This window comes from Myotis yumanensis, unplaced genomic scaffold, assembly GCF_028538775.1.
Source record: "Myotis yumanensis isolate MYYU_CA2020_CCGP unplaced genomic scaffold, mMyoYum1.0.hap1 SCAF_15, whole genome shotgun sequence".
In the NCBI taxonomy this organism is placed as follows: Eukaryota; Metazoa; Chordata; class Mammalia; order Chiroptera; family Vespertilionidae; genus Myotis; species Myotis yumanensis.
The window spans coordinates 19,619,028-19,673,962 of NW_027223766.1; the positions used below are offsets into that span (position 1 = coordinate 19,619,028).

Consider the following 54,935-nt stretch of genomic DNA (forward strand, 5'->3'; position numbering starts at 1 on the left):
GAGTCCCAGATTCAATTCCGGTCAGGGTCACATGCCAGGTTTCAGGTTTAATCCCCAGTGGAGAGTGTACAGGAGGCAGCTGATCAAGGAATCTCTCATTGTTGATGTTTCTTTCTCTCTCTCTCTCTCTCTCCTCTTCCTCTCTGAAATCAATAAAAATATATTTTAAAAAATAATCTCATCCAAAATTTAACATTTTACACAATTATTAACACAAAATTAATCATGGAGTTAATTGTAAAATATAAGATTATAAAACTCCTAGGTAAAAAACACACGATTTATTGTTTAATACTTCAAAATTAATTTGGATGTATGAAGATGCTTCTTCCCTTGGGACCCTTTAAATAACTTGACTAATGGATTAATCAGAATAAATCATTATAAGACTAAGTTGTTAAAAACTTAGCATTTATTCAAGAGTTCATACAGATTAAAGTTGCATTTATGTTCTGAAGGAGGCATTATGGTGGGACAAATAAAACAATTTAAATATATACAAATATAATATAGTACATATTTGTATATATGTGTATAAATATGTATGTGTATATATACATACATATATATATTTAAATACATGAAGTGTGTCTCATTGGATACATGAGAAAGTAGATGGTTCCTGTGGAAAGGTTTTTTTCCCTCAATTACAGTGCTTGATATCTGCATATCTAAAACTAGATTAGAAAAATGTCACAAGAAATGTCCTAGACCTTCAGCCTTCTGGACTATGAACGTGTCACCAGAGTCAAAGAACATTTCTAGATATACGTCCAGCAACATATATTATGGAAAAGAGGAAACCTTTGTGAAACATATCTTACCTTTGGTCAATGATTTACCTTTTGTCCATATATTGATAAATCAGTCACTTCTAAATTAATAGTGAATTTCACTGACCATATGCATTGTTAACAAGGAAAGAGAATACGAGCTACTATTATATAATAACAAAAGCCAGTGCCTATTAGCGATAAGAGTATAGTGCCCACTTTTTTCAACACTTGCCACTTGTTACTGACACATGCTCACACGTACCATACTGACACATCCTTCATACTGTTTCCCACACAATAAAAGATTTGCATAAGATCAAGTTTCTTTTTCCCAATGCTTTCTGCAGCTGTTTTCCCTTAATGTGTTAGATAAATCATCTGGAATTAAAGATTTTTCTTTTGTTGCAGAAATCTTGTTCCGAGGTCCCTGTCATCATTTACATCATATTAATTTCATCTAGGTTCCCTGCTACTTGTGTGCATTTCAGCCAGGCAGACAGAGGGGCAGCAATTGGAATGAACATCATTCGTTCAGGGAGTTCAACCAGGAAAAGGAGAAGATATGGCGTGCTGGCTCAGAATCAGCTCCATTCCCACTCCCTGAAGCTGCAGCCTGTCCCTGGAGGGGAGGATCCTCAAATCCAATCTGCAACAGAAGAAAATCTGAATGAGAGGAGGAAGAGGCTAGTCCTTTTGGGGTTGGTCCAGCCACTTTTCTACTGAGGAGAAAGGATCATCATAATAATAATTATCTAGAACATAATTATTATTAGGGATGGAAAGCAAGCTCAGGTTATTTTGGCCACGGTCAAGAGCCATGAAAAATTCACACATATGATCCAAAAAGGGGCAACAGTAATGCATGCAGTGGAAGTTCTTGAGAAAGAGTCCAGGCTATCATACTTTTTTTATTTTATTGATTTTTTACAGAGAGGAAGGGAGAGGGATAGAGAGTTAGAAACATCAATGAGAGAGAAACACCGATCAGCTGCCTCCTGCACACTTCCCACTGGGGATGTGCCTGCAACCAAGGTACATGCCCTTGACCTGAATCGGACCTGGGACCTTTCAGTCCACAGGACGAGGCTCTATCCACTGAGCTAAACCAGTTAGGGCAATCCTACTTTTTTTAAAGGCCACTTTTACATTATTTACTGAAAGGAAAGTTGCTATGAAGCTAATGGGAATTTGGATTTAGAAAAATCTTCAGAATAAATAAAATCCTGTTTTAAATGATTTTGTTACATCACATGATATTGCAGGACAAATCTCTGCACTGCTAGAGTGAGAATTTCTACTAGGATGTGAATATATATAGTATAATTTTGCAAAAATGCAAGCTTAGTTTTGAGCAAATCATGAATAAAATGACTTTTTCTCTTTAGGCCATAAAAATCTAATAACATCAATACTTCTAAAGAAATATCTGTCTTTTATAGATACCACTATAAAAAACACTTCTGTTTTATAGATAATTTTGAAGTAATTGTTCAATCGAATCTATAAGTGAAATTTACAGAGTAGGGCAAAAGTAAGTTTACAGTTATTTGTATGGAAGATAATACAATAATCAATAAATAATAATACAAGAATAAACTTCATGTTTCACATATTTACAACTGTAAATCTACTTTTGCCACACCCTGTATTTATGTTCTTTTGAGTTTAAACTATAACTTGGTGAATTGAGAGACAATTACAAAGACTTCTTGTTGAGATGCAATTTGATGTATAAACTCAAACTCCTTACACTTAAAGGGACCATGACAAACTCAGGTCTTCCTAGGAGAACTACCAAAGACAGGATTTAAAACACCATTGATTTCAAAGCAATGAGGTAGGCACATGCATTCAACTTAGACACTCCTTGTGATTTTATGAAGCTGCTATATGAATGGACAATACCTATCACAGGCAAAGCAGAACTTGGATAAATACTATTATGTAGTAGTTTTGTTGCCACTCAAAATACTTTCAAGTGAAAAATGAGTGCCTGTCCTGCACTTTACCAGATTTTACCCTAAATATATGTTTGGGGATACTATTTCAAGTTCAGCAAAATTATCCCAAGTCCTTATGACTTTGGAATTATCTCCCCATGGCTATGTTGCTCCCTAAGATGATGAAATCATATTAGCCACAATAGAATAAAATGGAGGCATGTGGTTTTCTATGAAGGAACAGTTGAGACATCCAGTGCATTTGGGCTTTTACAAAAAGGTTGCTATTGGATTCTGTTGGTAATGAGCTGACTACCTCCATGTGCTTGAAGTTGAGGTGGTATGAACATCATTTTGACAGAACCTGTGCCTATTTATACACATAAAATTAATCTCCCCGCCATAGTCACCTTATGCTCACAAATCCTAAAAAACAAACAAACAAAAAATACAACCACTAAGTAAACTGGGCAAGTAATTGCTGTTTAAAATACTTTTTCCTAATCATTCTGAAGGAGTGAATATGAATTCTGCCTGGAGGAACAGACCATCAAGTCCATTTTGTAGCTTCTTTTCCTCGAAGACAATTTCTAATCTAAAAAACCACCACAGTAGCTTTTCTAAAATATCTAAAGGATGATGCTAGTTGGGTAAGGTATTTTCTGCGGAGGGATATAGACTTTGTGGAACTGCTAGTTGCTAACAAACCATTTGGGACTGCTTTCAGAATTTCCATATATTTTTTCTGCTTTTCTGTACTCGAGTTTAAAATCTTTCATTTTGGAGAAACCAAGATGGCAGCATAGGTAAACACTGGAGATTGCTGCCTTGCACAACCACTTCAAAAATACAACTAAAAGACATAATGGACATCATCCAGAACCACAGGAAGGCTGGCTGAGTACAATTTCTACAACTAGAAGTAAAGAGAAAAGCATACCGAGACTCAGAGAAGGTGCAGTGCTGAAGGAAAATACAAAGGTGTGGAGGTGCATGCAGAGAGGGCTGGCGGCTGAGGACAGGATTGTCTTTTTCAATTGGGAGGGAGCCTCAGGCTCTGAGCTCTAGTTCCAGGTGAGTCTCTGGGGACCCAGACTCATACAGGAGAAACGGGACTGTCTGGCATTGGTCGGAACTCGAGGGCAGCTTTCTCTCCGAGGCACTCTCGGCGATTGCCAGGACCTCTGAAGGCAGGACTGAGAGCAGCCATACTGCTCGCTCCGCCCGCCCTGTTGATTCCCTGGGACCCGCCCCGCCCAAGCCCTGCACAGAGGCTTTTGCATATGAAAGGCCCGGCCCTTTGTAATCTGAAAATAACTTAATAAACTGCAGCTGCCCCGAGGCCCCAGGGCAACTTGCATTGCTTTACAGCTGGCTTCTGCTGGGTAGCCAAAAAAAAGGCTAGATTAGCACCTCCTTATATCCAAGAGCCAGTGTACCTAGTGGTCAGAGTGGGACTATCCAATTCCAACTCCTCGGATCTATAAGGGACACACTCAGGGGGCAGACTCATTGAGCACCAGTGCCCCCACTGAAGCAAGTCTTGCCCCACAAGGGTGTCTTCAGCACAGAAGTTCTCCCACCATAGACACAGCTGATTCTCACAGCCAGTTGACCTGGAGGTCAAATCCTCCCAGTGTTACCTACAACAATCAAGGCTTAACTACAACCAGACTGTGCACAAAGCCCACAAGGGGGTGCACCAAGAGTGTCTACCTCAGGTAATTGGGACACTTAGCACAGAAAGCCACTCTATCAACACAGCGAAGCATAAAAAATGCTGAGACAAAGAAACAGGACACAAATGACAGAAATGGAGGAAAGCAAACTACTGGATATAGAGTTCAAAACCACACTTTTTAGGTTTTTCAAGAATTTTCTAGAAACCGCCAATAGATGTAGTGAAATCCTCAAGAAATCTAGTGAGTCCCTTGATGTTGTGATAAAGGACCAACTAGAAATTAAGCATACACTGACTGAAATAAAGAATATTATACAGACTCCCAACAGCAGACCAGAGGATCACAAGAATCAAGTCAAAGATTTGAAATACGAAGAAGCAAAAAACACCCAACCAGAAAAGCAAAATGAAAAAAGAATCCAAAAATACACAGATAGTGTAAGGAGACTCTGGGACAACTTCAAGCGTACCAACATCAGAATTATAGGGGTGCCAGAAGACGAGAGAAAGAAAGATATTGAAAACCTATTTGAAGAAATAATGACAGAAAACTTCCCCTACCTGGTGAAAGAAATAGACTTACAAGTCCAGGAAGCGCAGAGAACCCCAAATAAAAGGAACCCAAAGAGGACCACACCAAGACACATCATAATTAAAATGCCAAGAGCAAAAGACAAAGAGAGAATCCTAAAAGCAGCAAGAGAAAGAAACTCAGTTACCTACAAGGGAGTACCCATACGACTGTCAGCTGATTTCTCAACAGAAACTTTGCAGGCCAGAAGGGAGTGGCAAGAAATATTCAAAGTGATGAATACCAAGAACCTACAACCAAGACTACTGTATCCAGCAAAGCTATCATTCAGAAGTGAAGGCCAGATAAAGAGCTTCACAGATAAGAAAAAGCTAAAGTAGTTCATCACCACCAAACCAGTATTATATGAAATGCTGAAAGGTATCCTTTGAGAAGAGGAAGAAGAAAAAGGTAAAGATACAAATTATGAACAACAAATACACATCTATCAACAAGTGAATCTAAAAATCAAGTGAATAAATAATCTGATGAACAGTATCAACTGGTGATTATAATAGAATCAGGGACATAGAAAGGGAATGGACTGACTATTCTTGGGGGGAAAGGGGTGTAGGGGCGCGCGAAGAGATTGGACAATAATCGTGCACCTATGGATGAGGACAGTGGGTGGGGAGTGAGGGCTGAGAGTGGGGTGGGAACTGGTTGGAGGGGAGTTATGGTGGGAAAAAAGAGGAACCAATGTAATAATCTGAATAATAAAGATTTTTTTAAAAAAATTTAAAACACCTTTCATTTTAAATGTTGTTAGTTGCTAATACCCTGCAGCCTTTAAAACTTGATATTAAACAGTTTGCTGCTTTCACACCCTCATGTTCTCGGTCAGTTATGAGATTTCCTTCCAAACAATATGGACCTTATCTTTCAGATAAGCTGTCTTTCATGGAAGAAAGGCCAGGGCCAGAGTGGGGGCCAAGAGCATAGGTTATCCAGAATATCTTTGGGAGAAAAATATTTAAAAATCAGGGCCAAGGATGTGGAGAAAAAGAAACTCTTTTGCTGTTGATGGGAATGTAAAAAGGTGTAGCTATGTGGAAAATAGTGAGATGGTTCCTCAAAAAATTCAACATGAAATGACCATATCACCCAGCAATTCCATTTTTGGTTACATACTCAAAAGAAATGAAAGCAGGGACTCACACAGATATTTGCACACTTGTGTTTATAGCAGCCCTATTCACTATAGTTAGGTGGTGGTAGCAATCCAAGTGTCCATCAATGGATGAATAAACAAAATGTGGCATGTACATATAATGGAATATTATTCAGCCTTATAAAGAAGGGAAATTCTGGCACATGCTACTGAAACAGGAATTTTTAGGGGTGAGAAAATACAGGTTTAGGAATTTTAGAAATTAAGGTGACCATGGAAGAAGCACAGGGCTGCAGAGCAGCAGAAGGTATATTTCTATAGAATAGGAGAGCTGAAAAGCTGCAGCAGGTACATTTCCATAGAGTGAAGAAGCTGGAAACAGCAGAAGGTCTATATTTATAAAATAAGGGAGGAAGCCCCTCATCCAGAAGGAGAAGAAGAAAGCCCAAAGGAAATAGGAGCTCAGGAGTTACTATAGTAACCAGTCTAAGGGGATAGTGACCAATCAGAGGGGATATCAAGGCACAAAGATCTACAGCCTTTATAAACTGTGGAAACAGGGACTCGGTGGGACTCTTCCTCCTCCCATGTGGGAGTCTCTACTTGTTCTTTAATAAATTTCCACCTTTGCTATACCACTTTCTGTCCAGAGACAAAGAGCCTGGAAACCATCCTGCCCAGAGGAACACCGGGTGTTCTGGTCCAAAAATTCCGTTTCACGACAACATGGATGAACCTTGAGGACACTGGCTAAATAAAATAAGCCCATCAGAAAAAGACAAATACTGTATGATTCCACTTATATGAGATATCTAAAGAGTCAAATTCATAGAAACAGAAAGTAGAATGGTGGTTGACAGTGGCTAGGGGTAGAGGGCAATGGGGGGGTTGTTTCAGTTTGGGTACAGACTTTCAGTTTTGCAGCATGAAAAAGTTCTGGCGATTAATTGTACAACACAGGGAATACACTTAACACCACTGAAATGTAATTTAGAAATTGTTAAAATGGTCATCTTTATGTCATATATTTTTACCACAATTAATTTTTTTCAATTAGGAGACTTCACATTAAAATCTGAATTTGTAGGTTCTCTTGACAAAATGGAAATGTAGCACCCAGAAATAACCTGCATGGAGTGCTGAGTAGTGCTGCTCCTTTCAACTGAATTCTCTCTCTCTCCCTCTCTCTCCCTCTCTCCTGCTTTGCTTTCCACAGTGCCCACAATCCCCTTTGCCTCCCTGATGCAAGCCTGGTTTCAGTGGCTACTTATCATTGTGCTTGTACAATTGCTGTGCTCAGAGCAGAGTTAAGAGGAAAGCAAATTATATCTTGCATTTATGCATCTGTCAACATTTTCTTTTGCTTGACCTGCTTTTCCATTAATGTTACCTTCTTAGTCAGAAGGGCAACACCAGCTTGTTGCTCTTAATAGAAGGCTAGGTTTAGTAGGAAGATGTCAAAGAAAAGAGAGTAAAATGCTCAGTGGAATATTTGACTTGATTTTTATGCTAAGTGTGATTAATTTTTTTAAAAGCCAACATGTTTCTTGTGGCAAGATTCTTGAAAATCAAAGCATGAAACTGCTTTCATTGTTCAACTGAGGCCAGTTGTGTTCCTGGGCACTTAGCATAGGGAATATAACTGGGTGCAGATTGGTGAACATGCTCTTGCTTTGGCTTGTGGGCAATGCCAGCAACCCCTTTTTACCTAAATGATCCTCCAACTGAACAAAAGTAAACAGATGCTGTCCTGACATTCATTCTGGCACAAATCTGGATAGCCACATTAGGAGGAGGATTATTATATATTTTTTTAATATATTTTATTGATTTTTTTACAGAGAGGAAGGGAGAGAGATAGAGAGTTAGAAACATCGATGCGAGAGAAACATCGATCAGCTGCCTTCTGCACATCTCCCACTAGGGATGTGCCCGCAACCCAGGTACATGCCCTTGACCGGAATCGAACCCGGGGCCCTTGAGTCTGCAGGTGGACGCTCTATCCACTGAGCCAAACCGGTTTCAGCGGATTATTATATTTTATATTCTTGACTGACCCAAAGTAAAAGGGTGAGCTCTGCCAGGTCATTTTTATCAGTAATCAGTGCCCCCAGGCTGCCTCTGAGCTTCCTAAGACTCCATGAGGTGCCAGCCTCAGCCCTTCCCCAAATGATCATCCCCTATATCACCCATGATCCTGATCCATTAAAATTTATCAGTCTTGTGTCCCCTTCCCTCAGGCTTATCCAGTGATAGTAATTAATCTGATTAACTGAATTGCAAGTAATACATTAATGGGTGACAATGGCTTGATGTACACTCCTGCAAGATAACATTTTGCCTAGAAATGTCCATATCTTATCCTATGAAACTCGTTACTTTGTCTTGTGTTAGACAAATAGGTCAGACAGGTTCTCAAAAGCTATGGGAGGTGATAGTATCATTATACCCAATTTACAGGTGAGAAAACTGAGTTTCAGAAAGGTTGAAGAACTTGCTCCAAGTAATTCTAAGATAAAGTGCTGAGAGTTGATAATAGTGACCACAAATTCAAAGAGAAAAGGGGCATCTGGTGTTGTTGAGCAGATGAGACTCAGGATGGCCCACTCCACCCTGGAAGTCAGCTAGAGAGGCAGGATTGCCAGCAGCATGGGGTGCAACTAGAGTAGGGGTCCTCAAATTTTTTAAACAGGGGGCAAGTTCACTATCCCTCAGACCGTTGGAGGACCAGACTATAGTTTAAAAAACAACTATGAACAAATTCCTATGCACACTGCACATATCTTATTTTGAAGTAAAAAAACAAAACGGGAACAAATACAATATTTGTATTTGCATGTGGCCCGCGGGCCGTAGTCTGAGGACCCCTGAACTAGAGGAGAGAAATGCTCTCATTTGCAATAGACAGTCACATCCCTGCAAGCAGTGGAGGCCAGAAACACCCTTTGTCCTCTGGAGGCTGTGCCAATGTGACATGAATAGTGAATCAAACCAAGGGAACCTTTGGTTACCCTATTTTTGCTTCAGTCACATCAGCCCAGGTGAAATGGGGATTCACCCACTTTTCCTAGATGTGGGCTTGGCCTCTATTGGACTGTACACACACACTCCATAGGGAAAGACGAGGCATCATTGGGCACCAAGCTCCAACTGCTCTGTGATCTTGAGCAAGTCACTCATCCTCTATGATCCCTCAATATAAAATGGAGAAGTTTAGCAATTCCTTATGTACAGGGTGGTTGGGAGGTTTAAGTGAGAGAATCTCTATGAAAGACTTTGTAAATGATAAAGCAATATGTACACATTAGTTACAGCCATTGCCACACAGAATTGGTTTTTTAGATGCGTTAACATTATGGTGGATTAATTCTTATTTTTGTGGGCTGTAGTGGGGACAAAGGCATTTCATGGAAATCACTGAGATACATAAATAAGGAGAGGAAAAAATCCACAGGATGTACAACACTGATATTGGTCTTAGATTTAATGAAAACAATAAAACAATTTAAAAACACAGGAAGCAAAACTCAATTAGCAATGTCATTACAACTTCCCCGGAGAGCTCTCTCTGGTACCTGTGTTACAGTTTTCATGGAATTGTAGAGCTGTAAGCATAGGTTGCCAGGGGAAATGAATTCATTACATTGCTCACACATAATTTACATTATATTTTCCTTTTTAAAATGGATGCATCCATTTAGCTTCCTATTAGAGTTACATTTACTAAGGATGCTATTTGATCCTGAGAAATTTAGTCTACATTTTTAGTATAGTTTTTTTTTTTTTTTGTCCTTCTAGAAAAGCCCCCAACTGACAAGTATTAGGATGTCACTTTTCCAGCAAGGGTTAAAAAAATCCCAGAAAAAGAAAATTGCAATTATAGGATATAAATGAATGAGCATTAATAATGTTAATGTCATGGCCTCACTAAAGCTTACTTGTTTAAGAAAAACCTTACTCTCTTCTATAATTTTTCTATGTAAAAATGCATGTATTTCATTATTATAACGTCTTATGATTTCCAGGATTATTAAATCCTGGACAATGTTAAGCAGCAAATGCAGGCCAGTCCTCTATCTATTTTTTATAAGCTCTGAAATTCCAGCACAGTCAGGACACAGGGCGTATCAGTGAGTTGTAAGCTTGAATCTCCTAATTCAATCACTCCCAGTAGGGATTTCTGTTAGAAAACAGTTCGACACCCTGAATTTCTCAATTAAATTTAGAGAACATAGTTACATTTTCATTCATTTCTGCTGTTCTGGAAAATTAAATAGATCATTTCAAAAAACACAGAACCTAGAGTCACACTCGTGGGAAATCATGTTTTTGATCTCCTGCTTTATTTTTTTAATGTTCTTATAATAACTTGTGAAATTAATCTTTCTCAGAAAAGAAGCTTTCCAGCCCTCTAGCCTCAGGTATCTCTCACCTCTCAGTCTCTGGTAGCAGCTGGAATTGATATTTGCCCTTGAAATCAAAGATCTGGTCGCAACGGTTATTCACATGAAAACGATTTTATCTTTTTTTGTGTGTGATATCTTGTGGAGACCCAAAGCTCCCCAAGGATACTTTGACCTATTGCTCATTCTAGTTTAGGAAAACATGAATATTTTCAAGGGGACTGAATCTTGGGATGATAAAAAATTTGATAAGGTCTTAGGTCTCTGGACACATATTAGTTTCTGAGAGCCTAGGAACTAAACCCTGAGCTTCAAGAAGACTAAAGAATCTTTGTTAGCTCCCAAGTGTCTTTTTAACCGTTTAAACCATAGGTCTTTCTCTTTCCTTACCTTTCCTTTTCTTTCCTCCTTTTTTTTCTCAATTGTTTAAAAAAATTTTCCTCTGGAAGTACCTTTATAGAGCTTGGGTCAGGAATTAAGATGGCCATGGGCTAGTTTTGTTGATGACATTTTTCATACTGGCCTTGAACTCCACACATCCTTCTGCTATTTTAGAATGAAGAGCTCACAGGTGTGGGTGACCCACATTGTTCCTCAGGTTCTGTCTCTGAGCTTATGATATGTAGAGAGGAACACTTAGGACAGAAGAGGCAAACTGCACTTTCTTAGATTTGGAACCTTGGACCTTTTCACTAAGAAAACAAGCCCGGTTATGGATGTCCCTGGCTCTTGACATTCAAGTAGGCAGACAGAAAAATAAGAAAGGTCGAAAAGAAGTTATCTTTTTTTTTTTTTAACATTTACTTTGGGATTAATTCTTCAAGAAAATATAACAATATAGCAATGCTAAATGTGAATGCACCTAAACAGCATTTCAAAATTGATAGAACTTAGAAGATAAGTAGATAAATCCACAATTATAGTCAGGTATCTTAAAATCCCTCTCTCAACAATTGATAAAACAAGTTAAATGGATATCGGTAAGGTGATAATACACTTGAACACTACAAATCAACTGACCTAATTGATATTTGTAGAACACACCACCCAACAACAACAGAAAATACAGTGTTTTCAATTGCACATGGAACATTCACTAAGTTAGATCATATTTTGGGCCATAAAACAAATCTTAATACATTTAAAAGGATTGTAATCATATAAAGGATACTCTTTCTTCACAACAGAATCAAAACAGAAATTAAACAGAAATATGTCTAAAAAATCGCCCAATATCTAGAAATTAAATACTATTCATCTAAATAACGCAGGGGTCAAAGAAGAAAGCAGAAGGTAAATTAGAAAATATTTTGAATTAAATAAAAATACAACATATCAAATCTTGTGGGATGATCTAAGCAGTGATTAGAAGAAAATTTATAGCATTATGTGGTTTTATTTAAAAAAAAGAAAAATATTTAAAATCAATAATCCAAGCTTTAACCCTAAGGAACTAGAATGAGAAGAGATAAATGAACTCCAAAGTAAGCATAAGAATAAAAATTATGAAGAGCAAAAATGAATGCAGTAGGAAATAGACCAAAAATAGAAGAAAAAAAGCCAAATAAAACCAATAAAGTGGAGGACTTACATTACCTGTTCTGGAGACTTCTATAAAGTTATACTAATCACAACAGTGTGATATTGGTAGATGGACAAGCAAACAGGTCAATGGTACAAAATAGAGAGTCAAGAAGTAGCTCCACACATATGTGGTCATTTAAATTTCTACAGTCATTAAGTGAGGAAATGATAGTCTTTTCAACAAATAGTGCTGAAACCAATGAATATCTATATGGAAAACAAACACACAAAAACTGCAAACCTTTATTCTTACTCCACACATATAAAAATTAACTTAAAATGATCTTAGATCTAACTTAAGAGCTAAAACTATAAAAAAAATTCTAGGAGAAAACATAGGAGAAAATCTTTTGATTTTGAGGTAAGCCAAGATTTCTTAAATAGGATACAAAATGCACAGATCAAAAGGAGAAAAATGATAAATTGGAATTCATTAAAACTAAAAATGTTTGATCTTCAAAATACATTATTAAGAAAATTAAAAGGCAAGCCATAGACTGGGAGAAAATATTTGCAAAACATTTTTGATAAGATAGTTTTATCCAAAATACATAAAGGATTTTACAATTCTCCAAGATGACAAACACTGAATAACAAAGTCAGCAAAATATGGGAACAGATAGTTCATTAAAGTAAATTTTAAAATAACTTAGAAGCACATGAAAAAATGCTAAACATCTTTAGTCATCTGGAAAATGCAAATTAAAACTACAAGAAGATACCATACAGATCCATTAGAATGGCAAAAATGTAAAAGATTAGCACAATACCAAGTTCTGTCTAGGATGTTGAGTAACTAGAACACTCTTACATTGCTGGGAGAAGCACAAAATTGAATAGCCAGTATGGGAAAGTTTGACCGTTTCTGATGAAGTTAACCATGAATTTACAACATAATCCAGCAATTCCATTCCAAGGTATTTACTGAAAGACACATTCACAAAGACTTATATTCATAGAAGTGAATGTTCATGGAAGCCTTACCTATAAATAGCAAAAACTGCTAACAACACAACAATCATCCATTAAGTGATGAATAAATAAATTGTGGTATATCCATTTGATAGAATATTGCTCGCGATAAAAAGAAATGAGCTTCTGATGATACATGCAGCAAATGGAGAAATCTCAGAAGCATTATTTTACGTGAAAGAAGCCAGTCACAGAAGTCTACAGAGTGCATGTTTTCATTTATATGACTCTCTAGAATTGGCAAAGCTATAATGACAAGTTAAAAATCAGCTGGGATACAGAGAGTTGACTAACTGCAAAGACACATGAGGGAACTTTTTGGAATAACAGAAATATACTATATCTTAATGGTGGTAGTGGCTATACAATGCTACATATTTGTAAAAAGTTCTTCACATAAAATAGGTAAATTTTTAAAAATCACATCTTTCATCTCTTCATTCACCTAATATTTTGTGACTGTCTCTCATGTGTACATTCTGTCTTTGCTCTACTGGGCAATGGATTCTATAAATGTCCTTTGGTGGACCTCAGAGTTGAGTCCTCACGGGCTTTTATGGAGTTTATGGCATCTAAAGGGGGAGTAAGAGCTGTGTGAGCATTCTGTTAAATGGATGTTGGAAAAATAGTTTGGGAAATGGGGATTTATATAAGAGCTTCAAAACAAGAAATATCTTTTAGAAAATGCAATGGGCTATCAATTTTAGTGAGAATATTTTGTTGTTATTGTCACTCAGAGTGATTTGTATCAGTCCTAAGTCCAAAATCCTCCCAATAAAAACATCCTGAAATAATTTACTAAAATGTTTGTACTAGCATTGTGTAAATAGATGAATTTTCTCATTGATAGTTACTTTATTTTCCTGGTGAGCAAACTGAGCTTCAAAGAAATACCCCAGAGTCAGGTGTAGAAGCAGAAAGTCTGGCACCTAAATTCTTACCCCTAATTTCATTGACCTTTTCAGTGCCTCATACCTTAGCAGAATGTCTAACCAACTTGTTTTTCTATTTTGAGACTCGAAAAATAGAATGTAACAAGTGGATATTCTATTCTTCAAAACAACAAATAGCTATAAAGTTTTTTGGGTCCTGTATGACTATAAATTCATGCTCTGGTAAAATATATAAGCTGTGGTTCTATAGAGGCAGAAATTTTAATGTCAAAGTCCCTATTTCCAAAGTAATTAGTTGTTTGTGGAGTGAGTGTGTGTGTGTGTGTGTGTGTGTGTGTGTGTGTAGAGGGTGAGATGGGGTGGTCTTCTGACCTTGAGGCAGCTGCCATGGTCAAGCTCAAGTATCAGCCAGAGCAGCTGCAAAGTTAATCTACCAAATAAGGAGACATTTATTTGGAAATTCCTGCTCCCTAAACAGCTCCTATTAAATGGTTTGGACAAATTCTTCCACCCAAGGCCACTAAGAAGAAAGAAAGGGGAACAGAAACATTATAGCTCCCACTTCTGAAAAAATCTAATTGCCATTGACATTCCCATAAAATACCCAATTGTCCATGGGGGTCGGATGGGTGTGGAGGCAGTCCCTGTGTTAACACCCAGGTGTAATTTTCATGTAAGTAGTGTAGGAAGAGGAAGGGCAGCAGATGGAAGCAGATTGAACCAGGCATCCCCAGGAAGTGAGGCTCATAGAGACGGCTTTCCAAGAGAAGCCAACCTGTATCAAAAAGTCTTCCCCACCTTATTATTGTCGTGTGTTCTGAGGTTAACTAGGGCCTGGTGTAATTTTTTTCAAAGTAAAATTTAAAATTAACACATGACATAGGTCAAATATCATTTCCACCAAATTCTTTGCATTGACTGAGTATATAGCAGTCATGGCCCAGAATGGTGGAACTTAGAGGGCAATTTTGTAGCTAAAGACCAGTTCATGTAAGAGGCTTTGCATAGTTCGACCTGTGACCTCCTTCAAAAGATTTTCTGGGAGGAATGGGGTATGTGAACAGTTTCAAAGTGTATCCTGCAGAAGGATGTCTTCTATGAGACCTAACTTGATAGAGGGCTGAATTCAAACCTAGTTGAGAAATTATTTTTTCTTTGAGAATGAGAATGGGAAGGCAACAATGCTCTTCTGATCTATCAAAAAGCAAAGTCCCCATTCCCCACTGGTGGAGGGAAGTGATGTCTAGTTCTTGCCATGACCATCTTCTAACACACAATCTGCCTATGTGATTAGGTGAAGAGAGAAGGTACATGGTAAAGTAGAGATTGCATGAAATCACAGGCAACAAAAGTAAAGGCAGGTGAATGGCCATGAGGAAAGCACCTGGTAATAGAACACTGGTCTTAAAAGCTTTGCAGTCTGGCTGATGAGGTCTGAAGTGAGCTTACAGATGAGCAAGTGAGCTGACATGCTTCAGAGTTTCTGAGGCAACCTCATTCCCTGGCATGGGACCAGTGAATCAAGGAGAACTTTATATCACACTATAAATGTTCAGGGGAAGACTAATGATGAAGTATGAAATTCCAACAAGCTAACCTTGCATTGGACAAATACTGATTTAGTGAGGTGATGAAGGTGTATCAGGCCTGCAAAAAGTTCAGAGGACAGGAGTCTGATACTTTGGTGAGGTCTCTATCAATCTGTTCATATCTTCTTTCATGGATCAAAGAGTGGTACTCCATCATAAACAGATTTTCTTCTCTATGTGACAGGCCCTTTCTCAAACACCAAGAACTACATGAGCATGGTTCTTTGCAAAACTGAATGTCAATTCACCCTACCTCCCCTCATCCCCACTTGCCTCACCCTCATCCCACCAAACAGGCACTTGAATGTCAGTGTACATGACATGGGCTCAGTGGATGGCAGACAAGAAGCATGACTCTCCCCCTGCAGACTCAGAGAAGTATTACAAGGATGTATGGCAAGCAAGCCCCAAACCTGACTTCTCAGAATGTAAGCTAGACTCTGCAGACAATTATTCAGATCCACATTAGATTATTCCAGTAACACATGGAGTTTTCTCTCTCCCCTTTTGCTCCACTGAATCCATGGCCAATACGTCCTCCCACTACTCTTCCACATAAACAATGACACCAGGAGGAGGTAAGCACCTGAGCAGACTATAGGGGCGCAGGTTTCTGGCTAACTATTAACCAGTGGGGGCAGGTCCCACTCACACACAGTTAAAGACATGACAGGAATCCACAAAGATCCCACTGCCTTTGCTGAGAAGACAGCTAATGAGGCAAAAAGGAACTGTATGATGGGAGCTTCCAGAAGAGTCAGTGTCAACCCTGTAAAAAGTCAATGAGCCAGAAATAGCTGAGGCCTTTCAGCACAGTCCCCCTGAATTGCTTCTGAGCTATAGGCACAGGGAGCTGGGTCTCAGGTCCAGCAGGGTCATTTACTAAAAGTTCATGGGGTTTGAATCTTTAAATATAATTAATTAAACTGGTAACATTCAAAGGATTATTAAAGGAGTAAGATGTCAGTCCCTGAGCAAACCTCCCAACAGTAATCAAGAAAAGGATTGACTACGAGAGAGGTGTCTTAAAAATAACCTGCTGTTTGTTGGCTTTATGACTTTTCTCTGGTTCTAATTCTTTATGGCTGGTAAGTGAACATTGATCTCTGACTCTTCACTCATTCGGATCTGTCCTGGCTGCAATCCCCCTGATATTGCTGTACCCAGGGAACCTTTTTCTCAGGGCCGCCCTCTCCTAGGAAAGACTGTAGAGTCTGAGGGTTCAAAGACAACTGAGAAACCACCTAGTCCAACTGCCCACCAGACCAAGAATTGCCTATGTATCCCCAACAGGAGTAATCCGGCCACCTCCGGTATAAGCAGATAAAATGCTGCTACTTAATCTATGGAAATTCCCGCAGCATCATGGATGCCTTTTGAAACTGCTCCCCCAGTTAATGGCCATTTGGAAGGCCCATTGTCACTGGATTACTGAATAATTGCCCACGGAGTCACTTCTGAATCAGGATCCCCTCCATGCAGGATTAGATAATGGAGCAATTCTCCTCAGGAAGGTGCCTTGAGGTGATTGCATTGTGGGAGCTCCATGCCACAGTATTGTCTAGGAACTTGGATCTTTTTAGGTGGCTGAGCCTCAAGGTGGGGAGAAATTCATCTCTGGGCCTACAGAAGAGAAACATGATAAAAGAAACTACATGAGATGTTAGTCAAGGGAAAAGAAAATGTTTCCTACCCATTAAAGTAAAAATCAAGCACTGAATCTGACTCCAGATGTAGTGAAGTATAAGAAAAGCCAAAAGTGCTAGGCAGATTGCTAACTCCTGTGAGGAAACAAGAAGAAAACTTCACTGATATTATCACAAATAGTTTTCCCAACATCATTCAGAAGGACTTTTCATTTTGGTTCACAGCCCTATTTTGTGCTCCTTACAGGGTCTGTTCAGAAAACAGCTCCTCCTCACTCAACTTCCACTAAAGATGTAAGAATTCCCACAAACTTTCTAAGAATAATCAAAGGCCACTCCATTTTTTAAACCTGAAATCCACCTCAAAAGTTTTCCTCAAACCAAACATTTATTTTTGTCATTTTCATCTGTGAAAATAAATATATGGCACAAAAGCCTGTTTGTTACTTTTAATTTTCCAAAAGTCATTTGGTTTTTTATCTCATGAAATGAAGGTTCACTTGAGCAGATACAGTCAAGATAGTAGCTAATTTTCTAATTTTTGAAAAAATATTGTCTGTTGTTGGTAATCACCTGATGACCCAGGAGCATGAACGAGAGAGTATTTGTTTGACAGCCCCCCTTGTCTGGGTGACACTCCCATCCACACAGCATTTAAGAATGCTCAAGGGTATTGAGTAACCACGAACATTCTTCTTCACGAAGAAATTGTAGATTTCTTCTGGGGAACCTTTGAGCCATGCAAACATCTAACCAGTGTTAGGAAGAAGACACTGATGTCAATCTTTCATTATAAGAAAAAGAAAAAAAATAAGTGTCCCTTTTTATAAAATTCGATGGAAGAAAACCTGTGCTTTTCTGCTCCCAGGAGCACATGCTTAGGGAAAGCACTAGTTTAATCAAGCCAAGACTATCTTTGTCTAGCTGTAGCCAGCACACTCCCAGAATCCATGAATCACGGGTTATTTTCCAGAGCAGACTTAGAACTCAATTCAAACATACTCTGTGAGGGTTGCTGAGAAGGGCACAAAAGCAGGTCATTAGTCTTTGGAAGCCCAAGGAGGACATAGAGTCAGCTGAGCAAGGGCAAGTGGCCTTGCAACGGGAACAGGGACACCAGCCAGTCACTGCAGGAAAGCAGCTTTCAACTGCATGCCTAAGGGCCAGGCTCTCTGGACCCCCTCCCCTGGGAAGCCAGGTGTGAGGTCACCACTCATGCACAGAGTGAGGTCAAATTGATTTTTATGTTTTGTTTCATATAAGGTTTAAAAAACAGGTCAACATGAGGCTTAAACAATATGCCAGGGTTGGGACTGAGCTGTTCCTGAGACTTTCCCAAGGCCATGGTTTCTGTCTGCCCCTTAGGAAGCCCTGGTTACTAGCAGGACCCAGGGTGGCACAGGGGAGCATTCAGACACAAGAGCATCAACACTAACCTGAGAAGTAGCTGCAGGTGAACTAGTTTCCTTACCACTCACTGCTGCTCTCTCACTGGCTGCGGCTTCTGCCACTTCTGCCTTCTGCACACTCGAATCCTCAGAACCAGGAGGCCCTATGTGCCCCAGACCTTCGCTCACTGGGGTGGAAGGTGGGTTGGTGGTAGCTTTCCGGGTTTGGCCTTTATACCAACTAGGGTAAAGCAAGGGATCCGCAGTGTCCGTTGCTGTAGGGACTGGAGTTTCAGACTCTGTGGTCTGCAGAGAGCCAGTGGATACAACCTCCCCCTTAATCAGGACAGATACATTCAAAAGTAAAACAAGAAAAAGAAGAAGAGGGGAAAAAAGGCAGTCGATTTTAGTTCCCTTCAGGTTTGACAATTGTGAGCTCTGTGTGCAGTGCCTGCTTCAGTGCATGCTTTAATTCATCCCACCCTTGGCAAGCGCTAAGGGCAGAAATGCTAACAGTACCCTCTTCATAGCCTCTGAAGTTCCCCTCTTCTTTTCTGGGCTTGTCTTTCACAAGATGGTAGCCTGACCAGGAACCCTAAAATGAAGGTTACTTACAAAACATTTGATATGGGAGAAATGTCAAACTATTGACCAATTTAATTTTTAATATATGTGGGCCCCTGAAACCTCTTTTCTAAAACCAGCCATTGAGCTTCTTCCCATTTAGTTATCACCCCTCTTTCAGTTTCAGTGCAATTGGTATACTCAGATTTTCAAGATTTTGGGAACTATAAATAACAGTATTTAGCCTGGTTGTCTGTGGAGGCAGAGCATAGATGATATACTTCCATCCCCCAGGTCTCACTCTAAGGTTTTGTTTATGTAGGTAATTTCAATCCACTGTGAAAGCAGGTGCAAAAACAGGGCTCATTTGTGATGAGTCTGCATTGTCCACAAACTCAGCAGGTTGGAAACTGTCTGCTGAAGGTGTCATGCAGTCAGCACAAAGGCTTGAAAACTGGCCAATGACATCTTAGAAATTTAAGGTCAGCCAATCAGGTACAACATTTGGGATGAGCCAATTGGCTTAGAACATTTTAAACAATTCTGTCAACACATAATCTTATCAAATGACATACATAGAAAATGAGGCTTCATTTGCATACTGAACAAAAGTTGTATTTCAGGGTAAGGAGGAGGGATGTAACTACCATAGCTTCTCTATTCACTTTCTATATTATCCATAAAAAAATCAGAGTTTCAAAAGTACAATCATTGTTATTTTTCACCCTAAGTTACATAGTCTCACGCTATACCATATATCTGTATTCAGAGCAGACCTAATCTTCATGAAATTGGCTCTCTATGAATATGTAACATATACATAATTTCCAGACAAAGATTGCCTAAAATTTGAGGGTGTTATTAATGGAAAACCATGTCAAATTAGTTATAACAACTGATCTGTTGAATAAGCTACAGGGGCTTTTCTCCCAGACATTGTGACTGTCCTGAAATCTTTTGTCTTCCACATACAAAAGTCTGTCATAAAGTTATCTTTTCCTCAAGGCAGAATAAATTGTTTAGGCTGTTGGTCAAGGAAGCACACAGGCATGTCCAGTAGGAAAGAACTCATGAACAGTTACCTGTGTCACTGGGGCATCTGCAGCAGGTGGCAGGGCTGGAGGTGGCACTGGAGAGGAAACAGGAAGTGTTGCTGGGGTAGCCTGGACCTCTGAGGCCAGCTCGGAGGGCTCCAAGGCTTTCTCCAGACTTTCATCTTCTTCTGATGGCTCTGTTCCAACATGTTCTACCTCTTCGATTTTTACTTCTTCTTCTTCTTGTCCTTCTTCCTCTCTGTCTCCTCCTCCTTCCTCTTCTCCTTCTCCCTCTCCTTCTCCTTCTTCTTCTTCCTCTTCATCTTCTGGTAAGGTAATGTATTTTTAAATCATTACAATGACCACTACAGCCATGAAAACAATTAATGGCCAGGGCTAGGGAAATCATCTCTAACAGAACTTGACTATCGCCCAAGTATGCCATCATGCTGGAGTTTTACACTTCTAGTTAAATGTGGACAGGACACATGTGAAGGGGGCCAAACCATCACCATCTTCCTTGCTCCCCTCCCCAGTATAATGTCTAGTCCTCACCACCACCATGCACCATCTCCCTGACCCCCAGAGCCTGTTCACATTGTTACCACACACTGTCACATCTACAAGCTCCAGAAAGGTTAGGATTGTCACTTATTTATCTCCAACAAGTCAAATGAAAATGCAACTCTCTTCTTTATCTAGTTTTATTTTAATTTCTTACTTCCTTTGTTCAGTGAATGTTGACTTTTGCCACAATTAATGTCATCTTTTCCTAACCTGTCACTCTTAATATTCCCTCAGACAATTAAGAGAGACGATATTAATTTTTTAAAATATCCATGCAGAAAATTTAATTCTAAAGTTATATCTGTGAACACTAATACAGCTTCCTGGCTTTAACAGTAGTCTAGCTGAGGTGCCTCATCACCTAGATGGGCTAGGATGGGTGAAGACCATCAAAGACTTGGTCAGCTCCAAGGTTATTTTCCTCTTTTCAGTTATTTCATTAGGATAAATTTCAGGAGTGGGATTTCTGGGCCAAATGGTAGGGATGCATTTATAACTCATGGAGTACATCTGGTTACATGGTCCAAGTATTATTACCAGGTTGTGACTTATTCTTGACTTGCTACTATTCGTGCCCTTGAAAGTTTAAGTGGATGAACTACACTATCTATCCAGATGTCTTCTATGTTTTATTTTTATCTCATCTCTAACCTTGCACCTGATGACATCTTACATCATTGTGGCTAACACCTTGTGGAGGGTTGAAATTGAGATTTCATCATCACCATCAACTATTAAGTGTTTGACTACTCAGAGTCAAATGCCCAATAATGGCATTATAATGGGCACTGTGATATGCAAAGCTAAATTAACACTGTCAACAAACTATATGATTTTGTAATGAAGTAGAGCTTCACATTAGATAATATCCCTTGTAAAATTGTCACCATCCATTCTGAAAGTGACTCTGAATCCACCTTTTCTCCCACTGAACTCTCTGCAGCTTTCACACACTTGCAATTTTGGCCAAATGGTCACAAGAATAACAAACCTCTGTAAAAATCAATTTCGCGTATTATTTTCTCTTCTCTATTGAGGTTGACTGTGAAGTGGTTCATGTTCTCATAACCATGCTCTATTTTCTCCATCTGAAATGCCTTCGATGCTTCAGAAATTCTGCAACAAAGACAAGTTGCTGCTTTCTGTCACTGTTTACAGTTTTGATAGCTTTGGATAAAAATGAAGAGTATTGCATTTTTCCTTAAAATGAAAATTACTTACTTTTGTAACAGGGTTTTGGCATTCTGTGAAAGCAAACAAAAGACAAGCCTACTTAAATTACTTTCATCAAGCATGACGTTGAGACTTAATTCTTTCCTTTGCTGACTCTGAAAATCTCATAGTTTAAATTTTAAATGCCATAAATAACTGCTCCTTTATACCAGAACCATCTTATATTTAAGCAATGTCATGGTCCCTTAAATATATGCTCATGAAGTTGTTTAAGCAGATGGAGAATAAGCACATGATGAACTCATATTTTAGTTGGTAAAATAGATCTGGATGAGATGTACATAACAGAAACGTGATGACAACCACTTCTCCAATACCCATCTGCTTGGTTAGTGTCCTCTGATGCCAAAAGGAGACTTACCTGCAGAAACACTGCCATTTCTGGCTCATCCATGAACTGGATTCCTGACTCGACCAACTTTGATACATTCTCCAAATGATCAGAATACTTTTTGATCAGAGCACGGACATGTTCCAGTTTTTCCCCTTGAGTTCGGGTAATGACTTGGGTCATCTCATTCTTCCTCTCCTCCAGGATGCCATACAGGTAATCAAACTTCTCACAAAGTTCCTGTTTCTGTTTTTTGCAGCATTCCTATTAGTTGGGTTAGCTAATGTTAGAAAGTGTTTGAAAGAATGTCTATTTGGAAAAATCACCTGGACATTTTGGAAGATAAGAAACTATTTATGTAGGATACTTTTCCCTTAAGCGATCACTTACAGATACCTACTGTGTTGATACTTTGAAAATTCCACTTTTATCCAATTATGTGGCCAATCCAAAAGTAATCAAATTGGCTAAATGGATCAATTATTTTTCCATATTCTGTTCTTTATAAATGGATAATTTTATAGAAATTAAGACAGGTTTTATTTTAAATTATATATTGGTTATATAGCTTATAGATTTATATTTTGCTTTGGAATGAGTGTGTGTGTGTGTGTGTGTGTGTGTGTCTGTGTCTGTGTGTGTGTGTGTGTAAGGAAAAAACTATGGTACTTCCTGGTTTGTACCCTCAGTCTTTCTCTGTCCTGTCTATACTGCTACTGTTGTAGTTCAGTCATCCCATGTAGATTCTGAAGCTTCCAATGGCCTCAGCATCTGGGATGTCCCTTTCAAGCGCTTCTGTCAAATTCATTTTCCTGGGATACAGTGCTTTTTCTCTTTTATGACTCCCCATTGCCTAAAGAATAACACTTTAACTTTAAAACTGGCTTTCAACTCTTTTTATTACCTGATTCCAGCTTTCCTTCACCATATGTTACTCTTCTCCATCACATACCATGCCTGTGTCCAGCAAAAATTAATCACTCACTTTCTTTTCTCATATTCTGCCTCTGTTTAGAATGTTCTGCCCCAATTCACAGTTGGAAACACTAAACTATCTTGAAGACTTGTTGAAATGCCACTTCTTCCTTGATCTCTATGTTTGAATGTCATTTTTTAATCTTCTGAAATTCCATAATACTTATCATTTGTGGCATATTCTTGCATTCAGGTGCTCTATTTATCTAATACCGTCGTAAGAGAGTGATATATTGAATCCAGTCTTGAATTCCTGGAGGGAAAGGCTGTATGGGAAGCCAGACTTGTCCATTTTCACTGTGTGACTAAAGCATCTCCAGTACCAACCAGCTCACGTTATACTCTGAGTCCGTGTTTAAATCCAGTTAGGCCTTTTGGTGTTTCAAACTCCAGTAAGCTTGATGTGTGTGTGTGTGTGTGTGTGTGTGTGTGTGTACCTGTCTCCTTGGACCTGACCATGTGGGTCCAGGACCTTTATGGCTGAGAGCAGGTTTTGAGCCATGATGATCCAACCTAGCTCTCCTGCCTGGTGGGTGCTTCCTAGACCCAGCCAATTGATCTCTGACATATCCGACCTTTGTACGATCCTTATTACCTATTCTTTTATTTAGTAAACATTATTCTCTTTGATATCACATATTTATTTCTTTACATGAATTTCTTAAAAATCTAAATAATAATCTCCTTGGGGATAGAATCCGGGTCTTCCTAAGACACATACCACCTTGGACAGATGTTCAATAAATATCTGCTGAATAGATTTTTTTTTAAATCACGTTTCATTTTCCCCCAATTTCTCTACTATTCTCAGACTAATAAGGGAAAAGGAATAACTTAAAGGAAATTGTTAATTATGAAGATGCTCCACAAATGTGCAAGCAATACATCCTGCACTCCACTGCCTCCATTGGATAATATAGTTAGTTCTCATAATAGTATTGCTGTCATCCACCCATCTATTCATTTAACAAATGATTCTTAAGTATGTCATTTGTGTCAACCGCTGTGCAAGGCTCTGGGGACCTAACAATGACTTAAACATAATTCCTGTTGTCAAGGAGCTCTCAGTTCACTGAATGAGAAAGACTATGGACCAATAATATAATATAACCTAGTAGGTGAATAATTGAAATATATTAAGGATTTATATCAGGCTTCATAGAAGCATAGAGGTGGGGCCTTAATCAACCCTTTGTGTGGGTGGGGGATATCTGAGGGGAACAGGACGAGGGTGGTGATATTAGCTCAGGAAGTGGTGCCCAAATTTGGCCAAAAGAGATGAACAGGAGTACAGGAGGGGATGAAAATGTGTAGAGTCTTGGTAGCTGTCAAAGTAATAGGACATGGGCCCACACAGCATGTCCAGACATGAAAATTGCTGGACTTACCAAATTCCCATCCATTTCCAGCCCTTTAGCTTAAGATTTAGACTATTATGCAGCCTAGGAACTCAAGCCTGTTAGTAGCTTCCCAATCAAACTTTCTCTGTCTTACCTCCTGTTCTAAGCTTACAAGCAACTGTGTGCCCATGGCATTCCTGAAATACGCCTTTGATGTTCAGATGCTGTACTGCTTACTCTGACTATATGATGGTTTCTAGCTTATTTTTCTAAAGTGAATTGTGCACTTAAAAAATTCAGAATAATGAGTATTACATTAGTATGTGATAGTAGAGGAATGTATTTGTTTCATAAAAGTTTTCTCTTATATGATTTAATATGTGTGAGAAGTTTGTGAAAACCGAATTCTTTTCAGTGAGGCTAATGTGAAGTCATGTGTCATGGCTAGTGTATTTGCTCAGGTCAAAGATTAGATCACTTAGTTGGCCCATATAATTTTTACTTAGTGGCTTAAGTGGAATACCATGTGTTATTTTATTTCTATTCTGGTTTTTAATGATTTGTACTTTATTGATTTTTTAATAAAATTGCTATTATTTTAATAGCAACTACCATTTGCTTATACTTTACAGTTTAGGAAATGCTACTCCATGGCTAGACTTTAAGCAGCTCACTTTTTCCCCAAGCGCTTATTGCTGTCTAAATGATCTTGTTATTCATGTGTTTATTATCTATCTCTTCTACTAGAATAACATCTTCCTAAAAAGCAGGTGCCTCTTCTGTTTAGTTCACCAATGTTTTCCCAGCATTACCTGTGCAAACAATGCCCACATGGTGTGAATGATTGAGTGAATGAATGAAATCTAGGAATGGTCAATCCTCATTCAAAAGTTTCTATTTTGTTCTGTCCCAAAGAAATGGCTATTTAACTGGATATCCCAAGCCTCTTCTTAATTCAGTGCTCAAGAGAAAAAAAAGCCAGAAATAGCTATGCAACCCCAAAGAAACCATTTTACCTCAAGACAATTTTTTCTTCTTAATCTGTACATTAAAGGATGGGATTAAATAGTTGCTCAGATCCCTTCTTTCTCTACAGTTCCAATATTTAACAGTTTATGAAATACCTCTTTATATGTAAAATGCCTCTTTTGGTTCCTGGCAAGTTTCAAAGTGGTCATTTACAGCACTAAGATATAAATTGCATGCTCTAGCCCTGCAATGTCAGCTTGGCAATGTGCCATGGTCACGATAGGAAAAAAACTGAGGCAGTTGTGACCACTGCTCTTACCATGTAAGGAGCGTGGCCCTGTGACCAAAATAGAGCTGAAGATAAGCTTTTAGCCCCACCACTTGTCATTGAGCAACTGGCTCTGCCAAGCCTCCCAGTATTCCTATGTCTACCACGTTCCTCCATTTGAGATACACTTGTTTGGAGCTGCAGCTCTGGGTCTGTTAAGTGCCCACTCAGCTTCACTTGAAATACAGAATTTCAAAATTCCCTTCAATAAGCAAAAATAAAGGTGTAAAAAGTAGACAGTAGATTAATAATACTAGAGAAAGAACTCTATTAAGGTAGGAAGATTCTCTCAAGGAAATCAAACCCAACTCCTCACTTATAAAGGCCCATTAGAAGCACTTGGAAGAAATCCCAAGAGTGCAGACCAGGGTGAGAGCCCAGATCTCTGCTAGGCTGCACTAGAAAAGAGACCAACACATTAGAAAGACACTGTCTCTCCAGGCAATGGGCTGGAGTTCAGCCCCTCTCTATCCATCCGGCCTCTGTGCTGTGTTCAGTGGAACAACTCTATTCAATGGCCTTGGGACTCAAGACTCCCAAACTCATGCTTTTTTTCCTACCATATTGTATCACCCCCACTTCATGTTAGAAAAATAATGTTATAATTTATGAAAATTCTAATGCTTTCTCCTGGAGTTCTTGGCATTAGGGGTTTTGTGGATTAGTTCTGATCATTTAAAAGCTCCTTGAGTAAACTCCCTGAAGGTTGAGGGCCAGGTGAGCCCATCCTGACTCAAGCCCCATGGTTCAGTAAAAACTATAAGACCAAGGCAAGCTTAGCAGCTGTTCAATTCAGTCCCATGTGCTCTGAGTAGTCAGTATGTTTCCCGGAAGAGGTTCAGTCTCCCTTGCTTACCAATATTTCAAGTTACCATAAAGCTTCCTAGATAAAGATAGAACTTCCATTCATTCTCAAATGTTCCCTCTGCAGGGAGTTGCTTCACTCTCCTATCATAATCAACCAAGAGCCTGACATGCTCATTCTGAGTCCTTTCAAAAGTTGCTCCAGATGCTCCAGTGGTTTAAATGACCATGAACATCATTAGAATAAAATGACTCTGAGGATGATACAAGGTGACACTTATGGAGCCCCTGGCCTGTGCCTCTTACACCAATTTAGTCATCATGACAACACTGTGAAGAAGGTATTATTATCCCCAGTGATTGTTACAGAAATTAAGGGACAGAGAGTTGAAGTAACTACTTGCCCAGGGTCCTATAATTAAGTGACAGTGCTCTGATATGCACCCCTATGTTCACTGCAGCATTATCTATAATAGCCAAGTCTTGGAAGCAGCCCAAAAGCCCATCAGTAGATGAGTGGATAAAAAAAAAGCTGTGGTACATTTACACAATGGAATACTGTTCAGCCATTGAGAGAGAGAGAGAGAGAGAGAGAGAGAGAGAGAGAGAGAATCTTACTCCTTGTGACAGTATGGATGGACCTGTAAAACATTATACCAAGTGAAATGAGCCAGTCAGAGAAAGACAAGAATCATATAATTTCACTCATATGTGGGATCTAATGAACAAAATGAACTATTGAGCAAAATAAAGACAGATTCATAGATAGAGAGCAGGCTGACAGCTGTCCGGGATTGGGGGGTAGGAGATGGGGGAGTAGGGAGATTGAACAAAAAAGAAAAAACTCATGGACACCAATGTGTGGTGATTGCTGAGGGGAGGTTGGTAGGTGGGGAGGTGTAGAAGAGTGTAAGGAGGGATAAATGGTGATGGATGGAGAATTGAGGTGGTGAACACACAATACAGTATACCGATGATATGTTGTAGAATTGTGCATCTGAAACCTGTATAATTTTGTTAACCAGTATCACCCTCCCCCACAAAAAGTACGATAAAAATCAAACTCTGAAATCTGTTCTTTTAAGCACATGTTATATTGATGTTTGAATACTGCCTTAAAAATGAGAGCATGCTTATTAACATGATTCTTATTATAGTCATGGGCAATGTTCCAAAGCTGTTTGGGTAAAATCACTATTTTGGAAATACAGTGGATTTTTTCTCACTGCAAAATTATTGGAGAACTTTATTAAAGTTGACATTTTTCAGATATTGCAAATGCTCAAAATTAAATATTTATTATTCAACTTGTAGCTGTTTCCTCTAGGCAGGTATCCAGGAAAACAGGATTATTTCTAGCCTGCCTGCCTACTAGCCTCAGGAAGGCCAATACTAATTGTCTGCTCTCTTGGGGTCCAGTGATATAGGATAAGTGCCATTTACAAAGACTATATGGGGGAGCTTACATTTTCTGGAGATGAAGAATGAAAGTCAAGCACATTTTTCTGGAAGCAGAGTGCTCCTGAAGTACACTTCTCCACTCCCACTAGAAGCCCCCCTCCTCAGTCCCAGCCTGTCCCAGGACATTTCAGGGCCTGGTAAGGTGAGGGAAGGTAGCCCCAGACCTTGCCCTTGCAATCCAGAGCCCTGCAAATGCCTCAGCCTGAGCCACATCAGCCAGGGTGGCTAGAAGGCTCTTTCATCCATCATCAGAACATGGCAACAGGGAAAATGCCACTCCCCTCACACAGCTCAGACTGCCCTTCTGTGACTCTGCCACTCTCATCATCAATGGGAACTCACCTCAACTGAACACATTACTTTTAAAGGGTAACAAGGAGTCCACAATGTGATTTCTCCTAAGCTCAGCAGCTCGCCAGGGCCAGTCCAGGGCCAGGTGCCTGGCCAGGCCAGCTCTGCAAGACACTGCATGATTAGGGACAGAATTAGACATGTAAAGGGAATGGACACTTGACCAAAGGGCAGATGTCAGGCTCCTCGTGGGGAGAGGCAAGTAATTAGGGAAGGACAGAGCCCACTCCAGGGGCTGCTCCATTTCCTGTCCCTCAGGGGTTCCTCACCAATCAGAAAGGAGAATTCTTTAACAACAGTACCCCACCCCCTGGTCCACAGCCACCAAAGGCTTTCCAGCAGGTGGTGAGCAGAGCCTGAAAGGGAAACAACAACCCCAGTCAGAACCAGGGACACAGGAGCTCTGGGACCCTGACCTGGGTACAGAATTCACCTGCTTGGCAAGGTAGGACAATTTCACTCTGAGCCAAGGACCCAGTGTGCTTCACTAGCTGGCTTCTGGGTCAGCAGGAAGTGAACGGCTGGTGCTTCACCCACTGATAAGGTCTTACCTGTACAGGAGAGCACCTTAGTGATTACAGGCGTACACAATGTTGCCATTTTGTGGCAGCATCTCTGTCCTTGGGCCCCTTCATATGGGGGATATTGGCCTCAAGTGGGAATCCTAAAATCAGATACTTCCATGGGGCTCTGAACCAATCCCTGCATTTCCTGGTAAGCCACCTGAACTGATCTGAAGGAACTGTGCTTATCTGAGCCATATTCACTCATTCATTCACTCACCCTTACTTATTTTATTGGATATTAAAATGTCAAGCTTGCTTTAGAAAAATGTGGAATGCAGAAATATATAAGGAAGGCATTGAAAATCGTCTGTGGTCCCACTATTCACTGCTCTAAACCTGGAGTTTTTCCCCCTATGGATGTGGGGTTATTTTTTAATATATACATTCCATACTGTTTTATATACCACTTTTTCATTGGATTTTCTTAAGATAAAACCCCAGAGTTGAAATAAACAGCTAAAAGAGATGGGCACTTTTAAGACTCCTGCCACCCTATCAGTAGATAGTCTGCCTGTGGACTGAAGGGCCCCAGGCTTGATTCCAGTCAAGGGCATGTTCCTCAGTTGCAGACTGGATCACGGGCTCAGGTGGGAGGCAGCCAATCGATGTGTCTCTCTCACATCAATCTCTCTCTCTCTCTCTCTCTCTCTCTCTCTCTCTCTTCCACTCTCTCTAAAAATTTTTTTAAAAATCAATGGGAAAATATCCTCAGGTGAGGATTAACAACAACAAAGACTCCTGCCAATTTGCAGTCTCATCTTGAAGCCTTCCAGGAGACAATTATACACCCTCCTCTAGTAACCTGTGAAAGTACTTATAAAAGTACTATGTTTGAGGAATGCTTTTATCAGTAATTATAGAGATAATAATTCTGATGGTCGCTTCCAAGAAGTTCTTCCTGACATCTACACTAAATCTGTTCTGCTAACGTAACTGCACACCTGTTCCTTCTAGTCTTGTTCTCAGTGGAAATAAAAACAGCCACTTCCTATTGCACCTGAGCTCCCAGGAACAAAACTGTTGTCTAATCTCTCCACACCCTCTCAGTGTCCTCTGACACTGGCTTTGCTCAAGGCCAACTGCGACTCACAGGACTTTTCTCCTGTATGTGTCCCCAACCTAACGTCCCTCACAGAAAGCCCTCCCATGATAGAGGTATCTCTGATGAAGGCCAAGCAGAGACAAGTATAGAGATTATCTCACTGGCCCACAAGCAACACACTCCTATTTATATACTCAAGACTCAATTGTGGTACTACACTGGAGTGCTGATTCATGGCTTATTGGTTGAGCTGTATTTGACCTTTACTGTAAATAAGTAAAAAGAAAAAAGTTAATATTGTCCACTTCATAATCTTTTGGGCTTTTCACCAAGAGAAAAATTTTCTTCTATGAATGGATCCCAGATTTATGGGTTCTCATAGGAATATGAGTATGGAGAAGAGAGAAGATTGACTTTCATGATTTGTGAATCTAAAATGAGATGATTATGGCCAATATCTTGAAGTCATCACCTAGGAACTGGCCTTTGGCTTTTGATAGGATGTGCCTTTCTAATGATAAAATAATAAGACTATGGCATTTGCTGGGCACTCACCACATGCCAGGCACCATGCTAAGCATTTTGCTTATATTCCTTTAATTTCTCACAGTATGAAGTAGGTACTATGGTTACTCCACTTTTACAGAGGAGAAAACTGAATGACTGAATGTACATGTGCTTAGTTTTTTAAAAGGAAGAAGCAGAATGAGAAATACAGCACAATGCCATTTATCAAATTAAAAGACATGCATATAAGACAATACATATTTTATAAGGATACAGGTAAATGGAACATGAAGCACGTTAGAGTGGTTATTTACAGAGAAGAGAACAGAAGTGCAAAATAGGGATAAAAGGAAATAAATAGATAACAAGAGGGGCCTTGCCCACAAATATGAAGACAATTAGCCATGAACTGAGCAGTACAATGCCTCAACACTCTGCACCTGAAGTCCAACTGAAAAACAAATTACCCTAAAACTTTGAGCAGGGAGGGAGGAATCAATGGCTCCAGGGTACAGGGCCAGAGACCTAGATGTCTTACCCCTGTCTCTCTGCAGCAGAGCTCAACTAGTCTGTGAATCTTCAAGTCTTGACAAGATATCTGCTACAGAGCTAAACCTTTTTAAGTTCCAGCATTTTGCCTTCAGCAATTACACTGTTTATCATTGACCTTGGGGAAAAAGTGGATTTCCTATGTTTTTAACATGCCAAACCTAAGTCTGAACTAAATAGCCAGCCATTCATCCATTTATTCATCAAGTTTTCATTGAGTGTTTATTATGCGCCAGGTACTGGGCCAGACAGAGGGCAAACAGAGTTGAACGAACCAGAACTCAGGCCTCCATGAACTCCCAGTTAATGAGCCATTCCCTAAGCACAATCAGGCAGTTCTCTCTTCCTGCTGGCTTTTTGCAGCCCCACTGTCAGAGCACAGATATGCAGCTCAAACTAGAATAAGAATTTCTTACTGGCATTTCTTAAGAAGATTTAGATTTCCACAAAGAAATTGTGTTCTAAAGGCTGACAACACTCATTTTCATTATGGGGAATTTCTTTCCCTGTAGCTAATCTTTCAAAATGGGTTGTCCAAGAAGACCAATGCATATAACAAAACCCTAGTAAATATGGTAAAATCACAGGAGGTGAATATTTTAGAGACATATCAGGAAGGAGGTCCTTCTATAAGACGAGATTGAAATGTTGAAATGGTTTTCTAGTGTGGTGTTAAGGAAGCCACATCCCTAGGACTTCTGTTTTGGTTTACACTTCTGTGGAGTCTTACTTACCTCAATAGTTTTACAGGTGTCCTCCAACTGGCTGATCACTCCCTGGACTCGATCATTGCTTCCCACAAGGACAGCAATGCCATCACTGAGCTCAGACTAATGAAGAGAAAAGAGGGGTGCAAGATCTTAGGGGTTTTCTAGTCAGCACTGATTGTGAATTAATCATAGTGTTGTCCTCATGGGTTCTTAGCTTAGGATCTATAAAACCCTAAGGAGGAATAGAGAGTCTCAGGAGTTCTGTGAACGTCCTAATCTTGTAAGTAAATTCTGTATGGATGAGTATAGAAATGCATTTGTGTGGGAAGAGGCTTCATATTTTTTCATCAAATTCTTACCAGATTGTGACCCTGTTAAAAACATTAAGAATGCTAATTATAGGCCATAGGTAGAGAATAGCATATTCAAGCTAAAGAATTTGAAGTATTGTTTATAAATTAAATGGAGTCCAATATGTGACATCAGAAACAGAAAATAAATGATTTGCCAAGTGCAGCTAGGGATTAGTTTTACTAGGGAAATGTATATAGTGACTACTCATTCATCTATTCACTTATACTTATTCAACATATACTTATCATGCACCTTCTATGTGCTAGGTGTACACATACTCGTGTACTAGACTAAGTCACTACAATGTAACTTGAAACTACTAACATTCAACTGGTTCTAGGGGAAATTCCTCTCAGACTCTTGACAAGAAGAGATTCCATTGTTTGTACTTACTCCCTTCCCAGGGTTGGCTAAGGAGCACAAAGGAACACAGAATGGGGAAGTAGGAGATCTACCTGCTTGGTCCAACTCTGCCTTTAAATTCTCTATGATGTTGGGCAAAATGTGTAATCTAATTTTCTCACATTTTAAGTGGCAAGAACAGTGGTTGTAAAAACAATTTAAAGCTGCAGAATGCTTTCTTCAAATGGAAGAAATGGATGAGAGTGAAGCTATTTTGGCCAAACAGGAGTGGGGTAAAAGTCCTGCCATCTATCCTTCTGTTCATCCCACCTGAGTCTCCAGGGCATGGAAGGAAGCAGTGTGAAACTGGTACTAGTCAGTTCTAGTACACTAAGACTAGGGGTGGAAGGAAAGGAGGAATAAATCACAAGTAGAATAAAAAATAAATGTTATAGACATCTTATGAAATACTGCTTTTTTAGCAGTTAGTACTCACTGGTGGGAATTGGTGGTGTTTAAAAGTTTGGCTTCCAAATTTGATCCTCAGTAAAACACTGAGCAAATGTGGAATCTATGATTCTAACAGAAAAAAAAAAAATCAAGGTGTGGAGCTGCTCAAATTCTAGGTGTCTTGAGTGGCTACACCTATTTGAGCACGTGACTCCACATTTATTTGGATCAAATGGATAAGTTCCTACTTGTCCATGGGTGAGACCATATTGGCAGGTTAGTGGTAAACTGGGGGAGATGCTGCATTTGGTCAGAATGAAAGGACTGAGCCTGAGGCCCTGGGGTGGGGACACTCAGAGGAGGCCTTTCATCAACTGGCCTAGGGCAAAAGGCTAGAAGGTGGGTTTCACCTAGTGTTGAGGGCCCGCCCAGCAATGTTTTATTTATTTTTTAAATATGTTTTTATTGATTTCAGAGAGGAAGGGAGAGGGAGAGAGAGAGAAAGAGAGAGAGAGAGAAGAGAGAGAGAGAGAGAGAGAGAGAGAGAGAGAATGAGAGAAACATCAGTGATGAGAGAGAATCATTGATCAGCTGCCTCCTGCATACCCCACACTGGAGATCGAGCCCACAACCTAGGCATGTGCCCTGGACTGAAATCGAACCCAGGACCTTTCATCCTGCAGGCCCACGCTCTATCCACTGAATCAAACCAGCTAGGGTCCAGCAATGTTTTAAATTGTTCTTAAAGAAATGCCATTCATTGTATCTCTCCTGTACTAGGAGTGGAGGAAATTGGGGGCTGGGTGGTGGGGGGGGGGGGGGGGGGGGGGGCGCGAAGAAATCTTTTGTTGGTAAATGAAGAAAAACATTCTGTGACTGGAGTAAAAAGGTATTTTTTTCTTTTCTGTAGTCTGAACTTCAAATAATGTTTGAGCAGCTGGAGCTCAGATTCCCGTAACAATGTTCATCACCAGAAACCTCTAAAGGGTGCAAAAAACAGCAACCCTTCCCCCTCCAATCCCCTTCTTGACTGCCCCCCTCCCCCGTCCACCCGACTCCTGCATCCCTTCCCTCTCTGGCCTTCCCCACCACCTCCAGAGACTCAAACGTGAGGTCATGTGCATGCAGCATCCCTTCCCACCCTCCATCCTTCCTGTCTCAAGGGGCTGCAGAGGAGGGACAGGGGAGAGTCCATTACCTTCTGCCTCTGGAACACGTGAGTGAGGGGAGCCACCTGGCAGTCCTTGTGTGCCCCAAAGATCTTGCACAGAGAGCAGGTGGGCACCTCGCAGTTTAGACAGTAGATGTTGATGCGCTCTTCTTCATGCTCCTCGCACCTGGGCTGGTCGGACTTCTTTTCTGGTCTGGGAGGAGGTAGCAGATAAATGTGTCAGCTCCCAATGGGGCAGAGCCGAGATGGGTGATCAGCATCGCAAATCCCAGCTAGCCCCTGCACTCAACAGCAACCCATTCCAGAGGGCTCCCAGAGCCCTCCAAATTCAGTTTCCTTACAGTGATGTGCCTGGGGTGGTGGAGAATCTGATCTGTAGCATTTGCCAACTTCCGTGGTGTTGAGTATTCCCAGCATGGCAAATGTAAGCGATCAACCAAAGGACTTGTATGCATGCATATAACCATACCAATGGACACAGACAGGAGGGGGTGAGGGCATGTGCTGGAGGGTGGGGGTGATCGGGGAGAGGTCAATGGCAGGGGAAAAGGAGACATATGTAATACTATATGTAATACTTTAAACAATAAAGAATTAAAACAACAACAAAACTAGTGCAATTCCTGAAAGTTAACACTGGGCTCATGCATTAAGAGCATGCTCCAGCACTGTCTCCACTGCCCACTATTTTCAAGAGAACTCCTGCCATTAACCCAGAAAGTTAAATGTAAATAACTTCCTGAAGACTTGGCAGTGGTTAGGAGTGGGCAGTATGTGCTCAGGGAATGTGAACAATTATACTGAATAGGCAATAAGAAAAATGCAAAATGCTGTTCTGGGACATGGTGAACATTGGAAGTACAAATCTCACAGGTAATCCCCAAGTTTTAGTTTTCCCAACAGGTCAGCACCAGCTAAAACTTTTCGAGCTACAGCAGATAATAATGGAGCATCGGATTTGTAAATGCTAGAGAGAAGATGAACAAGCAATAAAGAAACCATGAGGAAGGGGTGACAAGTCATTGCTACTTATGGGTAACCTGTTAGCTGTGGAATCGCCTGTAGTGTCCCAAATTCACAGCGCATGATAGCACCCTGTATATTCCCCTAACCGTCAGCATGGCTTAGATGTTATGATCAAGATAAAAATTGCACCAAGTTGCCCTAGCTGGTTTGGTTCAGTGGACAGAGTGTTGGGCCACAGACTGAAGGATCCCAGGTTTGATTCCCATTGAGGGCATATGCCCAGCTTGTGGGCTTGATCCTGGGGGTGGGGTGGGGGGTGTGCAAGAGGCAGCCAGTCAATGATTCTCTGTCATCATTGATGTTTCTCTATCTCTCTCTCTCTCTCTCTCTCTCTCTCTCCCTTTTACTTTCTCTCTGAAATCAATAAAAACATATTTTTTTAAAAATTACACCAAGTTGCGGGCACATCCCCAGTGGCGGGTGTGCAGGAGGCGGCTGATCGATGTTTCTCTCTCATCGATGTTTCTAACTCTCTATCCCTCTCCCTTCCTCTCTGTAAAAAATCAATAAAATATATTTTAAAAAAATAAAAATAAAAATTACACCAAGTTGTAGTGCTTTAGGCTCCCTCTGGTGAGTATGGTGGGAGGTGTGGATGTAGCCAACTCACACAAAAATCTGGAATTTTTATATGTCTTATCTAAAGACTGAGGCTGTTGATAGGTATTTGAAAAATTTAAATACAAACCCAAAACCTTGCCGAACATATGGTTATTTAGAAGCATGTCAGATTTGGAACTGAATATTTTTTAGCTGTTATCAAGATCTACTTTAAAAAAACTGCAGGTTTTGATGGGCCATGATATCAATATAGGGGATTATGACCAGCATTGTTAAAATAAAATAGAATAGCTGGGTTCATCTCATTCTGTATATCCCAGGTTATTCCAGAGTCACCTAATATATCCTAAGATTCAGGATTCTGAGCTGATAAGGCTTCCAGCTTCTAGGGAACAACTGGGTTTCTGCCCAAATATCGGTCTGAGCCCTTTGTGCAACCTGTGGTTTTGTTACCAAATAAAAATGTCCCAACGGCAAGTCTCAAGTTTAAGAAACAACAGCATAAAAAGAATTCAATAATCACAGAAATACCCTTAGTACACTCAGCTATGAGCTTCATTGCTGGACATTTGGTTCATTGCTTTTATACAATTTGCTCACCTGGACACTATTTTTGACACATGTACCACACAGACTTTATAGTTAACTAAGGTGTCTTGTAGTTTTACTAATGCTACAAGTTTTAACATCTCCTCTTCTCTGGACTTCATAACAGCTATTGTTATTTCACATGTTTCAAGGTCTTGCTGTGGCAAGTAGAAAAATGGAAAATTATTGCAATAACTAGAACATGTAGGAAGGTACTGTAGTAGGCATGGAATCAGTTATTATATAAACTTCCTTAATAACTGGTTGATAACTCATTGGCTGGTTAACTTTTTTAAAGAGATAGTGTGTGTATTTGCATTTTAAATTAATGAAATACAATGAAATCCAAGCAACAGTAACAATAGATCTTTCCTTCTTCTCAAGAGACTTTTGACTCAAGGGAAATAGTCGACTACATATCTCTGCAATATGTCATCAGCAATCATTCTTCTTCCCCAGTTCCATCTATATCCTGGTGCTATCGAATTTAGTTTTGAATCATAAGCAGAAACTAATAGCTATAGTGATTATACTAATTATATGTTAGATTTATAAAGCAGCTTTCCTTCTAAGAGCGCAAGGCTCTCAGAAGCATGCAGATGTTCCATAAATACATACCTTCTAATTAGAATCACAATGAGGTCATTTCTAAATGGTCTTAATATTGCTATCAAGCTTTGTGGACCCACCTGACCTGCATACAATTGAAGGAGGGCTCTTCATACCATGCCTTCTAGGAATGAATACTCACAGTGTTGTCTTTAGGAAAAGAACTCTTTAGCCAACGTGATTTGATGAAGAAGAAGCCCCCTCCCCTTTAAATGAACAGATGTATATACTGCATATCACTCAATCAATAGGTAAATGTTAATAGTGTGCAGTAAATACAATCTAGAGATAGGGAAACATAACCTGAACTCCATCTTTATTTTTCTCCCATGTCTCTACACATTAAGTTGCATAAGGCCAGGACTATTATCTTGCCTTGCAATTTCCAGAGTCAATTCCATGACATGTTAGAGAATTTTGTTTTTATTATCATCTAGATAATTTTAAGATGAGACTGTCTGAAGTAGGAATGGACTATTGGAAAGGTGCTATTTCTGTAATTTCCTATAAAGTTTTATGCTATGAATTTTTGGCTATGTTGAATCTGGAGCTACAAAGATCCTGTGAAGTACAGAAATGTCCACACTGAATGTAATACAAAGCTTTGGGTGGGGCAGCATTATGCCTCTTTCAATGTCACCATTTGGAGTGGATTGGTGTTGAATTACTTCATTCTTAAATTGATACAAAAGCATGGTCACTATATCCCTTCTCCCTTCCCATGAGCAACTCTCAATCCCACTGGAAAAGACTGACTTGGAAAAACATTTTGCTACGAAGCAATTAGCCTGTGATTGCTAAACAAGCATTCAGTGTAGTGACTCACTAAAACAACCAACCAAATAAATAAAAACAAGCTTCCAATGGGTTTGATACATGGAAGAACTATACCTGGTGGACTCCTGCTTGTAGATGTCAATGATATTTTCCACCAGCAGGTTCCTCTGAAGTCCATATATCCCATGTCTGTCCAAAACCACTTCATGCCTACAGGATGGGCAGCGGAATCGGCCTCCTGATGCCACCGTGGTGCCTCCTCTTGTGGGCAAGTACGGGTTAGAGGCCTGTTCTTGCCAAGCAAGAAAAGAGGAATTGAGTAATGCCATGGGTAGCTTTTCTGAGACGCCTCTTCATTCTCTGTTACTACAAACATCAACTTCTACTTTAAGCTTGCCATAAGATAATCCCTTAGGGCCTTATCAGCAAGTAGTCCTAAAAGACAGGCCCAGCTCCCACCCACAGTCAACTGCAATGTATCATTTTCACCGTGAGGTTATTTTCCATCCAGTGTTTTCATAACCGAAAGTTCCTAGCCAGAAACTCCAACATTAATGTATTGGATAGTAATTCATTTACAAATTTGAAACAGATTCCATTTAAAACACACACACACACACAAATTTGATTCGTAGCATTGAAATAAGAGGAGGCTAACAGCAAAGCACAAAGCAAATCATTAATTTTTTTTTCTTGAAAATGAATGCAGCCTTTTAAAGTTTCCTAAAGGAATTCACCTCAAAGTTAAGCACTTGATTCCAAGGAATCTATCCACCCCGACATTCCAAACAAACCTACCTGGAAGATATCACTGGCACATTTCCTACACAGGTTATGCTGACAGGGAAGAATGACCACAGGCTTCGTGAACATCTCCAAGCAGATGGGACAGATGAGCTGCTTCTCCAAGTTGTCCATGGTCTGCTGCTCTTTGGAAAAAGACTTATAATTCAAAGATGCGCTCATCTCCTAGCCGTCACGGTGTGCACCGCCAGGGAAGGGGTGCTCCGAATGGTCTCTACAAGGGTTTCCTGGAAATAATTCCAAGGATTGTGTGATCAAGTGTCCTTCATGTTTCTTTTGGTGGAGGACATTGTTTCAGGCCCAGGTTTGGAGCGGGAGCTGGGGCTGTTTTTAGCAGCTGGGGTCACGTGACAGAAGGCTGACTTGTCCATATAAGCCAGTGACAGGAGGACAGATTCTGACAGGTGACAGAGAACAGGAGCCAACATTCCTACCCCAGGGAGTGAAAAGAGTGAGTGGGAAGGAGGATTACACACTCCATTTAGATGGGGTTGTGAGGAGAAGGAGGTCGAAGCAGACAGTTGTCAACAACAAATGCGAATGAGTATGCTGAGGAGTCACAGAGCCCTGCCCTCTGTGAGTCTTTGGTAAGGACATGGTGACGGGTTTCTCCAGGACCGGGAAAAATGCAGCCCAGGCAAGGGTATAACTGTATAGTGAATGCCATTTCTGTCTTGAGAACTTAGAAAGTGAGTTATCCAAGTAGCATGATCATATCATCTCAGGTGAAAATATACCTTGAAAATCATTATCCCAGCTTCACGAGGACAATCATTGAAAATACTTACTCAGTGTTAAATATTACATCTTCACAAGGGTTGTGGTATGGAAAACATTCTAACTTAAAAACTGATTTCAAATCTTTTCACTATAAAAGTGTCTACAAAGTAAAAAAAAAAAAATCAAATAACAGTGGATGTTTCAATTATTTTTAAAAGCTGTGTAATAAAACTCCAGTGTGTTCTTTTCTGTTTTACATTGCTTTTCCTCTTTCTTAACCTTTTGTCATCCTGTACCCTCACTCTCACCCCTATACACACCCCAAAATACAAAGAAAATGGAACAATCTTTAAAAGGTTAAAACAGTTTGCAATGACTGTCAGTAATGAGGTAGTAACTGGCACCTGGGGTAGACCCATTATCTCATTTTGATATATGACGGGTGACAGATATCAGTGCCATTGCCAACTGAAGGGAAAATGAAGTCCTGCTTCCATACCTGTTTCTTATCTGGTCTGAAATACCTATACCTCTTTGCATTTGCTTAGTCCTCCAAGTTGATTTTTTAAATGCTAGTTTCCTGGTGGTTTCTGATATTCTTGGTCTGTTCTGTTATTTGCCAAGATTTTGTGAAACAACTGTTTCATTAATATATATTTCATTAAAAATTTTAAATTATATTAAAAATGAAAAAGAAATACATGTCTATTTTTTTATGTGATGAATTTGTAGCTTCATTCCTCTTTGATTTTAAAAACCTCAAATAATGAAGATACTTTGTTAACATATCCCTGATGTGCGCTTAATTACCGGTACAGACTATGTAGGTGTGACTGGTTAAGTATGGTCTTAATGCTGTGTTTACTGAGAGCTTATTGGGAATCTAAAAAGCTCCATTAGCTAATAATAAGTTACATATATTCATAAACATATCAGGGATCTTTGGAGAATTTTGTTATTCTTTTCAATATCTATTTAGCAACTATAGTGAAGAAGGGAATTGGTAGAATCTTTTTACTGTTTTAATTCAGTTCAGTCAGCCTGGGCAGTTAATTGTGTTTATTATTGTGTAAGCTATGAAGGTCTGAGCGCAATAAAAGAAAGTTTCTACTCTAAAAGCCCTTGCAACCTAAAAAAAAAAAAGCACTTAGCCCAGCTGGCATGACTTAGTGGTTGAACATCAATTTATGAACCAGGAGGTCATGGTTTGATTCCTGGTCAGGGCACATGTCCAGGTTGTGGGCTCGATCCCCAGTGGGGGGAGAGGTAGGGGTATAGGAGGCAGCCAATCAATGATTCTCTCTCATCATTGATGTTTCTAACTCTCCCTCTCCCTTCTTCTCTGAAATCAATAAAAATATATTTTAAAAAAATAATAAAGAAAAGCACTTAAACTAATAATATACTATAGTATAGCAGAGTCTATCCTTATAAGAGGAATTCATTCTTTCAAAAAAACATTCATTGAGTGTTTATCATGTGATTCCATTGTGCTGGGCTCTGGGGATTGAAAGACGAAGTAGACACAGGTCATTGTCCTCAAGGAGCTCAGTCTAACAGTAGAGATGAGGCATGCATATGCAGAACCACAGTATAAGACAACATGTTATAAAGAGCTACAGAATTTCAGAGCTGGAGGAGTTAGGAAGACTTCATGGGTGGGGTAGCATTTGAATTGATCCACTGAGGAATTTAGGTGGGTCATAGGTGGGGCTTCTTAAGAGAAGGCACAGAAGCAAAAACTGTGAGCACAGGAGAGCTGGGAATGCCCAGAGTTGTATGGTGCTTTGGGCTGGAGTGCAGAGCCTAGTGCTGGCTCATTGGCAGGCCAGGCACACCAGGCTAAAGAGTTTTCAACACTTAATTAATAAATTAGACAACAGGAAATGTTAAAAGCTTCTCAGAGGGATGTTTCCATGAGAGCTGTGCATTGGTTAGATTATAATCTCACAGTGGTGGTTGGAACAGATAAAAGTGACGGTGACCTGGCTAAAGACCAGATGGGAGGTTGTTGCCAATAGCCTGGGTGAAAGGTCACAAAGCCCTGGTGCCAGGCGATGGCAGTGGGGAAGGAAAGGAGGAAATGGACTCTAGGTTGACTACAAAAGTAGAACTCACAAAGATGACTCAGATGCCCTGAGTCTGAGCAACGAGCAATGATATGGGAAGCTGCACAGTGAGTCAGAGACAGGCCTATTAACACTCCGGTGTCGGGTGAATTTCCCGCCAAAATATAAGATGGCGCGGGCAATTATTTAGGTTTCCCGCGCAAAATCAGAGTTAGTTTAAAATGCCTATATCTTTTGAAGTATGGGTTCGATTGAAATGGGTATGAAACGGTTCGCATACGCAGGTAGGTATCTTTGAAACAAATATTTGGTAATACGCAGTTACAATCGGCCCGAGTTTACACGTTTCCCGCACTCCACCGCAAATCTATATGAACCGAGTTAAGACGGCTCCCTCGGAGTACGCGCAATTCACACGAGCCGACTTAACTCGTTTCCCGCAACCCAAGTGTTCAGCACTGATGGCCTCCTCGCTTTGTGATCTCAGGGAACTGACCTCACCTAGCTGGATTTCAGTTCTATTATCGATAAGTGAGAGTACTTCCGAACCTAATTTAGCAGCATGAGTAAGGAAACCCCCCTCCCCTCTGAAACAGTATTAATCTTGACATAGAGAATCCCCAATTTGATTACTTAACATAGAGTTGATCCCTATCCTCTCCTCTTTTTCCCTCTGCTCCTTCTTGCTCTCTGCCTTTTACTGTTTCTTAGAATTGCCTCTGGAGGCTACACAGGAAACTAGAAAGAATCCCATAGGAATATGAGTGAAGTTGATGGGTAATTATTTCCTTTTCCTCCTCATCTGCTTTTCTCCATTCCTCCATTCTCTCTACTCTCAGAGACCAGCAATCTATAAGGTGGGCATGTGAGTTGAGAATGGGACATGGCAGTAGCACTCTATCCTAGGGAGGAACCAAAAATTTTTAGTCCACTCCCAAATCATTCACAGAGTCTAGGAGACAGGTAGAATTCCAGAACTGAATCAGAATTAAAGTCTGGTTCAAGTCATTGGGATTTGGAGTGGACTTGGGCCTCCACAGAAACATGAAAACCAGCCCAATCTCCTGAAGGTATCCTGGACTCTATAGGAGTTGGTGCATGACTTCCTCCCCCTTTCCTACCCCATCCCTCCCCACACTAGGACAAGGGGTTGAAGCCAAATGGGAGCAATTAGTTGAAAGCCCCAACTTCCCCTCATGCCTAAGTCTCACTAGACTGCAGCAGGAGTATGTTTAGACATTTAGAAGCTGAAGCAAAACCACCACTGCTCTCACCTCCTCCAGCAATTTCCCAATACCCAGGTAAGTCAGAGGATGAAAGATGGGTCTCTAAGAACCTGAGTAATTCATCAAAAAAAAAAAAAACAAAAAAAAACAAAGAACTTATAGTCAGATAGAACTAAAGGGAAGTAAAACATAGATACAGTTTGAAGTAAAACAGCGAGGCAGAGAGGCCCTGGTGGTGTACTGGGCTGCATATCTGGCACTTCAGCCAGATGGGGCGTGCTGTGCTGTCTGTTCCTAAAATACATAGATAGGAAGGTACTGACATCAGGCCAGGTCTTGAGATATAGTCTCATGGCCCCTTCCTGGCACTCTGTACTCTCTGTTCCTAGAACATATCGATAGGAAGGTAGTCACTGTATGATGCTATACTGTGTCGAGAACTAATTATGTAAACAAGGCTTTGTAACTAACTTTGTGGTTTTTGCAAATGAAATTGCTGTAATTCCTGTAGTCTGGACTGCAGTTCAGCCTTTGCTTCGGCAGGGTGCTATAGCTCTAGTCAGCTGGCCAGCTTAATAAAGGCTCTTAAATTTAAATTCTGAGTCGGTGGTCTAGTGAACCCATAACAGTGGAAGAGAAAACAAGAATTGCCTTATAACACAGACTCAACTCATGGCATCTAGAAAATACTTAACATTTTCCTCTGTCTACATTGTCAGTCTTTTCAGTTTAGCTGTCTATCTGCCAATAGATAGCTTGGATATGTGGTTTTTAAATTTTTAATGAAAAAAATTTACAAAATCTAAAATTAAAGAGAAATGAACTACTTTGAAAAGTACTTAGCAGAAGCCAACACTATGGCATTTCTTTCATTAGATAGTTTGCAGACTTCTGGCTGAAAGCTTTTTTTTTCACATTGATAATTACTCCTTTTCCAAATCTGTTGTTTATAAATTTTACTTCATCATAAATATCTCTGAGGAAATGTTTGAAAGCCAACATATTGTACTTCCCTCTGAATATTCCTTGGCATAATCCACATGCCAGAAATAAACAGTGACTACCAAAAAGGAGCAAATATTTTAGCTAAGGCTTTCCATTGGCCATGTCTGAACTCCTCACCTTGGCTCCAGGCCATCCTTGACTCCATCCTCAGCATATACAATTCCCCTCTACCTCCCCTCCACCACAGTGTCCTAATTGATTTCCCTGAATTCACTCTTGCCTTCTGCAATCTATTTCTCATATGTCACTCCCTATTTAAATCCCATTAATGGTCTTATTACCCCTAGGATAAAGATATTAATCTTCCCTGTGGTCCCTAAGGCCTGATCTGGCCCTTACTTATCTCTCTGACCTAACTACCCAATAGAAATAAGATCTGAGTGATATATATGAGCTATATATATGATTTAAATTTCTAGTAGCCACATTGAAAATCAGAAACAAATAGAATTATTGCATTAATATATTCTGTTTAACCCCCAAACATATAAACTATTATCATTTCAACATATGATCAATATTTTTTTAAAATGAGATATCTGTAGAGATAGTTTTACTTCTTCCTTTCTAATCTAGAAGTGTTCTACTTCATTTTCCTTGCCTTATTACACTCACTGAAAACCCTAGAATGGACATCCTTGCTTTGTTCCTGATCTTAGGAGAAAAGCATTCATACTGTGAAGTATAGTGTTAGCTGTGTTTTTCATTGATGCCCCTTATCAGTTTGGAGAAGTTCCCTTCCCTTCTAAGTCTACTGACAGTTTTTAAAAATCTGGAATGGATGTTGAATTTTGTCAAATACTTTTCACATCTATTGAAATGATCATGTGGGTTTTCTTCTTTAGTCTGTTTAGTATGATGAATTAATGTTGATTTTGGAATGTTGAACCACTTTTATATTCTTGGAATAAATCCCACTTTGTCATGAATTCCATTCCACATCCAAGTTACTGATCCTGAGATCTTGTTTGAATTCTTGCTCACTCATCTGCCCTAAATATGTGTTCTCCACCTGGATTTTGGGTGCATACCTTCCCATTCTTTTGACTTATTGCTCATTTTTTGTTCTTTTAGTAATTTATAGTTTCACTGCCAGCTCCTCCTGTCAGCCATCTAGAACACCCAAAACTTGGGACGTATCATCTGATAAAATGATACCCTACTTTGTAATTTGTTTCCCCCAAAATGATGAGGGTATATTTTAAGTGAATCACTATGCATTTCATTGAAAGACTTTATTGAAAAGAATAAAATGAGATTAAAAAAAAAACACTGTCTTAGAAAATGAAAGATATACCAATAAAATACAACAGATTGTACACATTGGTAACAAAAATGTACAGGTTGCCTAGAACCCTAAAATGGACATTGGATAAAAGAATGATCATTTCTTAATTGTAATCCTCAAAAAAAATAATAATACCTCCGCTTTTGTCTAGAAGATTTATTTTTGTGTTTAGAACTGCAGTATGAGTTCAACAGTTTTTTTGTGACTGTCGTCTAGAAAATTAGGGTATGGAGAACTTATTGCCAGAAGAGCCTTTGTGTGTATTCTGCTCAGTCTCTGAACCTTTCAGTGCGTGTATGTGTGTTTTTGTTTAACTTTCCTCTAATTAATCCCCTTGGTGCTGATCTCTCTTTAACTCTCCACAGTTATTTCCCAGGAGAAAAATGGCATTAGAACTCTCCTCCATCAGCAAGCGCTGGGTTCCAGCCGTTCTCCATTTGGTCACCTCTCCTAGGTACACATTACCTTATATTCAGATTTGCCCAAAGCCAGCCACCTCACTGTACACAGTTGAGATGGAGCAGATAGTCCTCGCTTCCACAGCTCAACCTAAATTTAAAGTAGTCAGCGCACTTTTCCAAGTTCTCCGTTTTTTGTTTGTTTTTGCTAGTGTTTATTTTCCATCTGTCAGCTATTCTAACGACGGGCAGCTTAGTCCTGGATGAATCCCTGGAAGTGCAGCCATCAATCGCAAAGAAATTGAAATGGCAAGGTGTGAATGCAATCTGTCATCATTTTAGGAGAGAAAAAAAACAAAAAAACGATTTCGTGAACTTCCCAAATAAGTGGGTCTAAACTTCTAAAACTTGAAGGATAAACGTCGTGCACCCATAACCCTTGTCTGAAAGTTTTATAGAGCGGTAACTTCAAACTAGCTGTACCCTTCACTTGCCCTATGGCTGACTTTCAGCAACATTTTAATTGAGAATCCAGAGGGAAAAAAAACGAGGTTAGAGGGGGGAAAAAAAAACTGGAGGATGCGGGCATCGATCCCGCTACCTCTCGCATGCTAAGCGAGCGCTCTACCATTTGAGCTAATCCCCCACCGCTGGCTGAGGCGCCTTATCTCTTCCCCTAGAGAGAGGTCAGCATACGTAGTCACGAAGATAAACATACTTCGATCACATTCCTGACCTTCCTCACCACCGAGGCCAAAGAAACAAAACACAAGCGTCTCTCCTTCGAGCCGGAATCGAACCAGCGACCTAAGGATGACAGCGGGCTCGCACCTACAGTCCTCCGCTCTACCAGCTGAGCTATCGAAGGGAGCGAGGAAACTCTGTCCTGACTCTTCCCATAACTTCTAGATAATTCCTGACTTTAGTGTACTTTCTACCACGTCTCCTTCCTGATTCCCAGGTCCCTGGAGCGTAAAACCTTCCACGCAGCCCTCCCACCTCCTCCGGCAGCCGGCGGCCGCTGGCAGGCGCTCGGACGCCCGCCCTACCCGGGACGCAGAGGAGGCGGTCCGCGGCCCGGGAGCCGGCGGAGTGACCGCGCTGGCTTTCTCCGCGAGGCCCAGGGGCCCGCACACGCCCAGGACGACCTGGACACACGCAGAAGGCTGCGTCCTGGCACCTCCGGCCGAGCGCGGACTCACTGCCGCGCTCGGAGCTAGGACAGCAGTGCGCGCTTCCGGGATTCGCAAAAGGCTTCACCAGGGAGCCGCTGCCGTGGGCCCAGATTGGAGCGCAAGCGGTAGAAATCCCAAATGTTCTTTGTAATGTAATGTATATTAGAGAAATGTAACCACGGAAAGGACTTGAACCACAGAAAGTTGGTGGAGGGAATAAAAAGAACGCTTGTCTCCTTCGAGCCGGAATCGAACCAGCGACCTAAGGATGACTCATGATCCGGAAATCAACTACAGTCCTCCGCTCTACCAGCTGAGCTATCGAAGGGACGGGCGACGGAGGTCCGCCTTCTGAGATTCAATATAAAAAGGAGCGCGCGCCCAACTTGCGACGGAGGCGGATCTGCGCAGGCGTAACCCGGGGGCGGAGTGGGACGTGCTGCGTCGTTGTGCGCGTGCGCAGAAAGGTAGCACGGCTTTGCTGGCGGGAGATCCGGACCTGGGGTGTCCGAGACGTGTGGTGCCAGGACTCAGGGACCCCCACGCCAGCCCCGCGTGCCTGGCGCCCTTTTCCTTTACTGCCGCCGGTCGGGCGGTGACCGCCTGATAAGGCTCACGACTCTATGGTCTGTATGCCCCGCCCCACCGCTCCCCGGCGCAAGGGGCCAGTGGCGCAATGGATAACGCGTCTGACTACGGATCAGAAGATTGTAGGTTCGACTCCTGCCTGGCTCGGCGTTTTGTTACCTCCCGTTTTAAAACCACAGGTGATCACAACAACCCCCCACACTGTGTCCCCCTCCCCGCGAGCATGGCTTTCTCTGGCTCCTCCAAACCACAAAGGCCCAGAGTGGTTTAAGGCACTTTGGCCCTTCGCACCGTGGGCCTTGGGAGATGCTGAGAGCTGGGGACACGGACGCGACCCCGAGGCCAGCCGCCCTGCGGGCCGTGGAGGACAGAGGGGCCGCCCCCGCGGGCCCAGGTGGGAAGCCGCCAGGTGAGGCCCGCGCACACTTCCCGGGACAGGCGGTCCCAGTTCCCGGCCGGCTCCCGCCGGGGCCAGGGCTCGGGTCGGTAAAGGTAGTTGAAGACGTCACAGCCCCTACGTCACCAGAGGCACCCCCACTCCCCCCGACCCCCACCCCCGGCTGTGCGGAGGCCAGAAGTTAAGGTTATTTAAGTGACTTTCTGATCTGGGGCCTGTTTTACTTGTTTACTTGTTAAAGGCACTGAGCCCCTCCTCGGTTGTAAGCCCAACGTGAAACTCATCCAAGGGCTTCGCTTCTGCTCTCAAGAGTCTTTGAACCAAGAGGGCCTTGTATTGGTTTGGGCAAACAGTCTTTTTTTTTTTTTAATTGTATTCATCTTATTTGTGGAGAGGAGTTTAGAATTCTTCTTTAAGCCTCTCCAGGTAAGATAGCAATTCCTAAAAATAAAAGCTTTAATAAAGTGCGAAGTTCGGGAAGAGATGAGGAAAGGGCTGGTCTTTAAGTGGGAAGACGATTTCCTGAAGGCTACACAAATCTGGTTAAAAGCAGTTAAAAATGTAGGGCTTGGGGGACAGGCACAGGCTTATTTGAACAAAATAATAGTGGGTTTTATTTGTTTACTACTGAACATGTTGCCATTTGTGACAAATCTTTGAAGTTAATAGTGTTTCTGAGAGTTTTAAAACAGTATTATCTCTGCGGGAAGTTGAGAGATCCCTCCTCTCTTCCTCTATGTGAGGACACGGAAGTTAAAAAGTTTGCAAGTGGGAAGTGGGTTACACCCCTCCCCTCAATTTGTGGACAGAAACCTGTAAACTTGGGCTACGAGAAAAGAGCCTCCGTCTGATTGGTGCCTTTTCCCTTCACAAGGGTGGTGTTTGTTACCTGCAGAGGCCACTGCCATGGCCTCTGCGCCAGAAACCCTGGCCCCTCCCAGAAGCCCTTTTTGATGCCCCCTTTCCTCCATCAGCGGCCTGACCACATTCCTAGGGGGCCAAGACGGTGCAGGATTTCTGGCTCTCGTACTGGTGACAGAAATTCACATAGTTAGTGTAAGCAAGGGAGACACTGCTTGTAAAGATACAGGGTGTCCCAAGAAAACCAAGGATGAGATGAAACTGGGCCTTCTTACGGTGTTTCTCCCAGAGCCTCTCAGCTCCTCTTGAACTTCTCTAGTGCAGCCATTTTCAACACTGTGCCTCAAGAATTTGTAAGCCATGCAACGCCCGACTGTTTAGTCAGGGGCACTGACCTCTTTTCCCTTATACAGTGGGGCCTTGACTTCCGACTAACGAGTTTTTCGAGATAAGAGCCGTCTCTCAGCCAATATTTTGCTTTGAGTTGCGAGCTAAAATTCGGGTTACGAGCCAGCTTTAGATACCCCACCGCTAGTTGGCGCAGCGAACGTCACAGTGAACGCCACAACATCAGCCCAGCATCACGTGTCTCACTTGTTCACTTTTTGATTTGACATACGAGTAATTTGAGTTACGAGTTCCGTCACGGAACTAATTAAACTCGTAAGTCAAGGCCCCACTGTATTATCAAAAATATGACAACAGCCAACAACAATAGCCGTCAATGTGAATGAATCTAGTTATACCTATTTTATTTTATTTTTTTTGTCAGATTAGCAAAAATGTATTTTTTGGTATGCCACAGTTTTAGTGATTTTAGTGTAGGTGTACCAGGAGATGAAAAAGGCTGAAAGTCGCTGCTCTAGTGCAGAGTTGAAAACATGGTGCTGCCTCCCCCGAAAAGTTCCTGACCTTTATCTCTCACAGTCTGTTGCTGTAGACTGAATACTTGTGTCTCCTCAAATTCACGTGTTGAAAACCAAATGCTCAATAAGAGGTGGGGGCCTATGGGAGGTGATTAGGTCATGAGGACAGAGCCCTTACAAACAGGATTAGTGCACTTATCAAAGAGGGTCTGAGCAGGGGTGGGCCAAAAGGGGTCAATAAGAGAAAAAAGGGAACATATGGTAATACTTTCAACAATATAGATTTTAAAAATAAAAATTTAAAAAAATAAAAGAGGTTCCAGAGAGATCCCTCCTCTCTTCCGCTGTGTGAGGACACAGACGTTAAAAAGTTTGCAAGTGGGAAGAGGGTCTTCACCAGAACCTGACCATGCTGGCAGCCTGATCGTGGACTTAAAGCCTCCAGAACTGTGAGAAATAAATTATTTATAAGCCACCCAGTCTGTGGTGTCTATTTTGTTATAGCAACCCAAACGTACTAAGACCTTTATCAACTAGAGACTCACTTCTCTTTTTCAGTCCTGACTGCAAAACGCTTCATTGTCTGGCCTCCATTAGATGCACAGCCCTGTCTCATGAAATGTGTCCAAGGTCAAAATCATATGCAACCATCAGGGCAGCTCACCTCTAGGTTTATGGTTGGGAATATATGATTGTACCCCCTCCTTCCTAGGATCCCAGTGAAAAGATAATAAAGATATACAAAAAGAAAAAAGACTGTTGCAGTATGGAAAACAACAGAAAGTGCAATCAACAAACCTGAGATTTTGATTTCTGTGATTATATACCAAATCACTACATCAAAAGACCTTGATGAAACGAATCTCCAGCCCCTCACCTCCATTAAGGAGGTTAACAGGAGCCATTTGTTATGTACAAATAGGTAATTGTAAAAATAACTAGAGGCCCAGTGCACAAAAATTCATGCACAGGGGTGGGGGGGTGGTACCTCAGCCTGGCCTGCGCCCTTTCACAGTCCAGGACCCCTTGGGGGATGTCCACCTGCTGGCTTAGGCCCACTCCCCCGAGGGGTTCTTAGCACTGCCACGGAGGCAGGAGAGCTCCTGCCACCGCCACTGCGCTCGCTAGCTGTGAGCCCAGCTTCTGGCTGAGTGGCACTCCCCCTTGTGGGAGCACACTGACCACTAGGAGGCAGCTCCTGCGCTGAGCATCTGCCCCCTGGTGGTCAGTAAATGTCATAGCGACTGGTGGTTCAGCTGTTTGGTCAATTTGCATATTAGGGTTTTATTATATAGGATTAGGGATTTCTAAAAAACAAACCAAAAAACACATGAAAAAAGAAACAAAGAGCTTTATGAAGAACTCGTGGTCCAAATGAAAGCAAATTGAAATTGGACACAATTGATGGTATGTGTTACAGGCTAATTTGAGTCCCCACACCCAAATTCTAATATTAAAGCCCTAACCCTCAGTACCTCATAATGTGTATTTGGAGATATGGCCTTTAAAGAGGTAATTAAAAGAGAGTTAATTTGGTGGGCCATAAACCAATGTGATTAGTGTTTTTATAAAAAAGAGATTAGGACACAGAGAAAGAGACACCAAACATGTGCACACAGAGAGAGAGAGCTATGTGAACACATAGCAGGAAGATGACCATCTGCAAGCCAAGTAGAGAGACCTCATAAGAAATCAAACCTCCTGACATCTTGATCTTCCACTTCTGGCCTCTGCAACTATGAGAAAATAAATTTCTATTGTTTAAGCTACTCAATCTGGTATTTTGTTATGGTAACCCTAGCAAACTAATATAGGGGTGGTGAGGAAAGAGAAATTTGCTTCTTTCCTGCATTCTTTGGTATTGTTTGCATGTAGTGAAAATTGTTTAAAAATAGAGGAACTGATACCCAGAGGTGTGAAATGACTTACCTTCAATAACAATGCACAGTGGCAGATGAGGTCTCAGATCTCCTGAGTCACCAGCCAGGACCCTCTCCTTAGTATTACTTGGTCTCCCTGTCCCCAGTTGAACACTTGAATTACAGAAAGTGGACTGCTGGACTGCTTCCTAGGAGCAAGGAGGTTGAAAGGTGGCTTTTGAGGCTAGGCTTGGGCAGACGATGACCAGGATGTTCTGGGAGTAAAAGAATGTTCCATTTATTAAAGTGAACTCTCTTACCTCTAGAACCCAAAAATAAAATCCCTAGAATTTGTTAACAGTGGTGCTTCACAGAAGTTATGACAGGTACAGCTTAAAAAGTACCTGACACGTATGCATAAGAAAGCATTTTCAAGGAAACTGCTCTATAGATCAGGAAGCTCTACCAAGAAATAATAATAAATAATTTCTTCAGGATGACCCCCAGATTGAGGGAGTGGGGCTGAAGTCAGATTTACTGAATTCTCATCTGTGGCTTTCTGTAAATATGTACTGTGTCCAAGAAAGCTATTTTGGGAAAAAACAGATTGTTTCTGAGATCAGAAAGGGAGCCATTCTGGAGAACTCTAGGGGAGGTGTAGTTGGTTCTTGTTACTTGAAGTTAGGTTTTATAAAATCACCACAAATACTGATTTAGTGAATACTGAACTATTGCTCCTAGAGGAAGATAGGGTTAAGTTCCTGTGAGCCTCTGTACACAACATTTTCATTAAGTGATCAATACATGCATTGTTTTATGTGTGTTTCTGTTTAGACGCTGTATTTAGTTTATTATTGATTCATTAACATTGAACTCACAGCCAACAGAGGCTTATCTAACATACATATTTTCTCCATAAGGTACATTATAACTTCTTACACTTAGGAACACTAGGCAACACTTCTACACTATGCCTTTAAACATTTTATTTTTTAAAATATATCTTTATTGATTTCAGAGAGGAAGGGAGGAGAGAGAGAAAGAAACATCAATGATGAGAGAGAATCGATCAGCTACCTCCTGCATGCCCTACACTGGGAATCGAGCCCACAACCTGGGCATATGTTCTGACCAGGAATCATGACTTCCTAGTTCAGAGGCCGACACTCAACCACCGAGCCACACCAGCTGGGCTGCCTTTAAACATTTTAAATAGTGAAATCACCAACAAAAAGCACAAAAATGAAAAAAAATGTGGCACTTGTTTACAGTAAGAGAGCTGAGCTAAGAAGGCAGAACATTGTCTTGTTCAACCTCAGCTGGTAAACTGAAGTTTCTTGTCATTCTGTGTATGTCTGTGCATGATCATGAAATGAATTTTGGCAAGCAGGAAAATTTGCAAATATAGAATCTGTGAATGAAGAAGATTGACTGTATTATTAAGTCAAACTAAATCCTGAATTATATACCAAATCACTACATCAAAAGCTTTTGATGAAACCAATCCCCAGCCCCTCACCTCCATTAAGGAGGTTCACAGGAGCCATTTGTTAACAGAGAGATGGGTGACCTTTGCCAAGCTACTCAACTCTTCTGTGTTTTAGTTTCATAGTCTGAAAAGTGGGGAATGATGATAATGGTGATATTCCTTGTCTCATAGGTTGTTGTATTAAGCGAATTGGCTTATATAAAGCCAATACAAATTTATTATGGTAGTGTCAGGAATAAAGCACTACAATTATTGGTAATTATTATTCATTTGACAGATTTATTTTTAATTTATGAAAGAATGAATCATCTTTTTCAAATACAAAAGCACCTGTGATCCTAAAAGCCATCACTTTCCACCTCCTTTCAAATCCTTTAGTTTGGGAAAAGGGATGTGCTGAGGAGAAGCAGAAGCTAAGCAGGGAAATGAATCCTTTTTCTCTTCTATTAAAACTTTATCTTTTGACATGTGTCTTTCAGGTAATTTTTTTGTGGCTAGAAATTAATTTCCTAATATGCTATATATTGTGTTTACAAATAAATTCCATCCTAAATACAATAAACTTTATTTCTAAAAATATATATTTTTTTATTGATTTCAGAGAGGAAGGGAGAGAGTCAGAAGCATCAATGATGAGAGAGAATCATTGATCGGCTGCCTCCTGCACACCCCCTACTAGGGATCGAGCCCGAAACCCAGGCATCTGCTCTTGACCAGAACCCAGGACCCTTCAGTCCTCAGGCCAACACTCTATCCACTGTGACAAACCAGCTAGGGCACAATAAACTTTTTAAATGAAGGCATTTTACATAGAACTGTTATGCTAATAAGTTAATATGTCAACAATATTTTTATTGTCTGATGGCTTTCATTTGTTACTTTTAAACCTAGATTAGCTTTAAAATGCTACTTTCTGCAATTATAATAAATACCCCTGAAAAATGACAGTTTAGTAAATAGTTAACATATATATGTACAAATAGATAAAAACTTTAAATGTTGGAATTTCATTACTGAAGTAAAAATCTGTCCTAAAATTTTCCCCAATTCTTCTTCACCAGGAAAAATGAAACTTTGACAGAAATGAATTTGGACATCTCAGGAGTGGAGATACTTGGATACCAGAGCAGATTACTCAGAAGTAAAGGGAAAACCCCTCACAAGGTAAGATCCCTTCTTTCGGGCCCTGGGAACAAAGATGTGTCTGGTGGGCTCTCAGGCATTAGAGAAGCTGATAACTGGATTTTCAACTATTAGAAAGCTCAGTTGACAGCCCAGTGGTGAGCAGAATGTGTTAACATCTGTCCTGTAACTGCTGATATATGATTCTAGGAATTTAGTTTTGCTTCTTGAGGACAGCCCTGGAACAGCATGAAAATTCCAAAAAGTGGTATCACACTTCTACCCATTTATCTAGCACCGAAGATGTTTAAGTCTCCTTTTGGAAAAAAGCTTTTCTCAGAAATATACTATTTCTGAGAAAATTAATCAATTAATTAACAGGTACTTATTAGTTTTCTACTTTGTTTTTAGCACCGTGCAAAATACAGATGTAAGATGTAGTTCTGGAAATCAATGCTAATTTGAGCCATCTACAATTTGGAAATGGATGTGTTTAATAGAAACTGGTTATCCAAATAGGTATAATCTAAATTTTTGGTGCTTCATAGTCTAGAACTGCTCAGGGACAATATGAAGATTAATGTGACTTAGCTGGGTAGGAGGGCTGCAGACTGGAAAGGGGGCTTTTGGAGAGCAGGAGGAGGTTTCTCTGCTTGGAGGACTGGTACCCTGGAAATGGACATTTGTCTTTATATCAGTGAGAAGGGAGGGCAGGGTGCTGAACTTTAAAAAAACAACTCTGTAATTGGATCAGAGCTTTGATTGGGTGCTGAGCTAACATTTAATTTTCGAATTAATTTCATGCAAGCTTCCCTTAAAAACTAAGGATTCTGGCAGCTTTTGTGTTCTAGCAGTAGGGACTTCTCTATTCTATGACACAGGTTAACTTAGTCGTTTTATAAAATGTCCCTGACTGTCTATCCTATGTCAGGCACTGTTTTAAGTACTGAGGATTCAACAGGACACAAAACAGACAAAAATCTTTGCCCTTGTGGTGTGGGAGACAGACAATAATCAAGATAAAATGTTGGTGGAAGGTACTAAGGAGAAAAAAATAGAGAAGAATGGGTGAGGTGGGGTGTTATAATTCTAAGCAGGGTGGTCCAGGAAAGCCTATGGAGAGTGACATTTAAGAAAAAGTCTGGGGAAGTCTCCATGCTCTAAGTACATTACATTTCTAAATTAATCTAACTCTGACTCAGAGCTGCAGTTAAACACTGTAGCGAGAAATTAACCTCAGCCAGGTTTTGAGAGTCCCTCCCATCCTTTGGTTGTAGGGGTTCATCAGAGGGTTATGTCTCTATC

At 40.6% G+C, this 54,935-nt stretch overlaps 1 protein-coding gene and 4 non-coding genes across 9 annotated transcripts; 1 reads left to right on the plus strand and 4 right to left on the minus strand.

Moving 5' to 3' along the window:
- Nucleotides 1-400: 400 nt before the first annotated feature.
- On the minus strand, nt 401-38,857 carry TRIM55 (tripartite motif containing 55). 5 transcript variants are annotated; one of them, XM_070392846.1, is made up of 10 exons: nt 38,562-38,857; nt 37,878-38,050; nt 34,230-34,395; nt 31,910-32,005; nt 22,314-22,547; nt 21,941-21,963; nt 21,711-21,835; nt 20,201-20,478; nt 18,603-18,890; nt 401-1,422 (listed from the first exon to the last, which is right to left on the minus strand). In XM_070392846.1, the coding sequence occupies exons 1-10, from the start codon at nt 38,727-38,729 to the stop codon at nt 1,300-1,302; spliced, it is 1,674 nt and encodes a 557-aa protein (XP_070248947.1). In that variant the 5' UTR covers nt 38,730-38,857; the 3' UTR covers nt 401-1,299. The 5 variants fall into 5 exon arrangements, with proteins under 5 accessions (XP_070248947.1, XP_070248951.1, XP_070248950.1 ...); XM_070392849.1 differs by having other exon boundaries at nt 1,365-1,422; nt 18,638-18,890; XM_070392848.1 differs by lacking the exon at nt 401-1,422 and adding an exon at nt 5,219-17,143.
- Nucleotides 38,858-45,846: 6,989 nt separating this feature from the next.
- Nucleotides 45,847-45,919, minus strand: TRNAA-AGC (transfer RNA alanine (anticodon AGC)). The gene has a single exon. It is a non-coding gene; the product is annotated as a tRNA-Ala (tRNA).
- A 133-nt stretch (nt 45,920-46,052) lies between these two features.
- Nucleotides 46,053-46,141, minus strand: TRNAY-GUA (transfer RNA tyrosine (anticodon GUA)). The gene is given in 2 exon segments: nt 46,053-46,088; nt 46,105-46,141. It is a non-coding gene; the product is annotated as a tRNA-Tyr (tRNA).
- A 541-nt stretch (nt 46,142-46,682) lies between these two features.
- On the minus strand, nt 46,683-46,776 carry TRNAY-GUA (transfer RNA tyrosine (anticodon GUA)). Its single transcript has 2 exons — nt 46,740-46,776; nt 46,683-46,718 (listed from the first exon to the last, which is right to left on the minus strand). It is a non-coding gene; the product is annotated as a tRNA-Tyr (tRNA).
- A 334-nt stretch (nt 46,777-47,110) lies between these two features.
- TRNAR-ACG (transfer RNA arginine (anticodon ACG)) lies at nt 47,111-47,183 on the plus strand. Its single transcript has one exon. It is a non-coding gene; the product is annotated as a tRNA-Arg (tRNA).
- Nucleotides 47,184-54,935: the final 7,752 nt, after the last annotated feature.

Excerpts from the sequence above, each read along its gene's own strand:
- TRIM55 (XM_070392846.1), bottom strand. The coding sequence starts at position 38,729 with ATGAGCGCATCTTTGAATTATAAGTCTTTTTCCAAAGAGCAGCAGACC. Across the intron at positions 21,964-22,313 it reads AAATGGCAGTGTTTCTGCAG|AATGCCAAAACCCTGTTACA; the intron begins GTAAGTCTCCTT and ends TTGCTTTCACAG. Across the intron at positions 20,479-21,710 it reads CGAAATTGATTTTTACAGAG|AAGATGAAGAGGAAGAAGAA; the intron begins GTTTGTTATTCT and ends TTACCTTACCAG.